Genomic DNA, 70185 nt, shown 5'->3' with positions numbered 1-70185 from the left:
ATTCTCATCATGTTCATTGATTAGAGTTTAAGCAATAGCATAAAGCTAAACCATAATAATCCAACCCAAATAGGTAAACAAGGACATGGATAACAAAAGCTAGTCAATCCTTAGGCATAAATGTGTAAAGCGGGAGGTGAATTAAATAATGAATAGGACATAGATAGGTCAAGGGACACTTGCCTCCACCAACCGACTGCTGCTCAGGGGCTTCTCCTGCGAGTTCCTCGGGCTCTTCAACCGGATCGTTCTCTATGCGAGCGCAAACATACATACATTCACATATTTAATACCAAAGAACAGTACACCATACAATAGAATGCAATAAGTAAACAGACGTTCCACACGGGCTCGCGAGTATGGTTAAGAGAGAAAGAGGAAAAGACAGTCGAGAAACGATCACGTTTCATGATTATAAATTAACCACTCTCTTAATGGAAGGAAATTTAACGTAGACACTATGTTTAGCGTAAAGTAAAGTCATGTTTCATGTCTAATTATTATAAGCAGGTGGAGATAAATAAAAGGATGGTCGCGCGGCGAGACGCGTGACAAAGCTCTCTAAAACAAATTAAGAAGTTAACGACTCGTCGCGCGACCGAGCACGCAACGAGACACTTCGCCTTAGTTACGAGGAGACGTTAAGCGTCGCGCGACGAAGCGCACGACGGCATACGTCGACTAAACTAAGTCCAAAGTGGAACGTCGCGTGAATACACACGCGGCGTTACACCTTAAACAACCTGAAACAAAAATGGATCGTCGCGCGACGAAGCGCACGACGCAACACACAGATAGAATCTGAAATTAGACAAATCCGTCGCGCGGCGAAGCGCGCGACGCAACACGCTAATTAACAAATAATCACCGCGAGCGCGAGCGAGCGGGGACACGGTCGGGCGAGGCCGGGACGGGGGCAGGGCGACCGGGCCGGGGCCGGGGCGGTTGAACCGGCCAGGGGCGGCCGAGTCGGCCGGGGCCGCGCCGGGGGACGGAGGCCGCGCCGGGGGCCACGCACCGGCGAGCAGGGGCGGGCGGGATCGCCACCGCGCGCGGGGGAGGGGCGGGGAGCGCCGCCGGGCGGGCAGGGGGCGGGCGGGCGCCGCCGCGCGCGGGGGGAGGGCGGGCGAGCGCCGCCGCGGGCCAGGGGAGGGCGGGCGCCGCCACGCGGGGCCGGGCAGGGGCGGGCGGGCGAGCGCCGCCGCGGGGGGAGGGGACGGGGCGGGCGCCGCCGCGCGCGGGGGAGGGCGGGCGAGCGCCGCCGCGGCCGGGGGAGGGCGGGCGCCGCCACCGCGCGCGAGGGGGAGGGGCGGGCGCCGCCGCGGGGGAGGGCGGGCGAGTGCCGCCACACGGGGCCGGGCAGGGGCGGGGGGGGGGGGGCGCCGCGCCGCCGGCGAGCAGGGGGAGAAAAGGGGGTCGCGCGTGGGGAGAAGAAGAGGAGGGAGAGAGAGAGAGAGGGAAGAGAAGGGGAGGGGAGGGGAGCTCACCTCGGGGTCCAAAATCCGGTGATCGCCGTCTCCAAATCCTAGGGCACCACAGGGAGAGAGAGGTGGAAGAGGGAGAGGAGAGGTTGTTGCGCGGGAGATCCAAATGAGAGAGAGAGAGGGGAGGGGGGCGCATGGGGGGTTTGGGCGCCAGGGGCGCGCAGGCCGGGGCGGGCCGGGCCGGCTGGGCTGGGCTGGACTAGGTTGGGCCGGGCCACTTCGCGGATCGAAAACCCACGACGTGCACGACCACTAAACGGAATTAAATCACGAACCGAAATCCGGAACGGAACGAGACGAACACTCAACATCAGACAAAGAAATGTGCTTCGGCATGATGCAACACCCATGACACTTAGGTTTTGGTTTATACATGACACGGACACCTGCCGCTATACTGGTTTGAAATTGGGAAGAAGGAGCATACGGGGAAAGAGAAAAGAGAGTAACGCCCGAATTTGGTGAGAGAAAAGAAGAAAAAATTCTACCCCCAAATTCAGGGCGTTACAAACCTATCCCCCTTAAAAGAATCTCGCCCTCGAGATTCAGGGTTGGCTAGCAAAGAGCTCAGGGTACTTAGCCATCAGATCATCTTCACGCTCCCAGGTTGCTTCTTCCTCAGAGTGGTGATTCCATTTGACTTTGCACATTGTGATGGTCTTCCTTCGGGTGACTCTGTCTGCAACCTCAAGGATTTGCTCTGGTTTCTCAACGTAGGTCAAGTCCTCTTGGACTTCAAGACCTTCCACTGGCAACTGCTCTTCTGGCACACACAAGCACTTCTTCAACTGAGACACATGAAAGACATCATGCACAGCAGACAAATTCTCGGGCAAACTGAGCTGATAGGCCACTTCTCCACGTCTTGCAAGAATCTGATACGGGCCAATGTAGCGGGGTGCTAGCTTGCCTTTCACTCCGAATCTTCTGACTCCTCTGATCGGTGACACTTTTAGATAGACAAAGTCTCCGACTTCGAAACTCAGCTCTCTTCTTCTTGTGTCTGCATAGCTCCGCTGTCTTGATTGCGCTATCTGCAGATTCTCTCGGACCATCTTGATGTTTTCTTCGGCTTCAAGCAAAATGTCTGGCCCAAACACTTGCTTCTCTCCAGGCTGATCCCATTGCAACGGAGTTCTACAACTCCTTCCATAGAGCGCCTGAAATGGTGACATCTTCAAACTGGCCTGGTAACTGTTGTTATAGGAAAACTCTGCATAAGGCAATCGCTTGTCCCATCCGGACTGATCTTGCAACGCACAGGCTCTCAACATGTCTTCAAGAATTTGGTTGGTCCTTTCGGTCTGGCCATCTGTCTGCGGATGATAAGCTGAACTGAAATTCAGATGCGTGCCCAAAGCTTCATGCAACTGCTGCCAGAAATGAGAGGTGAACTGCGTTCCTCTGTCTGACACTATCTTCTTTGGCACACCATGAAGACAAACGATCCGAGACATATACAATTCTGCCAATACGGCACTGCTATAGTTGGTCTTGACAGGTATGAAGTGGGCTGACTTGGTCAGACGGTCCACTACTACCCAAATGGAATCGTAGCCGGCTCGAGTGCGAGGCAATCCGACTATGAAATCCATACCGATTTCATCCCATTTCCACTGAGGGATCTGCAGCGGTTGCAACAATCCAGCTGGTCTCTGGTGCTCTGCCTTAATTCTTCAACAACTATCACACATAGCCACATGCTCTGCGATTTCTCTCTTCATTCCGTACCACCAGAATTTCTTCTTCAGATCCTGATACATCTTCTCACTGCCAGGGTGAATCGAATAGGCTGTCTCATGAGCTTCCTTGAGAATCAACTCCCGAATGGACTGGACATTGGGAACACACAAGTGGTCTTTGAACCATATCACGCCTTCTGCATCTTCTCGAAAATCTTTGCCTCTGCCATCTAGAATCAGTCGCCGGATCTCACTGATTTTCTCATCATTCTTCTGTGCTTCTTTGATTTCGCGCTCTAAGGTAGGTTCCAACTCAACTATGACTCCTCGTGAATTGTTCAGAAATCCGAGACTCAACTTGTCGAACTCTTTGGCCAACTCATAAGGCATCGGACGAGCGACCATCAGATTGACCTGACTTTTTCTGCTCAAAGCATCTGCCACTACGTTTGCTTTGCCTGGATGGTAATGTATCTCCAACTCATAGTCTTTGATCAACTCTAACCATCTTCGTTGCCTCATGTTCAACTCTGACTGAGTGAATATGTACTTCAAACTCTTATGATCTGTGTAAACATCGCATTTCTGTCCATACAGATAGTGCCTCCACGACTTCAGTGCGTGAACCACTGCTGCCAACTCTAGATCATGGATTGGGTAATTCTTCTCATGAACCTTCAGCTGTCGGGACGAGTAAGCCACAACTCTTCCCTCTTGCATCAACACACATCCCAAACCTGTGTAACAAGCATCACAATACACCGAGAAGGGCTTGTGCACATCAGGCAAGACTAGGACAGGCGCTGTAGTCAACTTCTCTTTCAGCGCTTCAAAGGCCTCTTGGCATTTCTGGGTCCACTTGAACTCAACTTTGTTGCCTAGCAACACTGTCATTGGTTTCGCAATCTTCGAAAACCCTTCAATGAATCGCCGATAATATCCGGCCATTCCAATGAAACTCTTGATTCCTCTAGCATCTGTTGGCGCTTTCCAGTTCAAAATGTCTGCCACTTTCTTCGGATCCACAGCCAATCCTTCTTTGTTGATTATGTGACCCAAGAACAGGACTTCACTGATCCAGAATTCACACTTGCTCAACTTTGCATACAACTGGTGCTCTCGCAATCTCTGCAATACCATCTTCAAATGATCTGCGTGCTCTTCTTCGCTTTGAGAATAAACCAGAATGTCATCAATGAATACCACCACAAACTTATCAAGGTAATCCATGAATACACTGTTCATCAAGTTCATGAAGAACGCTGGCGCATTGGTCAAACCAAAAGACATCACTGTGAACTCATACAAACCATACTTGGAAATGAATGTCGTCTTCGGAATGTCCGAAGGTCGGATCCTGAGCTGATGATAACCTGACCTCAGATCAATCTTGGAGAACACACTGGCTCCTCTCAACTAGTCGAACAGATCTTCAATTCTGGGCAAGGGATACTTGTTCTTGATCGTGACCTCATTCAAAGCTCGGTAATCGATACACATTCTCTTGGTGCCATCTTTCTTCTCCACAAACAAGACAGGGGCGGCCCAAGGCGAGGTGCTTGGCCGAATGTAACCTTTCTCTGACAGCTCATCAATCTGCTCCTTAAGCTCAACCAACTCTGGTCCAGATATTCTGTAAGCTCTCTTAAAGATAGGGGCGATTCCGGGAAGAAGCTCTATAGCAAACTCAACTTTCCGCTCTGGTGGCATACCCGGTAAGTCCTTTGGAAACACATCTGGGAACTCGGACACAACCTTGATACTCTCGATCGGGTCTGCTTCACTGCTATCAACAGCTAGCTGATAACAACTTCCTTTCTTTGGCTCAGGCGGGACTAACTCAGTCACCACTTCCTCTCCTAGTGGGGACACCAACTTGATTGTCCTCTTATCACAACTGATAACTGCCTGATACTTATCTAGCCAATTCATCCCTAGGATGACATCTACTCCCTGAGTACCCATTACTATAAGGTTGGCGGGAAACGCTATCCCCCTTATTTCCACACTTATATTCAAACAAATGCTATCGGCTCGAATTCTACCACCGGCTGAGTCAATTTGAATGGGGGTTGACATGGTAGTAATCGGAAGATTATGTGCTTCTACCCATGATGCAGTAATGAAAGAATGTGTTGCTCCAGTATCAAATAACACTTCTGCAATATGGGAGTCGACTGGGAACATACCTACTATCATGCCGGGGGTCTCCTGAACTGCTTCAGCCTCCAAGTGGTTCAGTCTTCCATGATTATAGTGCGGCTGAGAGCGATTGCCTGCTCCAGGCTGAGACACATTCTGCTTCGCTGGGGCATTGGGGCCTGACTGCTGCTGGGCTGCCTTCTTCGGACATTGCATCACCCAGTGGCCTTGCTCTCCAAAGTGGAAACATGCTCTGTTTCCAACCTGAGCTGGTGCTGCCTGATTGTTCTGCTGGGCTGTTGGGGCAGGAAGACGAGGTGGTTGCTGATTCTGCCTCTGAAACTGACCTCCTGACTGATTGCTTTGACGGTTCTGGTACTAATGCTGAGGATACTGCCTTTGAAATTGCTGCTGCTGCTGAGGTGGACGCTGGTTCTGCCTGAACTGCTGAGGTTGATTGCCTGAGAAACGAGGACGATTGCTGCTTCCAGGCTGGGGTCCACTGATCTTGCGCTTACGATCCTCCATCTCCTTACGCTTCCTCTCTGTCATGATTGCTCTGTCAATCAGGTGCTGGAATGTCGGGAAGGTGTGATTCATCAGTTGGTACTGCAGAGGGTCAACCAAGCCTCTCAGGAAACGGTACTGCCGCTTGACGTCGGTGTTGACATCTTCAGGAGCATAGCGAGACAACTGCAGAAACCTGTCTCGATACTCACTGACAGACGATGGCCCTTGCTTCAGGGCCAGGAACTCCTCCTTCTTCACTGTCATTAGACCTGCGGGGACATGGTACTGACGAAAGCTTCCTCTGAACTCTTCCCAAGTGATGGCGTCAGGGTGCGCATGGGTGGCGAGGTAAGACTCCCACCATGACTGGGCTGCTCCTCTCAACAGACGGGGACCATACAGGACTTTCTCCCTATCATCGCACTGAGCGGTATGCAACTCCCGCTCCACAGTGCGCAGCCAATCTTCAGCATCCATGGGGTCAGAAGAATGAGCGAACGTTGGTGGATGACCTCTCATGAATTCAGCACGCTTGTCTCTGGGCATCTGAGGCATCTGAGGCTGAGGTGGGGCCTGCTGCTGTTGTTGCTGCTGCTGCTAAATGGCGGCCAAAGTCTGACCGATGGCTTGAACTGCCTGAGTCTGCATCAGAAACATCTGCTCGATCGACATCGGGGGCGGGGGCGGTAGGTGCTGCTGCGGGGGCACCTCCTCCTGTTGAGCGGCTCGCTCCTGCTGAGCACGCCTTCCTCCTCTGCGCCTGTTCTCTGACATATGCAGAATGCAACCACACATCAGAACTGATCTGGCAAATCTTGCAGCATAAGGAAAGAGAATATAATTCTTCAACAGCACTGAACAGATGAGCATCTTCACTGATCTCCAACACAGACCACACAGCTTCTCAGATAAAGAGGAAAGTGGAATGAAAAGGTTTCCCAACTATATAACTAACTCCATTAACATAATGGGTAAACCAAAATGCAGGGGATACCCACACTCTGGTGACAGTCATTACAAAGATCCAAACCAAACATAGTTCATCATGACAAACATAGATGCACAGGATATAGCAAACTACCCTGTCTAACTAAGACTAACTAAGACTGAGACTAACGCTAAGACTGAAGCTTCTACGTATATATTTCGTATTAATTACAAGATCCAACTCTAACGAGCTATGATTCTAGAGTTATCTTGGTCTTGCAGTCGGGATTGCCATAAGACTGTTGTCCACGCTGAGGTGAGCGGTACGGGTGCTGAGTCCCGACGGGAGCGGGGGAACCACCGTCCAGGTGACGACGTTCCGCGCGCTCAGCCCGCAGCAGGGCGATCTCAGTACAAGCCCTACTCAGCTCGTCTAATGCATGGTCCAGCTCCGTGTTTAGCACGGCGGCTAGGTTGACTGTGCTGCTCAACCTAGGATTGCCCTCACCGACCGGTGAGACAATCATGCCTCCTGTGCTGCCAGATGGACGGCGGGGGTAATACTTCAGGTCAAGACCATCAGCTGCCCCACCGAAAACCGAGCAGTAGTGCGAAAGCGCACGCCGTGCAGCATCTTGCATGGCTGCCTCAGCTGAGTCCCGCTCAGAGATAGAGTAGTGCTCTGAGCAGGCCTCCGCACCCTGGAGACTGTTCTCCGGGCAGCGCACCAAGCAGGTTGCCTCCCAGCGGTCCGGGTAAACCCCGCGACTGTGCTGGTAGACCACACAGCGATACTCGACGGACCAAGTATGCCGGTTAAATGCTCGACGTAGCAGGGTGTCGAGCGCATCGTGGAAGTGACACCCGCGAGCAGCGTCGCGAGTGATGGGTCGAGCAACCCATCCTTCCGGCTCAGGGTTAGCAGAGAAGTCGGTGTCGTGGCTCGAGCTGTCGTCGCCATCTCCGTCGTCTGGGTCTCCTCCAGCAGCTACTCCAGAAGCTGGGACGCCCAGTGGTGGTGCAGGGGGCGCCTCCAGAGGAAGCACAGGGGAGCAGCTCCTCACAGACTCTATCTCCTGCTGGAGCGAGAAGGAAGAGCCCTGCTGCTCCTGTCGTCGACGCTCCTGCTCCTCACGCAGGTGGTGATGTAGTCTCTCCAAGTGGCTGGACTGTCCGGCCACGGGACGGCGAAGCGGACGCTCAGCAAGGCGGGAGGGTAAGAAGGGGATGACTGACTTTCGTGCAGTGTGTCTAAGTCGAGCCATCTACAAAAGACATCGCAAGCAAAAGGGTGAGGACAGAATTAATATGACCAGCAAATAATGAATCATAAGTAAATGAAGGATTAGAATAAAACATGATTTTCAGCAAGGTATAATATATAGTAGAACATAGGTTTGGTCGGTATGACCAACTTTTGAAGGGATATCAAAGTCAAGGCAGGGACAGAGGTCTATAGTCCTTAGAACGACCATTCTACTCTAGATTAGCAGTCCTACAGTCAGCACGGCTTTGATACCACTTATGTCACACCCGGTTTTAGAAGGCAAACCGAATGCGAACCATGTACGTGCCAGGATCAGTTATTCACGTACACAGCAGTTACATAACATGGACATCATCACACAGTGCTCAAAATAGTATTAAGAAGGGAAATAGTCGATTACATCATACGTCTGAGACGTCCATATAGTTCTTACAATAAATCAAAGTGCGGAAAAGAAACGTAGATAACCGCGGCCTTCACAGGCAGCCGACTGGGGGTTGCCGCTAACCCACACCTAGAACTCGTCGTAATCTTGGAACTCCTGGAAGTCTCCTTCCACAGCTTCATCTTCGCCTGAGCAGTGGTTGCAATGCTGACAACCTGGGGATGGGGGGTTTGGTGTGTAGAGCAAGGGTGAGTACACATCAACATACTCAGCAAGTATCCTGTTTGGCTGTAGTGGACTAGCTGTATGTGGGGATAAGTCAAGCAGTTGCTTTTAGTTGGTCAGATTATTACTTACTAGTAGAAAGCCAAGTTTTAGCATTAACCCAAGTTATTAACCCGGCGTACTCCTTTCCAAAAGGAAAGAGTACCACTTACCAACACCATAGTCATAACCAGAACCATCGATCTTATAACCACCTGTACCAAAGTATCTCTGATCAAGTACCACTAATCACTGGAGCTCCCTTGGCCGCTCATAACCGTGAGCACGACTGATATATCAGTTTTCAAACACTCTGCAGAGGTTGTGCACTTTACCCACAAGCCGTGATTCCCGTTCTGCCCGGAGATCATTACTCTCCATTGATCACTACCAAGGTGACCCAGCAGGGCATCACTACGTAGCCTTTATAGAGATTCCCCGGGGCTGTAGCCACCCGTTAGGTTTCCTAAATGCACCGCACTCCTCCCCAAGGGGCGAACCCAAACTTGGCAGAGCGAGCCGCATACACCGAGCCCCATTGACGGCACGACGGCTAAGTGAACTACACCCCGGATCCTCTAATTATTCAGCTAAGGGCATCCCATTCCACCCTCATGGTTGCACTGTTTTCCCGGGCGGTCATCCATAGAACAGGTCCTTACGGAGAGGCACTCGAGAAACCGCTCGAGCCCCTTGAAGACCACAAGTATAACATCATAATAAGAGAAGGGAAAACAGCGTATCATAGATATTCTCATCATGTTCATTGATTAGAGTTTAAGCAATAGCATAAAGCTAAACCATAATAATCCAACCCAAATAGGTAAACAAGGACATGGATAACAAAAGCTAGTCAATCCTTAGGCATAAATGTGTAAAGCGGGAGGTGAATTAAATAATGAATAGGACATAGATAGGTCAAGGGACACTTGCCTCCACCAACCGACTGCTGCTCAGGGGCTTCTCCTGCGAGTTCCTCGGGCTCTTCAACCGGATCGTTCTCTATGCGAGCGCAAACATACATACATTCACATATTTAATACCAAAGAACAGTACACCATACAATAGAATGCAATAAGTAAACAGACGTTCCACACGGGCTCGCGAGTATGGTTAAGAGAGAAAGAGGAAAAGACAGTCGAGAAACGATCACGTTTCATGATTATAAATTAACCACTCTCTTAATGGAAGGAAATTTAACGTAGACACTATGTTTAGCGTAAAGTAAAGTCATGTTTCATGTCTAATTATTATAAGCAGGTGGAGATAAATAAAAGGATGGTCGCGCGGCGAGACGCGCGACAAAGCTCTCTAAAACAAATTAAGAAGTTAACGACTCGTCGCGCGACCGAGCACACAACGAGACACTTCGCCTTAGTTACGAGGAGACGTTAAGCGTCGCGCGACGAAGCGCACGACGGCATACGTCGACTAAACTGAGTCCAAAGTGGAACGTCGCGTGAATACACACGCGGCGTTACACCTTAAACAACCTGAAACAAAAATGGATCGTCGCGCGACGAAGCGCACGACGCAACACACAGATAGAATCTGAAATTAGACAAATTCGTCGCGCGGCGAAGCGCGCGACGCAACACGCTAATTAACAAATAATCACCGCGAGCACGGGCGAGCGGGGACACGGTCGGGCGAGGCCGGGACGGGGGCAGGGCGACCGGGCCGGGGCCGGTGCGGTTGAACCGGCCAGGGTGCGGTTGAACCGGCCAGGGGCGGCCGAGTCGGCCGGGGCCGCGCCGGGGCCGGAGGCCGCGCCGGGGGCCGCGCACCGGCGAGCAGGGGCGGGCGGGATCGCCACCGCGCGCAGGGGAGGGGCGGGGAGCGCCGCCGGGCGGGCAGGGGGCGGGCGGGCGCCGCCGCGCGCGGGGGGAGGGCGGGCGAGCGCCGCCGCGGGCCAGGGGAGGGCGGGCGCCGCCACGCGGGGCCGGGCAGGGGCGGGCGGGCGAGCGCCGCCGCGGGGGGAGGGGACGGGGCGGGCGCCACCGCGCGCGGGGGAGGGCGGGCGAGCGCCGCCGCGGCCGGGGGAGGGCGGGCGCCGCCACCGCGCGCGAGGGGGAGGGGCGGGCGCCGCCGCGGGGGAGGGCGGGCGAGCGCCGCCACACGGGGCCGGGCAGGGGCGGGGGGGCGCCGCGCCGCCGGCGAGCAGGGGAGAAAAGGGGGTCGCGTGTGGGGAGAAGAAGAGGAGGGAGAGAGAGAGAGAGGGAAGAGAAGGGGAGGGGAGGGGAGCTCACCTCGGGGTCCAAAATCCGGTGATCGCCGTCTCCAAATCCTAGGGCACCACGGGGAGAGAGAGGTGGCAGAGGGAGAGGAGAGGTTGTTGCGCGGGAGATCCAAATGAGAGAGAGAGAGAGAGAGGGGAGGGGGGCGCATGGGGGGTTTGGGCGCCAGGGGCGCGCAGGCCGGGGCGGGCCGGGCCGGCTGGGCTGGGCTGGACTAGGTTGGGCCAGGCCACTTCGCGGATCGAAAACCCACGACATGCACGACCACTAAACGGAATTAAATCGCGAACCGAAATCCGGAACGGAACGAGACGAACACTCAACATCAGACAAAGAAATGTGCTTCGGCATGATGCAACACCCATGACACTTAGGTTTTGGTTTATACATGACACGGACACCTGCCGCTATACTGGTTTGAAATTGGGAAGAAGGAGCATACGGGGAAAGAGAAAAGAGAGTAACGCCCGAATTTGGTGAGAGAAAAGAAGAAAAAATTCTACCCCCAAATTCAGGGCGTTACAAGCACTTTCCTCAACGGGCCAATCAAGGAGGAGGTGTACGTAGAGCAACCCCCTAGGTTTGAGGATGAACGGTACCCCGACCACGTGTGTAAGCTTTCTAAGGCGCTCTATGGACTTTAGCAAGCCCCAAGAGCATGGTATGAATGCCTTAGAGACTTTTTAATTGCTAATGCTTTCAAGGTTGGGAAAGCCGATCCAACTTTATTCACTAAGACATGTGATGGCAATTTATTTGTGTGCCAAATTTATGTCGATGACATAATATTTGGTTCCACTAACCAAAAGTCTTGTGAAGAATTTAGCAGGGTGATGACTCAAAAGTTCGAAATGTTGATGATGGGCGAGTTGAACTACTTCCTTGGGTTCCAAGTGAAGCAACTCAAGGATGGCACTTTCATCTCCCAAACGAAGTACACGCAAGACTTGATCAAGCGGTTTGGGATGAAGGACGCCAAGCCCGCAAAGACTCCAATGGGAACGGACGGACACATCGACCTCAACAAAGGAGGTAAGTCCGTTGATCAAAAAGCATACCGGCCTATGATAGGTTCCTTGCTTTACTTATGTGCTAGTAGACCAGATATTATGCTTAGTGTATGCATGTGTGCTAGATTTCAATCCGATCCAAGGGAGTGTCACTTAGTGGCCGTGAAGCGAATTCTTAGATATTTAGTCGCTACGCCTTGCTTCGGGATCTGGTATCCAAAGGGGTCTACCTTTGACTTAATTGGATATTCAGACTCCGATTATGCTGGATGTAAGGTTGATAGGAAGAGTACATCAGGGACGTGCCAATTCTTAGGAAGGTCCATGGTGTCCTGGAGTTCTAAGAAACAAACTTCTGTTGCCCTATCCACCGTTGAGGCTGAGTATGTTGCCACAGGACAGTGTTGCGCGCAACTACTTTGGATGAGGCAAACCCTCCGGGACTTTGGCTACAATCTGAGCAAAGTCCCACTCCTATGTGATAATGACAGTGCTATCCGCATGGCAGATAATCCTATTGAACATAGCCGCACAAAGCACATAGACATCCGGCATCACTTTCTGAGAGATCACCAACAAAAGGGAGATATCGAAGTGTTTCATGTTAGCACCGAGAACCAGCTAGCCGATATCTTTACCAAGCCTCTAGATGAGAAGACCTTTTGCAGGCTGCGTAGTGAGCTAAATGTCCTAGATTCGCAGAACTTGGATTGATTTATAGCATACATGTGTTTTATGCCTTGATCATGTTCTTTATGCATTGTGTTTTTTATTTATATTGATCAAGTTGTACAAGCACTCCCCGGACCTCACAAGTCCATTTGCAAGTGATGCACATATTTAGGGGGAGTTGTGCTACAACTTGATCCCTTGAGACTAACCATGTGCTTGAGTGTTCTTAAATTAGTCTCAAAGGTGGATTGAAAGGGAAAGGTGAACTTGGACCATGAAAGACTTCCACTGCACTCCGATAAGAGGGTAACTCACTCCAAGTTCATCTCCATGTCTCTCATTGCCTTTTGCTCTTAATTGACAATTATGGTGAGGCAATGGGGTTTAAGGGCCAAGATTGATCCCGTTTTGGTGCTTGATGCCAAAGGGGGAGAAAATAAGGCCAAAGCAACAAATGGATCAGCTACCACTTGAGAATTTTGAAAATAGTAGAGTTAGGACTTTTGATTTGTCAAAATTCTAAATGTCTCTTTTGTCAAAAGTTGGTCTCTTGTGGGGAGAATGTTTGATTATGGGAAATAGGGGGAGTTTTTGAATCAGTGATCAATTTCTCTTGGAATATCTTTCTCTATGACTCAACAAGTGAATTTAACTTAGAGATAGGAAATTGAGTTTGATTTACAAAAACAAACCAAGTGGTGGCAAAGAATGATCCAAATATGCCAAATTTGAATCAAAACAAATTTGTGTTCTCATTTGCATTGATGTTGCACTTCTTTTAGTTGCTTTTTGTTGTGTTGGCATAAATCACCAAAAAGGGGGAGATTGAAAGGGAAATGTGCCCTTGGGCCATTTCTATAAGATTTTGGTGATTAAGTGACCAACACACATTAAGGGAATGAGTATATGCCAAAGGGTGGACAAAGTGCAAATCAATACAAAGGTATGATTCTAGACTTAGTACATTGGTTTTTGTGTACTAACATATTTGTCTAAGTGCTAGAATCAGAGAAAATACAATTGGAAAAGACTTGGCTCGAGCAGCCAAGACTCTGCTCAGTCTGGGTGCATCGGACAGTGTCCGGTGCGCCACGCTGGCTCTGGTGAAAAGGCCGCCCTCGGGAAATCGTCGGCGGCGTACGGCTAAAATTCACCGGACTGTCCGGTGAGCCAACGGTCGGCCGAGCCAACGGTCGGCCGCGCAATCCGCGCGTGACGCGTGGCCGGGCCAACGGTCTGAAGGGGGCACCGGACTGTCCGGTGTGCACCGGACAGTGTCCGGTGCGCCAACGGCTCCAAATCGCCAACGGTCGGCTGCGCCAAAATAGGAAAGAAATCCGCACCGGACTGTCCGGTGCGCCAATCGACAGAAGGCAAAACTTGCCTTCCTGGAATGCTCTCAATGGCTCCTAGCTGCCTTAGGGCTATAAAAGGGACCCCTAGGCGCATGGAGGAAAACACCAAGCACACTTTGAGCATTCTTGATCATTCACACTTCGTTCTTGCGCACTCATTTGACATTCTTAGTGATTTGAGCTCCGTTCTAGTGAGAACCTTGAGATATTCATTTGAGCTCAAGTCTTGGCCGTGTGTGTGTGCGTATTGTTGTGGACTTGTGTGTGTTGCTCATCCCATCCTTACTTCCGTGTTCATTTGTGATCATCTTTTGTAAGGGCGAGAGACTCCAAGTTGTGGAGATTCCTCGCAAACGGGATATAGTGAAAGGAAAAAAATACCGTGGTATTCAAGCGGATCTTTGGATCACTTGAGAGGGGTTGATTGCAACCCTCGTCCGTTGGGACGCCACAACGTGGAATAGGCAAGTGTTGGACTTGGCCGAACCACGAGATAAACCACTGTGCCTCTCTGTGTTGATCTTTTTGTGGTTATTGTGTTTCGCAAGAACTTCTCTCTAGCCACTTGGCTTTATTGCTCTAACACCTAATCAAGTTTGTGGCATTAAGTTTTAAGTTTTTACAGGATCACCTATTCACCTCCCCTCTTGGTGCTCTCAGCGGTAGATATAGCAACACTTAGACAAAACCTAGTTTGCACATTCTAGTTTGATTATCTGCATAGGTTTTTGCTCTAGGGATTTATTTGTAGCCTAGTTTAGTAAAAGTTTTAGAAGTCCTAATTCACCCCCTCTTAGGTGTCACCTGTTTCCTACAAAGCTCGATGTTCCAATTAACATAATTGTCTTATAATGAACAAAAATAGAAGAGTAATAAAGAATGATCATGTGTAATAGTTATCTCAACACCTAAAACCATATATAGCAATAACAAAGACTACCCAGAAGTTCAGGGGTAAACAAGGTGAAAAGATAACCAGACTAGGGTGGCCTATTTGATCCCATCAAAATTAAGCCTATGCATGATAAAATGACTATAGAGAACATTATTGGGTAAATAAAAGTGGTCAAGGGCACAACTTGCCTTCAATAAGCTCCTGCTCAACAACTTCTACCTGCTGAACACCCAGATCCTCTGCCACTGGCTCATCTACTCGCCGCAATACAAACAAACATGGTATAACGGATAAACTAACATCACACCAAATATGAATACATAATATATAATAATAATCTACGCATCGAAATAAGATCGTAGGAACATGAATCACTAAATTCAAAGTTACGGATTGCGAGTTATGAATTTCCGAAGTTCTTAAGTGTTTGGTACAAAATTAATTGAGTGACCAATTCTAATATGGTTTTCATGTTAAAACAGTGTTACCAACTGATAGACAATATTAATACAAAATTATAGGAACTGGAATGGATTAAAAAGGAGTTAGAATGAATTTTCTAGGAATTAAACAAATTTCTGCAATTAATTTTATACTAAAAATCATTTTCTAAATAACTTTCTCAGGTTTTCTGATTTTCCTGGACCGCGTGCATGAATAACAGAAAGCTCAGGGTTCACTCTGTAAATTCCAGGACTCTTCGATAATTACTTTATTACTAGGTTGGACGGCGGGTTCATTTTTATAAAGTTCAGGGACAGTTACGCAAAAGCGCACGGTCGAAGGGGTACTGGTCGAGGTTAGCCGTCCGATCAACACCGGATGCCTCGGATTAGATCGCTCATGCCACAAAGCGGTACGCCACGCTATCCATCCGATCTGATTCCGACGCCCCAGATTTGAATACCCAAAATCTACCCTCGATCGATCGATCCGAATCGGACGACCCTCGACACACTTGATCGAATCAGTATCCGATACAAATTGTGTCCGTTGATTCAGGATCCAGTAGCCCATACCTTATCTTCCCCAACGCAAACACCAGCGCGGCGGCTTTCCCCCAATCATCCGCACGGCGGTGCCATTTGTGAACAACCGCGATCATCCGCTCTACCGGACTAACCCCCAAGCTACTTGTTGCGACATGTAACACTGAACCGACCGAAACGAGGAAGCCACATCTCACCGAGGATGGCACGCACATGAGCCTGGTCCACGGCGAACTGCGGCTCGGCGCGGCCTTTGAACTCCGACAAGCAATTCCCCGGTAGTACTCCCTTCCCGATGCCGACAGCACCAACCCGCTTGCTCGGGGCACCTTGGCGATGGCCCCTGACCCCTTCTAAGGCCTCGAGTGACGATGAGGACAAGGATCACGGCGGCACGGGTCAAATCGAGGTAAGGTCGCCACTCTCCTCACCCTCTCGGATTGAGCTCCGGTCATCTACGCGATTGAATCGGTCATAGGAACGTGACACGAACGATTTTTATATGCGCGACGAGGCCATATGATCCGGGCGGTCATGGCCGAAGATCCCGCGTCGTGCGCCGGCCGACCCGAGGATGCGGGTGATTCTGTTGAAGGAGGGGGGGTCTGACCGCATGGCTCCACACGTCAGTCACATTTATATATTTATTTTCTTTATATAATATTTTCTTTCTCTTCTTTTCTTTGTTATTTCCCATCTCTAAATTTTCAAAATAGGTATTAAATCCCCAATTTGGATATTAATTTATTTCTATCACTATGATTACTATTATTATTTAATGCACCACCAAATAACTCCAACATGATGCACAAGTTACTTTGAATGTCACTAGTTAATCAATCAATTTAAATGTGCTTGTTCACATGCTTAGTTAAATAAAAACAAAGCACGTAAAAGAATTATCTCCATTACTATGTTTTACAAATTTGGGTATTACATGCACTACCGGAATCGACGGCTTTGCCGAGTGCCTGAAGCACTCGGCAAGGCCTTAAAAACACTCGACAAAGTCTTTGCCGAGTGTCGCACTCGGCAAAGAGGGATCGACACACAGTGCATCGGCAAAACCTTCTTTGCTGAGTACTTTTTCTCAGGCACTCGACGAAGACTTTGCCGAGTGCCAGGAAGTACTCGGCAAAGAAAAGCAGCCGCCACGACGCCAGGTGACGGAGACGGTGTCTTTGCAGAGTGTCCTAGGTGACACTCGGCAAAGGAGTTACCTTTGCCGAGTGTCTGCCGGCCAGCACTCAGCAAAGAATCCGTCAGCGGGGTCCCCATGTCAGGTTCTTTGTCGAGTGCTTTGTATGGCACTCGGCAAAGCGTGCTTCTTTGCCGAGTGCCAGAGCCACTACACTCGGCAAAGAACCTATATCGGTGCCGAGGTCTTGGTTCTTTGCCGAGTGCTATGGTCCTGACACTCGGCAAAGTACCTCTTTGCCGAGTGTCACACTCGGCAAAGTGACCAGTACACACCTTTTTTATTTGTTTTTCCTATTCCATCCAAACAAACAAAAGATATTTATACATCACAGATCATCACAGACATATATATCCAACACAAACATTAATATACAAAAATAAGTTCAGAAGTTTTCAACACAAACAGTATCAACACAAGTTCAGAAGTATCAACACAAGTTCAGAAGTATGAACACATAATTCTAAAGCTCTCACATAAGTATTCAACATAAGTTTGTAGTCTAAACACTAAACTCATTGAGGTGTGCGGTTGGACTGGTGCTACGTTGGGCTGGGCGAAGCATGAGGGTTGTTGGATGCCGCCCCAGATTGGCCCTGCACAGAGAAGAGATTGCATGTGTTATACCAGATGCATTACCAACATCTAACTACAATTTTGATACTCACAGGAGTATGGAATAGAGCGGGGTCAACTGCAGGGAATAATGGAGGTGGCGGAGCGAAACCCTGTGCGGCGCCAATGCTCTGCATGTACTGGAACATCTCTGCCATCCTCTGATGATCTGCCTCACGAGCCACCCACTCCACCTCCCACTCCGCCATCATCCTCGCCTCCATCTCTTCTATTTGGGTCTGTAATATTACAAGCCAACGTTATAGTAACTCAAAGAGAAGGTATATAACTCAAGTAAGGATGAGTTACAGAAGCACTAACCTCGAGTTGCTGTATGCGATGCTGTGAGATGTCATGTCGAGGTCGTATGGCTGGACTCGAGCCCGTGCTCCTTGCTCGCACCTGAGACAGAGTGGGAGTGGAGGACGAGTCGATTGCCCCATTGGCAATCCAGTACCGCCCATGTCTCTTGCCTCCTCCGACCCTCATGAGCACATCGGGGTCGATCTGCTCGGTGCTCGGATCATATTCTGGGCCATGGACCTCCTGCACCATGGCGGTGTAGTCATGAAGGCGGCTGTAGACGGCGGGGTTGGTGTAGGCCCCAGACCTGTCATCTGGGTTATAGGTGACATAGGACGTTGCCTTGCCCTTATGAGCCATAGCATAGGCCGAGAAGATGGAGCAAGGCCAGCCACCATGTGACGTCGACTGCAAGAAAACCAACAAGATAGTTAGAAATAATATCTAATCTAGTGCTATATACCTAAATAAAAAAGAGGGCTTACCCATGCTTCTGCATATTGGCCCAGGCTCCGGCTGCCTTGGTGGTGGGAGGGACCTTGCATCTTCATACGCCGTTCCCAGCTAGCATTGTGCGCCTCGTCCCCCTCAGGCAAGCACCACCTATCCACCATCTGCTCCCAACACAGAGAATGTGCGGCGCACCAATGTGGAATCAACTACAAAGTAAACACGTAAAGTGCATATGAGAAGATAAAATAAAATTCATGCATGGAGTAATGGTACCAAACATGCATGACTTTACCTGCAGGTACTGGTCCCTGGTCAACGACATGGTTTGGGCTTGCTGCTTGGTCACCCTCTCCCCAAGGACGGAGACGTGGTAGCTGACGATGGCCTGGATTAGGGCCTCATAGTGCATGTCCATGACGAGCTTCTTGCAGCTCGTGGTGGCCACCACATCCGCCCTAGCCTCGTATCCAACCTCGCATCTGAAGAAATCCTGCATACAAAAACGATGTATCCATACATTATTTCAAGAATTTACAACGAATGCGACATATTTTACATTATACTAAGACTTACCGACAACTCTTGCTTCACCCGCTCCGCCTTGTTATTGAATTCCCGGTCGTCCCGGTCTACTGCATCGGGGGCGACGACGTAGTTGTCGAAGGTGTAGGCTGGGTCCATCACTCCGGCGTACTCAACCAGTCCAGGGAAGTGTACCCAGCACAGCAGGCCGAGGATGCCATTGGGGAGGCGACGATGACCCCCAGCATAATCCACAACCGTCCAAGACCTGTCCAAGTGATAAATAAAAAGTAGTTGTTTATATTATGATTTTGAACACATAATATGAATAAGAATGAAGAACATCAAGTTACATGCCTCTCCCCATCCGGCCGAATCAGTGGCCGCCTGTCCCGAAGTATGGGACGCTGAGGGAGACTCGCGGGACCTCGCAGGTAGATGCTCCTCGAACCTGAGGCGCCAGAACCTGAGGCGGTCTGCTGAGCTTCGTCGTCGTCCTGCTGCTGGTCGTCGTCGTCCTGCTGCGCCGCTTGCTGCTGGACAAGGTCGTCCTACTGCGCCGCCTGCTCTGCCTCGTCCGCCGTCCTGCTCCTCCTCCCCTCCTCCTACTCAGCCAATTACCGCCCACCATATTTGTCAAAAAACCTGCAATTAAGAGTAAACAAATTAGCACATATAAAAAGATGTATTTAAAAACAGGTGCAAAATAAAAAGTCATATAGCATTACATTGATTAAAAATAATCTTAATATGTGTCGGGGTTAGCCGGATCATAACTCTCATCATCACTATCAACCATTTCATAGTCAACACCATCGGAAGATGCAAGTTCGTCATTAATGTCATTGCCTTCAAGGATTACTAAGTCATTATCATTTTGCACCTCATCATCGTCTTCATCAACAACCATTTCAATATCTACGTCCATTCTGATAGCTTCGGTTAAGTCTATCTCAAATCGCCCTTCTAGCCCATCTTCTTGGAAGAATTCTCCATCATATGTGTCCGGGTCTAAGTTATAATCTTCATCGTTAGGAATAGGTAACCTCCCGTGCGGTGATACCTTATACACAACATCCCAACCCTTAAGATGTTCTTTCATTTGGCACGCATATGGGAGATAATACACTTGTGTGGCCTGTTGGGCCACGATATAGACATCGTCTCCTGGTAAGGTGGAATCTTGTCGAATTTTGACTATCCCAAAATTAGAATGTGTCCGTCTCGTCACTTGAGGGTCAAACCAATGACATTTGAATATCAGTGGAGTAAGAGGTTTGGAACCATAAAAATTGAGCTTATATATTTCTTCGATTCGTCCAAAATAATCGACATCGTAAAGGCCAGGCGTAAAGACTCCAGAACACATTGTTTTCCGATTGGGCCGACTTTTGTCGTAGTTTGTTGTGCGAAAACGGTATCCATTGACGTCATACCCAGAATATTTCTTGACCCTATAAGCAAAGCCGTTGGCTACTTGTCTCAACTCGGCACTCATAGACGGATCTCTTTGGCCCTACAAGTATTCGCAGGTTAAAAGACGCTAAATTGAGTTCATAGACGGATCTCTTTGACAAACTAAGCACGTACCTTACGTTTGAACCAGGAAATGAAATCGGGCAACCCATTTCTCGCACCCTTTCTAAGAGTGTCATATTCCTGTGGAGTGGAGTCCCTTGATCGACGCCAGAATTCATGAAGAAATTGTTCCATGTATGGCGTCACCTCTTCAAGGTTGGTCAATACATATAGCATGATATGCCGCCACTCTTCATGTGTCAGGGTCTTGGTGGTCGAGCCACTTGCGCTTCCGAGTTGGCCTCGAAATATGCTAAGGTTCGATTCATTGTTGCCATCATTGTATTTAGACATCTCTTGATTGGATAGCACCAACGTCCCTGCACGGCCCCCCATTCGTGCCTCATAGGGGAGATGAAGAATCAAATGCTGCATTGGATTGAAGAAGCCGAGTGGAAATATCTTCTCAATCTTACACATGTACAAGGCACAGAAAGCACACACCAGGGGGGAGATTGATTGGGATAACAAACGGGCCAACATGTGTATGGGGCAGCGCTCATTCCATAGGGATTGAACCCATCTGTGGCCAACGCGACACGTACATTACGAGACTCTTCGGCTTTCTCACGGTGAATGGCATCAAAGTGTTTCCATGCTTCACCATCGGAAGTGTGCACCATCTTGTCAGGATTGTATCGTTTTCCATTTTGTGCCATGTCATCTGTTTCGCGGATTCCTCTGTCATGTACAGACGCTGGATCCTCGGTATGAACGGAATGTGCCGTAGGATTGTCAAGGGGATGTCGAGCTGCCTCTTCTGTCCATCACCAGAGTCTACCTCCATGAACCTAGACGATTTACACTTGGGACAGTACTTTGCCGCTGCGTATTCTTTCCTAAATAGCATGCAGGCCTTCGGACAAGCATGAATCTGCTCATACGTCATCTTGAGTGCACGAAGGAGTTTCTGTGCCTCGTACATGCTCTTTGGCAGAACGTGATACATCCGGAAGCAGGCTCCCAATAACTGTCAACAAGCCATCGAATGCATCTCTACTCATGTTGTACTGTGACTTGAATGCCATTACACGCCCAATGGCATCCAGTTGAGAAACCTTTGTCTGGCCGTGAAGGGGCTTCTGTGCCGCGTCAAACATGTCGTAGAACGCCTTTGCAGTTGGCTCTGGCTCGTCATCCATACATCCTCCCGTGTATTGTGCCTCCTGATAGTCGCTCAACATATCCGCTACCCCCGCATCGGCATCATAATCCTCGGCGCGTTGTCTCAGCACCTCCTCTCTCGTACGATGCGCTTCACCATGAAAGATCCACCAAGTATAGCCCGGCGTAAATCCATTCTTCCAAAATATGTTCTACCATGGCCTTCTTTGGTTTTCTTTTCCGGTTGGCACATTTGCTGCACGGGCATGGGACTAGACTCGCTCCTTTAGCAGCTTCACCATATGCCCGTTCCACGAAATCATCGGTCTTTCTAATCCATTCAGTGGTAACATCGTTCCTTCCTCTACGGCCCATGTACATCCACTCACGGTCCTCCATCCTCTAACATATATAACCGACTATAGTTTAATATAACATGTAAGACATCTGCAAAAAAATAACTCAAGCCTATCAACAAAAAAAATTCGGCAGCACCTCCCCTGTACGGGGATGTTTCCAAAACCTGCAAATAAAACTAGCAGCACGATGGCTGACATCCACAAATATATCTACAGGACGATGGACGACAATCATACTAAAGTAATTAAACTCAGTAAACTCAGTAAACACACATACTAAAGTAATTAAACTCATTAAAATCAGTAAACTCACTAATTGACACACGTAGTATAAACTCATTAAACACACACACTAAAGTAATTAAACTTAGTAAACTCACTAAATTCAATAAACATGTAGTATAAATTTAATAAACACACATAATGAACTCACTAAACCCACTAAATTCATTATACACACATAATATAATATGAAAATCACTAAATCACATATGACAATATAAAACTCAGTAAATTCGGGATGGAACCGGGATTGAAGACGGGTGCGATGGCGGGCGAGGGCGCGGGCAACATCGGGGCAAGGCGAGGGAGGGTGTGGCCGACGGGGGAGGGTGCGGCCGGCGGTGGAGGGCGCGGGCAACAGAGGTGGAGGGTGCGGCCGACGGGGGAGGGTGCGGCCGGTGGTGGCCGGTCGCGGCGTCGGCGGGCAAGGAGAGGGAGCGGCGGCGGCGCGGGTGAGGAGAGGAGGTGAGGGCAAAGAGCGGCGGCGGCGCGGGCGAGGAGAGGAGAGAGCGACGGCGGCGCGAGCGAGACAGAGAGGAGGAGATGAATGAGGGAGCGGCTCTGCCGGGTAAGTTAAAGTTCTTTACCGAGTGCCCGCGATCCAGCACTCGGCAAAGATCTTTTTTTAAAATATGCTTTGCCGAGTGCCCCGCGGCGGGCACTCGACAAAGAATGGATTTAGGTATTTTGCCGAGTGCCAAAAGGCTGACACTCGGCATAGTATATATATTTTTATTTTCCTTACCAAACTTTTTGTTATGTTCCCACACTATGTAGATCTACATGTACAATTTTGGCACAATTATAAAAGTGTTTTCTATAACTATTGGATTTAGTTCGTTTAATGGAATTTTTTTAGATAATTCAGATTTGAACTGTAAGTCACTCGAAACTTGGAAAACCGTGCATACAAAAATGATATTCATGTTATTTAGCACAAGGTACGACCAATTTCAGGAGCGGACCGGAAACTTCGATCACCAAGCTCACTAAACATGGTCGTGAACTTGCCATCCAACTGTTTCAAAATTGTATAAAACACAAACAAAGTCAGAAAATCATGAAACTTGTCCAGATGTCATGATACCATATATAGAGGTTGTGATAAAAATTTGAGAATGTTTCGAGAAAGTTATGAGGCAGTATGTGTAGAAACCTAAGCGATCTACATTAAAACTATATGATTTCATGTGTGGATCTCTTAGGTTTCTACACACAGTGTGTCACAGATTTCTCAAAACTTTCTAAAATTTTTATCACAACCTCTATATATGATATCATGACACGTGGACAAGTTTCATGATTTTCTGACTTTGTTTGTGTTTTATACAATTTTTAAACATGTGGATGCCAAGTTCACGGCCATGTTTAGTGAGCATGTTGCTCGAAGTTTCCGGTCCGCTCTTGAAATCGGCCGTAACATGTGCTAAGTAGCATGGATATCATTTTTGCATGCACGATTTTTCAAGTTTCGAGTGACCTGCAGTTAAAATCTAAATTTTCCGAAGAAATTCAAATAAACGAACTAAATCTACTACCTATTGAAAACTATGTTATAATTGTCCCAAAATGGTACATGTAGGTCTACATAGTGTAGGAACATACCATAAAAAATTTGGTTGCCAAAATTAGAAAAATAAAAATATGCTTTGTTGAGTGTCCAAAGAAGACACTCAATAAAGAGGTCTTTGCCGAGTGCCGGTCCTCGGCCCTCGGCAAAGACTGACGACCGTCAGCTTTAGACGGCCGCTGACGGCCTTTTGCCGAGCGCCACCTTTGTCGAGTGCTTGTCACTCGGCAAACATGTCTTTGCCGAGTGTATTTCTGTGCCGAGTGTCCTGCACTCGGTAAACGAGCTCGTTACCGAGAGCAGGACTTTGCCGAGTGCGGCTCTCGGCAAAGGCTTTTTTGCCGAGTGCCTGATAAAAAGCACTCGGCAAAGGCCCGGATTCCGGTAGTGATGGATGAAACTTTTCTAGCAGGGTAACATTATAGTAGCTTGTGTTTGTCTCTGCTTGAATTAGCATGTTATGTTTGTGCTGTCATAATTATCCTTGTTATGTTACTGATGTTGGGAGTATCTTTGTATGTTGAACAGCTTCATACATATGGAATTATATATTCCCTTTTCTAAAAAAATACACGTACCATCTTCGTGCTTGACGTCAAGTCAAACAAAATGAGCAAGTTTGGCAAAAGAAAGAGTGGCCAGTTCGAGTACATCTTACCTTACTTGAGATTCTACGCCCCAATCTAAGGTATGTAGTTGTAGCTTTGCAGTGTACCCATTTTACATATATCAGATATTTTTAAATGTCAAACTATAGCTTTGCATGTGTACGTACTGTGCCATACAAGGATTATAGATAAAATCTCTTCTAAGAGCTAACTAACCACGGAAAGATAGAGATTACAATTCTGTTCGTTTTCTCTTAATCCTAGATAAAGATAACCAGCGGCGACGCAAGCACCGAGAACGACTCCGATAAAATAGAGAATCCGTTTTTCAAATGATATATTCGTATATATCTATATAAGAGAGTATATATAGATACCCCATAGTATATATCTATTCTATAGCGACTCGTTCCGGGTCATAGTCATATAGCATCTAGTCTAGAGATCCAAACATCATATCATGGCGTCTTCGCTGCCGGACCACCTCGTGGAAGAGATCCTTGTGCGCCTTCCCCAAGACGAGCCCGTGCACCTAGCGCGCGCCAGCCTCGTCTGCACGTCGTGGCGCCGCGTCCTCGTCTCCGACCGGGACTGCTTCCTGCGCCGCTGCCGCGGATTCCACGGAGCGCCGCCGCTGCTCGGCTACTTCGACGGTTCGTTCTACCTCAGGTACTGCAACGACGCTAAGCGATTCTTCCCCGCGACCTCCACCACCTCGCCCGTCCGCATGCCCGCGCTCCATCGCAGACGCTGGTCAGCCGTCGACTGCCGTCATGGCCGCGTGCTGATCCACTACGAGGACGAGGACAGGTCAAAGAGGGGATTCATCGTCTGGGACCCCCTCACCGGCAGGCAGCAGCACCTGGGCATGCCCAGCGCTAGTTACCCGTCACACGTGTGCCTCAACACCTCCATCACCGGAGCCGTGGTGTGCGCCAAGGACGACGATGGCTGCGACCACCTCGACTGCCAGGCCGCCGGTCCGTTCCGTGTGGTCTGCGTAGAGACCAACCTGCTACGCCCTATATTAACATGCGCGACCAGCTACTCGTCGCTGACCGGTGAGTGGAATGCTCCGGCGGCCAAGCTCAACCATGACAACCACGACTTCTTGAGATGTAATGCCAAACAAAGCCTTCTTGTTGGCGACGCCATATACTTCCTCTTCCAAGATGACCGGACCATCCTCAGGTATGACCTGGGTAGACACCGGCTATCTGAGATGGACTTGCCGCCATTTATGTGGAACGCAACTCTCATGACGGCGGAGGACGGGGGCCTAGGACTCGCCGCCCTGCCCTACAATGACAATCGCATCCATACATGGTCATGGCATGACGACGACTGGGTGGAGCAGAGGGTCATCGAGCTTGAGACCTTGCTCCCAAGACGTATGCGAAACAAGTGTCGTCGAGTGGTTGGCTCCGCGGAGGGCACAAGCACTGTTTTTGTTGACATATCTTTTGGTACCCTCTTCGTGCTTGACGTCAAGTCAAAGAAAATGAGCAAGTTTCGCAAGAGAAATGGAGGCCTACCTGTGTACGTCTTACCTTACGTGAGATTCTACGCCCCAAGCGAAGGTATATCAAATATTTGTAGATATCAAACTATATAAAATGCATGCATGGTCATAATAAGTTTTTACTCTGTTGTATCTTGTCAGATCTTTCAATAAAGGGTGAACTGCCACCACGCGCGATATGAAGATGCATCGATCTATCCATGATCCTGCTGCTGTAGAGGATGCTTAGAGCAAGAAAAAGGATAGGATTTATGGCCAATAAATAAAGATATGTTTTACTTATGGCCAATAAATAAAACATATCTTTATTGGTCACAAAAAGAAGCGTCAAGGGGTATAAACTAGCACAGTTTTAGTTTACAGTTCTAGTTTCAGGAAAGAAAGTGTTTGTCGACCTAGAGATGATTTTATTTTGTCCTTTTGTTTTTAGCTGCGCACCACCCAATACTGGTTTATACCCCTTCACGCTTCTTTTTTGTGACCAATGCACATTATTTATATAATGCTATGTTTATCGTTTCTATACTTCACTTGGGAATAGTTCATGTGCCAATCCAAGATAACCAGCGGCGACGCAAGCTACCACCGAGAACGACTCCGATAAAATAGAGAATCCGTTTTTCAAATGATTCGTCTTGCTGCGTAGACATAATATATATATATATATATATATATATATATATATATATATATATATATATATATATATTCATTTATATAAGTATATATAGATACCCCATAAGTATATATCTATATATATATATATATATATATATATATATATATATATATATATATATATATATATATATATTATAGCGACTCGTTCCGGCCTTCTGGGTCATAGTCATATAGCATCTAGATCAGATCCAAACATCATATCATGGCGTCTTCGCTGCCGGACCACCTCGTCGAAGAGATCCTGGTGCGCCTTCCCCAAGACGAGCCCGTGCACCTAGAGCGCGCCAGCCTCGTCTGCACGTCGTGGCGCCGCGTCCTCGTCTCCGACCGGGACTGCTTCCTGCGCCGCTGCCGCGGATTCCACGGAGCGCCGCCGCTGCTCGGATACTTCGACCTCAGCTACGGCAACGACGCTAAACGATTCGTGCCCGCGACCTCCACCACCTCGCCCGTCCGCATGGCCGCGCTCCATCGCAGACGCTGGTCAGCCGTCGACTGCCGTCATGGCCGCGTGCTGATCCACTACGAGGACGAGGACAGGTCAAAGAGGGGATTCATCGTCTGGGACCCCCTCACCGGCAGGCAGCAGCACCTGGGCATGCCCAGCGCTAGTTACCCGTCACACGTGTGCCTCAACACCTCCTACACCGGAGCCGTGGTGTGCGCCAAGGACGACGGCGGCTGCGACCACCTCGACTGCCAGGCCGCCGGTCCGTTCCGTGTGGTCTGCCTAGAGACCAACCTGCTACGCCCAATATTCGTATGCGTGACCAGCTACTCGTCGCTGACCGGTGAGTGGAATGCTCCGGCGCCCAAGCCCAACCATGACAACCACGACTTCTTGAGAGGTCATGCCAAACAGAGCCTTCTTGTTGGCGACGCCATATACTTCCTCTTCCAAGATGACCGGACCATCCTCAGGTATGACCTGGGTAGACACCGGCTATCTGAGATGGACTTGCCGCCATTTATGTGGAACGCAACTCTCATGACGGCGGAGGACGGGGGCCTAGGACTCGCCGCCCTGCCCAACAATGACATCCATACATGGTCATGGCATGACGACGATGGCAGTGGTGGTGGATGCTGGGTGGAGCAGAGGGTCATCGAGCTTGAGACGTTGCTCCCAAGACGTATGCGAAACAAGTGTCGTCGAGTGGTTGGCTCCGCGGAGGGCACAAGCACTGTTTTCGTTGACATATCTTTTGGTACCCTCTTCGTGCTTGACGTCAAGTCAAAGAAAATGAGCAAGAAGTTTCGCAAGAGAAATAATGGAGGCCTGTTTGAGTACGTCTTACCTTACGTGAGATTCTACGCCCCAAGCGAAGGTATATCAAATATTTGTAGATGTCAAACTATATAGAATGCATGCATGGTCATAATAAGTTTACTCTGTTGTATCTTTTCAGATCTTGCAATAAAGGGTCAACTGCCACCACGCGCGATATGAAGATGCATGCATCGATCTATCCATGATCCTGCTGCTTGGAGCAAGAAAAGGATAGGTTTTATGTAGAGATGAAAACGGTCGGAAACGGTATTTATTCGGTAATCAGTTTTTTCTTTGATTGCGAATAAATAGAATATAGAATCTACCATACAAATTTGTATTCTTGTTTCTAACATCTAGCTTGTAAAGATTCATAGATGATAAACCTTAAATTTATCCTATATTTTCTTAAATAATAGATATAAACTTCGGTATGGATTCGGAAACAAATTCGGTAAAATTTTCAACTATTTGTGTTGTAGGGAGTAAATAACACTTAAAACAATTTATGTAATATTTTATTCATATTTGTACTAATGTGCTTGATAACATAGGAAAAGATCAACATCAAATTTTATACATATCTATTTTAAAATATTAAATTTGTCCTAACAGTTCGAATTACCACTTTCATCCCTAGTTTTATGGCCAATAAATAAAGATATGTTTTATTGGTCACAAAAAGAAGCGTGAAGGGGTATAAACGAGCACAGTTTTAGTTTACAGTTCCAGTTCCAGGAAAGAAAGTGTTTGTCGACGTAGAGATGATTTTATTTTGTCTTTTTGGTTTTAGCTGCGCACCACCCAATACTGGTTTATACCCCTTCACGCTTCCTTTTTGTGACCAATGCACAATATTTATATAATGCTATGTTTATCGTTTCTGTACTTCACTTGGAATCTAGACAATGAATATATCTTTTTTAAAAAAAAATAGAACATCGAGTCGTTCTTGCCTGTCTAGGATTTTATATCTATAATAAAGCCTATTATGGCGCCACATCGGTATACAGTTTCAAATGGGCTTTTATTCAGATTAAATGGTAAAAAAAGAAGATGACCTTAAATGAGAGTTTGTGTTCTCATCCTTTTTGGTCGGCTTTCCTGAACCTGCTGTTGGTTTCAAGCCCAAGTTTGTGGTGACGCCCAACTTAATGTTTGAGGTGAGGGTGTACCCTGATTGCTGACTTTGCTCTGATTGAGTCTAGTGACAAGGGTCTCTGCTATGAGGCCCCCAAGCCTCGTGTTGAGGCTATGTGTGCTGATGTGCTTAGAGCTTCGAGATCGACGGAAGTTGCGCTGAGATGCATCAAAAGGGTTGTGGTCGGCGATACCATATTAACAAGCCCTTTGGCCAACTGCCATGCACCACAACTAAACCTCTTCTCTAATATCCTAAATAACGATATTATGTCGCCCAGATTCTGCATTGCACATACAGTATGAGATCGATGCATCCATGTCTGCTCAACTGCATGCATGAACTTGCCGCTAGAACATTCAGTTCCATGTCTGACCAAACGCATTCCGGGCAGTCTAAAGCATATTCAGTATCTGAAGTCTTGATGTTCCACGCTGCTTCATTTAAGCAGAACTCCAGCTTGCTACTAGACTGTTGGTGCCGACCTGGGCGCCAAACACTCGAACGAACCACCTAGCGCTGCTCTCTACGGAGGCGTGGACCAGGGCCGTGCCGACAAAATCCGAGGCCCTGTACAGATTTTAAAATAAGACCTCTTTACTAGTCGAGGACGTTAGATATCGGTGAACAAAACATCGTAAAACTGCAGACATGCGGGTTATGGCTAAACTCATGGCTCACATCATGGAATAGAAGCATACGTAGAGACAGATTAATAAAGAATTAGAGATGTTTGAATGCATTAAAGCTAATAGTTAATTGACTAAAAATTGTTAGTGAAATTAGCTACCTAACTATTAGTTAATTTACTAAAAAGAGGTTAATAGCTGAACTATTAGCTATACTGTTTGGATGTCTTCAGCTAATTTTAACAGCTAGCTAACTGTTAGCTCTAATGCATTCATACATCCCTAATTAGCAAAGTGATCCGACATAATGTTCACATTTTTTTGAATTTAAATGTGGAGACAACGTGGAACCAAAACAACTTGTGCTTTCATATAATACAAAAATAGACTATTATATAAATGTACTGCAAATTTACACGTTTAGAGGCCCTAAATATTTAGGGGCCCTGTTCCAGTGCACAGCCCGCACACCCTCTGGCACGGGCCTGGCGTGGACGGTTAGTGGTGCAGAGCCGAATAGTCCATGATCTAGGCGGAGGAGCGGCTCCTCCTCTTCGTACGTCCGGACGGTCCGCGTCTGGGGCAAGGACGGTCCGCGATAGCGCAGAGTGTCTTCTTCTTCGCAGCAGACCTAGATCTCGCCTCCCGGGAGGGACCCCATCGGGGAGGAGACATCATAGGGTGTCTTGGCGTCGGCAGGCCACCCAAGACACATCTAGTCGACGTAGAGCCGAAGAGAGATGGAGATTCGAGGTAGAGGAAGACTAAACTAGGGCTAAACTAATGCATAAGGTAAAAACGAGAAGTAAAGTTGATTGGATCGATTATGGGGGTTCAATCGGCCGTAACCTTTCATCTATATAAAGTGAGGAGGTCTGGACGAGTTACAAGTCGGTTCCTGAGTTAATCCCACATGTTTTGCTAACAAATCCCGCTAGAAATCTGGAACCCTAACTGATTTTCCGCACGCGCGAACCGTCCGCTCCACCACCACGGACCGTCCACCTGCCCATTTCTGGGTTCAACATATGCCCCCTGCCTTTTGGTGGAGGTTGACGAACCAAAAGCATATGTACTACCAGCAATCTTCGAAAACAATAGATCTCACAAGTTATCTTGTTCTCGAAGTAAGAACTAAGCCTGATGCAAGTCACCGGCTTTTTAATCTGATAGGGTGATCGTTCAGTAGAGCTCTGCAGCGCGGCCCAGACGCCTCGTTCGCGGCGAACGAAGATGGACTTGGCCATGTATCTCGTCATGACCTCCTCCAAAAGGATAAACTCTCATCATCACACCGCAGAGAGTAAAGGATTCCTAACATAGGAAAGCAACGCCCTTACCTGGGTCATCGCCCTTAGATCCTCCCACATCTCCCGCTCCTCGGTGTCGTCGAGGACGAAGTACGAGTCGCCCACGGTGGACATCAACGCTAGGGTCGGCCCTCCCCGTATCAAGGGGTTCGGCGCGGCGTGAACGAGGTCACCACTACCCCCTGAGAGAGGAGGTTGGATGATGATCGCCTTGAACGACCCCCTGAGTAGCTCCAAGGGACCGACCTCCTCGGCAACCTTGCCACCGAGCTTGCGCAACTTCTAGGGTGTCGAGGATGGCACGCAGGAGGTCAGAGATCTTAGGCGACACCGCGCTTGGTGCAGTATCGCCCGTGAAAGGGAATTAGGCTTACACCTTTTTCCTAATTGATTTTGGTGGTTGAATTGCCCAACACAAATAATTGGACTAACTAGTTTGCTCTATTCTATATGTTTTACAGGTGCCAAAGGTTCACAATAAGCCAATAAAAAGACCAAGAAAGGGTTCAAACAAAGAGAGCAAAAGACATCCCAAAAGGCACCCTGGTCTGGCGCACCGAACTGTCCGGTGCACCAGGGCACTCAACGCTGAACTTGCCACCTTCGGGAAATGGGAGGCCGCTCCGCTATAATTCACCAGACTGTCCGGTGTGCCAGCGGAGCAACGGCTACTTCGCGCGCAACGGTCGACTGCAACCGCATTTAATGCGCTACAGTGCGCGCCAGAGTCAGAGCACGCGCAGTTGGCGCACCGGACAGTCTACAGGACTTGTCCGGTGCACCACCGGACAGCCCAGAGGCCTCACAAGTCAGAGCTCCAACGGTCGAACCCCAACGACTGGCTGACGTGGCTGGCGCACCGGACAGTGTCCGGTGGAGCACTGGACTGTCCGGTGCACCATGCGACAGCAGTCTTCAACAGCCATATTTTGGTGGTTGGGGCTATAAATACCCCAAGCACCCCACATTCAAGGGCATCCAAGTTTTCCACCTTCAACACATTACAAGAGCTATAGCATTCAATTCTAGACACTCCAAAGAGATCAAATCCTCTCCCAAGTCCGGAATCACTCCAAATCAAATAGTGACTAGAGAGAGCGACATTTGTGTTCATTTGAGCTCTTGCGCTTGGATCGCTTCTTTTCTTTCTCATTCTTCTTGTGATAAAACTCAATTGTAACCAAGGAAAGAGACACCAATTGTGTGGTGGTCCTTGCGGGAACATTGTGTTCCGTTTGATTGAGAAGAGAAGCTCACTCGGTCTAAGTAACCGTTTGAGAGAGGGAAAGGGTTGAAAGAGACCCGGTCTTCGTGACCACCTCAACGGGGAGTAGGTTTGCAAGAACCGAACCTCGGTAAAACAAATCACCGTGTCTCGCTCTTTATTTGCTCACGATTTGTTTTGCGCTCTCTCTCTCGGACTCGTTTATATTTCTAACGCTAACCCGGCTTGTAGTTGTGCTTAAGTTTATAAATTTCAGATTTGCCCTATTCAGCCCCCTCTAGGCGACTATCAATTGATATCGGAGCCGGTTGCTTCATTAGAGCTTAACCGCTCGAAGTGATGTCGGGAGCATCCGCCAAGAGAATTCGGGACCGGCGAGAGGCTCGCTATAAGCCATGGGAAGGCTCCATCCGGGGAGTTCGCCAACAAGGTGAAGGGATCCCCTTCACACAACAAGTCGCGTCGGAGCGGTGACAAGAAGAAGAAGATGAGGAAGGTGGTCTACTACGAGACCGACTCCTCGTCGCCATCCACCTCCGGCTCCGACACGCCGTCCGTAACTTCTAAGCGCCATGAGCGCAAGAAGTTTAGTAAGATTCCCCTACGCTACCCTCGCATTCCAAAACGTACTCCATTACTTTCCGTCCCATTAGGCAAACCACCTATGTTTGATGGTGAAGATTATAATATGTGGAGTGATAAAATGAGGCATCATCTAACCTCACTCCACACTAGCATTTGGGATGTTGTTGAAATTGGAGTATAGGTACCATCACCGGGGGATGAAGACTATGATTCGGACGAGGTCGCCCAAATCCGGCACTTCAACTCTCAAGCCACCACTATACTCCTTGCCTCTCTAAGTCGAGAGGAGTATAACAAGGTGCAAGGATTAAAAAGCGCTAAGGAGATTTGGGATGTACTCAAGACCGCGCACGAAGAAGATGAGGTGACCAAAATCACCAAGCGGGAGACGATCGAGGGGGAGCTCGGTCGCTTCCGGCTTCGCCAAGAGGAGCCACAAGACATGTACAACCGCTTGAAGACCTTGGTGAATCAAGTGCGCAACCTCGGGAGCACCAAATGGGATGACCATGAGATGGTCAAGGTTATTCTAAGATCCCTCGTTTTCCTTAACCCTACGCAAGTTCAATTAATTCGAGGAAATCCTAGATATACACTAATGTCTCCCAAGGAAGTAATAGGAAATTTTGTGAGCTTTGAGTTGATGATCAAAGGCTCATAGAAAATCATCGAGCTAGATGGCCCCTCCGCACCCGAAGCGCAACCGGTTGCATTCAAGGCAACGGAGGAGAAAAAGGAGGAGTCTACATCAAGTAGACAACCCATCGACGCCTCTAAACTCGACAACGAGGAGATGGCACTCATCATCAAGAGTTTCCGCCAAATCCTCAAGCAAAGGAGGGGGAAGGATTACAAGCCCCGCTCCAAGAAAGTTTGCTACAAATGTGGTAAGCCCGGTCATTTTATTGCAAAATGTCCACTATCTAGTGACAGTGACAGGGGCGACGACAAGAAGGGCAAGAGGAGAGAAAAGAAAAGGTACTACAAGAAGAAGGGCGGTGATGCCCATGTGTGTCGCGAGTGGGACTCCGACGAGAGCTCCTCCGACTCCTCCTCCGCCGAGGACGCCGCCAACATCGCCGTCACCAAGGGACTCCTCTTCCCCAACGTCGGCCACAAGTGCCTCATGGCAAAGGACGGCAAAAAGAAGAAGGTGAAATCTAAATCATCCACTAAATATGCATCCTCTAGTGATGAAGATAATGCTAGTGATGAGGAGGATAATTTGCGCATCCTTTTTGCCAACCTAAACATGCAACAAAAAGAAAAATTAAATGAACTAATTAGTGCTATTCATGAGAAGGATGAACTCTTGGACTCCCAAGAGGACTTCCTAATTAAGGAAAATAAGAAGCATGTTAAGGTTAAAAATGTTTATGCTTTAGAAGTAGAAAAATGTGAAAAATTATCTAATGAGCTAAGCACTTGCCATGATATTATTACCAACCTTAGAAATGAAAATGCTAAACTAATTGCTAAGGTTGATTCTAATATTTGTGATGTTTCAATTCCCAATCTTGGAGATGATAATGTTAACTTGCCTGCTAAGATTGAAGAATTAAATGATTCTCTTGCTAGCCTTAGGATTGAAAATGAAAAATTGATTGCTAAGGCTAAAGAATTAGATGTTTGCCATGCTTCCATTTCCGATCTTAGAAATAAGAATGATATTCTACATGCTAAGATTGTTGAACTTAATTCTTGCAAACCCTCTACATCTACCATTGAGCATGTTACTATTTGCACTAGATGTAGAGATATTAACATTGATGCTATTCATGATCATATGGCTTTAATTAAACAATAAAATGATCATATAGCTAAATTAGATGCTAAAATTGCCGAGCATGACTTAGAAAATGAAAATTTTAAATTTGCTAGAAGCATGCTCTATAGTGGGAGACGCCCTGGCATCAAGGATGGCATTGGCTTCCAAAAGGGGACAATGTCAAACTTAATGCCCCTCCTAAAAGATTGTCAAACTTTGTTAAGGGCAAGGCTCCCATGCCTCAGGATAACGAGGGTTACATTTTATACCCTGCCGGTTATCCCGAGAGCAAAATTAGGATAATTCATTCTAGGAAGTCTCACTCTGGCCCTAATCATGCTTTTATGTATAAGGGTGAGACATCTAGTTCTAGGCAATCAACTCGTGCAAAATTGCCTAAGAAGAAAATTCCTACTGCATCAAATAATCATAACATTTCATTTAAAACTTTTGATGCATCTTATGTGCTAACCAACAAATCAGGCAAGGTAGTTGCCAAGTATGTTGGGGACAAACACAAGGGCACCAAGACTTGTGTTTGGGTACCCAAAGTTCTTGTATCTAATGCCAAAGGACCCAAAACCGTTTGGGTACCTAAAATCAAGAACTAAACTTGTTTTATAGGTTTATGCATCCGGGGGCTCAAGTTGGATCATCGACAGCGGGTGCACAAACCATATGACAGGGGAGAAGAAGATGTTCTCCTCCTACGAGAAAAACCAAGATCCCCAACGAGCTATCACATTCGGGGATGGAAACCAAGGTTTGGTCAAAGGATTGGGTAAAATTGCTATATCTCCTGACCATTCCATTTCCAATGTTTTTCTTGTAGATTCTTTATATTACAATTTGCTTTTCGTTTCTCAATTATGCAAAATGGGCTACAACTGTCTTTTTATGGATATAGGTGTTACTGTCTTTAGAAGAAGTGATGATTCAGTAGCATTTAAGGGAGTGTTAGAGGGTCAGCTATACTTAGTAGATTTTGATAGAGCTGAACTCGACACTTGCTTAATTGCTAAGACTAACATGGGCTGGCTCTGGCATCGCCGACTAGCACATGTTGGAATGAAGAATCTTCACAAGCTTCTAAAGGGAGAACACATTTTGGGACTAACTAATGTTCATTTTGAGAAAGACAGGATTTGTAGCGCATGTCAGGCAGGGAAGCAAGTTGGTGTTCATCATCCACACAAGAACATTATGACGACTGACAGGCCACTCGAGCTCCTACACATGGACCTATTCGGCCCGATAGCTTACATAAGCATCGGCGGGAGTAAGTACTGTCTAGTTATTGTGGATGATTATTCTTGCTTCACTTGGGTGTTCTTTTTGCAGGAAAAATCTCATACCCAAGAGACCTTAAAGGGATTCTTGAGACGAGCTCAAAACGAGTTCGGCTTAAGGATCAAGAAAATAAGAAGCGACAACGGGATGGAGTTCAAGAACTCACAAATCGAAGGCTTCCTTGAAGAGGAGGGCATCAAGCATGAGTTCTCTTCTCCCTACACCCCACAACAAAATGGTGTAGTGGAGAGGAAAAATAGAACTCTATTGGACATGGCAAGAACCATGCTTGATGAGTACAAGACTTCGGATCGGTTTTGGGCCGAGGTGGTCAACACCGCCTGCTACGCCATCAACCGCTTGTATCTACACCGAATCCTCAAGAAGACATCATACGAACTCCTAACCGGTAAAAAGCCCAATGTTTCATATTTTAGAGTCTTTGGTAGCGAATGCTTTATTCTTGTCAAAAGAGGTAGAAAATCCAAATTTGCTCCTAAGGCTATAGAAGGCTTTTTACTAGGATATGATTCAAACACAAGGGCATATAGAGTCTTTAACAAGTCCTCTGGACAAGTTGAAGTTTCTTGTGACATTGTGTTTGATGAGGCTAACGGCTCTCAAGTAGAGCAAGTTGATCTTGATGAGATAGGTGATGAAGAGGCTCTGTGCGCCGCACTAAGGAACATGTCCATTGGGGATGTGTGTCCTAAGGAATCCGAAGAGCCACCACATGCACAAGATCAACCATCTTCCTCAATGCAAGCATCTCCACCAACTCAAGATGAGGATGAAGCTCAAAATGATGAAGGAGAAGATCAAGAAGTTGAGCCACCTCAAGAGGAGAGCAATGATCAAGGGGGAGATGCCCATGATCAAGATAAGGAAGATGAACAAGTTCCAAAGCCGCCACACCCAAGAGTCCACCAAGCAATCCAACGAGATCACCCCGTGAACACCATCCTCGGCGATATTCAAAAGGGGGTAACTACTCGATCTCGGGTTGCTCATTTTTGTGAACATTACTCTTTTGTTTCCTCTATCGAGCCCACAGGGTAGAGGAAGCACTTCAAGATTCAGATTGGGTGGTGGCGATGCAAGAGGAGCTCAACAACTTCACTAGGAATGAGGTATGGCATTTAGTTCCACGTCCTAACGAAAATGTTGTAGGAACCAAGTGGGTCTTCCGCAACGAACAAGATGAGCATGGTGTGGTGACAAGGAACAAAGCCCGACTTGTAGCCAAAGGATATTCACAAGTCGAAGGTTTGGATTTTGGTGAAACCTATGCACCCGTAGCTAGGCTAGAATCAATTCGCATTTTACTTGCCTATGCTACTTACCATGGCTTCAAGCTTTATCAAATGGACGTGAAAAGTGCCTTCCTCAATGGACCAATCAAGGAAGAGGTCTATGTTGAACAACCTCCCGGCTTTGAAGATAGTGAGTACCCTAATCACGTATATAAACTCTCTAAGGCACTTTATGGGCTTAAGCAAGCCCCAAGAGCATGGTATGAATGCCTAAGAGATTTTCTTATCACTAAGGCTGAGTCCAGTGCACAGCCTCCCTCTCGCCCCTGCCACGTCAGCTCTCGCCTCCACTCTCGCCCCTGCTGCTCCAGTGCACAGGCTGCAGCAGGCTACAGCCTCAGGCTATAGCCACGTCAGCTTTTCTATTTCAGAATTAAGTGGACCAACTGCTACTCCAAACAGTCAAAAATGCCTAGGTGGACCAACTAGAATGTGCCAACTCACTCCCGCCTCGCGCTCTCGCCCACCGCGCCAGCGCGTCGCCCCGCTCTCGCCCTCCTCTCGCCTGAGCACGCTCTCCAGTGTAGGCGAGAGCGAGGCGACAGGCACGCTGTCGCCGGGCGACACGGCCATCGCCCGCTCCCGCTCTCCCGCCCCTCTCTCGTCCCACTCTCGCTCCCGTACGCTCCTCTCGCCCGTGCTTCCTGCCTGCACTGGCACCAGCCTAATGGCTTCAAAGTCGGAAAGGCCGATCCTACTTTATTTACTAAAACTCTTGACAATGATTTGTTTGTATGCCAAATTTATGTTGATGATATTATATTTGGGTCTACTAACGAATCTACATGTGAGGAATTTAGTAGGATCATGACACAGAAATTCGAGATGTCGATGATGGGGGAGTTGAAGTACTTCTTGGGATTTCAAGTGAAGCAACTCCAAGAGGGCACCTTCATTAGCCAAACAAAGTATATTCAAGACATTCTAATCAAGTTTGGGATGAAGGATGCTAAGCCCATCAAGACACCGATGGGAACCAATGGGCATCTCGACCTCGACACGGGAGGTAAATCCGTAGATCAAAAGGTATACCGGTCGATGATAGGATCTTTACTCTATTTATGTGCATCTCGACCGGATATTATGCTTTTCATATGCATGTGTGCAAGATTTCAAGCCGACCCTAAGGAAGCTCACCTTACGGCCGTAAAACGAATCTTGAGATATTTAGTTTATACTCCTAAGTTTGGGCTTTGGTACCCTCGGGGATCCACATTTGATTTAATTGGTTATTCGGATGCCGATTGGGCGGGGTGTAAAATTAATAGAAAGAGTACATCGGGGACTTGCCAGTTCTTGGGAAGGTCCCTGGTGTCTTGGGCTTCAAAGAAGCAAAATTCTGTAGCTCTTTCTACCGCCGAAGCTGAGTATATTGCCGCATGCCATTGTTGCGCGCAATTGCTTTGGATGAGGCAAACCCTTAGGGACTATGGTTACAAATTAACCAAAGTTCCTCTTCTATGTGATAATGAGAGTGCAATCCGCATGGCGGATAATCCCGTCGAGCATAGCCGCACTAAACACATAGCCATTCGGTATCATTTCTTAAGGGATCACCAACAAAAGGGGGATATCGAGATTGCATATATTAACACTAAGGAACAATTAGCCGATATCTTTACCAAGCCACTAGATGAACAAACTTTTAACAAACTTAGGCATGAGCTAAATATTATTGATTCTCGAAATTTCTTTTGATGTTTTGCACACATAGCTCATTCATATACCTTTGATCATGTCTCTTTTATATGTTATGACTAATGTGTTCTCAAGTGTATTTCAAACCAAGTCATAGATTGAAAGGGAATTCGAGTCTTCGGCGAAGACAAAGGCTTCCACTCCACTCCATCAAATTACAATCCTTCGCCGTCGCTCTGAACAACTCTCCAACTTTGGTATAATCTTCACTCATATTTTGTTCACCAAAGAGGGAGAAATTAGTTAAAAGGGCTTATATTTCACTCAAGTATCCGATTTTGGCGATTCATGCCAAAGGGGGAGAAAAGTATTAGCCCAAAGCAAAAGGACCGCACCACCACTAACTTTCAATGAAATGATGAATTTTTCAATTGGTATCTTATTGTTTTCAAAAGGGGGAGAAAGTAGTATTTTCAAAATTGGTATCTTAAAAACCCTCTTGAACACTAAGAGGAGGATTTTATTGAGGGGGAGTTTTGTTTAGTCAAAGCAAAAACATTTGAAACAGGGGGAGAAAATTTCAAATCTTGAAAATGCTTCTCAAAAATCTTATTCATTTACCTTTGACTATTTGCAAAAGGGCTCTGAAAAGAATTTACAAAAGAATTTGCAAAAACAAAACATGTGGTGCAAGCGTGGTCCAAAATGTTAAATATAAAGAAACAATCCATGCATATGAAAATATTTATTGGTTCAATTCTAAGTAATCTCTGCACTTACATTATGCAAACTAGTTCAATTATGCACTTCTATACTTGCTTTGGTTTGTGTTGGCATCAATCACCAAAAAGGGGGAGATTGAAAGGGAATTAGGCTTACACCTTTTTCCTAATTGATTTTGGTGGTTGAATTGCCCAACACAAATAATTGGACTAACTATTTTGCTCTAGTCTATAAGTTTTACAGGTGCCAAAGGTTCACAATAAGCCAATAAAAAGACCAAGAAAGGGTTCAAACAAAGAGAGCAAAAGACATCCCAAAAGGCACCCTGGTCTGGCGCACCGGACTGTCCGGTGTGCCACCGGACAGTGTTCGGTGCACCAGGGCACTCAACGCTGAACTTGCCACCTTCGGGAAAATGGGAGGTCGCTCCGCTATAATTCACCGGACTGTCTGGTGTGCCAGCGGAGCAACGGCTACTTTGCGTGCAATGGTCGACTGCAACCGCATTCAATGTGCTACAGTGCGCGCCAGAGTCAGAGCACGCACAGTTGGCGCACCGGACAGTCTACAGGACCTGTCTGGTGCACCACCGGACAGCCCAGAGGCCCCACAAGTCAGAGCTCCAACGGTCGAACCCCAACGGCTGGCTGACGTGGCTGGCGCACCGGACAGTGTCCGGTGGCGCACCGGACTGTCTGGTGCACCATGCGACAGCAGTCTTCCAACGACCATATTTTGGTGGTTGGGGCTATAAATACCCCAACCACCCCACATTCAAGGGCATCCAAGTTTTCCACCTTCAACACATTACAAGAGCTATAGCATTCAATTCTAGACACTCCAAAGAGATCAAATCCTCTCCCAAGTCCAGAATCACTCCAAATCAAATAGTGACTAGAGAGAGCGACATTTGTGTTCATTTGAGCTCTTGCGCTTGGATCGCTTCTTTTCTTTCTCATTCTTCTTGTGATCAAACTCAATTGTATCCAAGGCAAGAGACACCAATTGTGTGGTGGTCCTTGCGGGAACATTGTGTTCCGTTTGATTGAGAAGAGAAGCTCACTCGGTCTAAGTGACCATTTGAGAGAGGGAAAGGGTTGAAAGAGACCCGGTCTTCGTGACCACCTCAATGGGGAGTAGGTTTGCAAGAACCGAACCTCGGTAAAACAAATCACCTTGTCTCGCTCTTTATTTGCTCACGATTTGTTTTGCGCTCTCTCTCTCGGACTCGTTTATATTTCTAACGCTAACCCGGCTTGTAGTTGTGCTTATGTTTTTAAATTTCAGATTCGCCCTATTCACCCCCCCCCCTCTAGGCGACTATCAGCCCGCCTCCATCGGTGGCTCCGGGCGCACGTGAACTGCCTCGGCTGCGACGGTGTCGTGCTCGGCCGACGCACCGAGAGCGGGCTGGGCCACCTCAGTGCCCTTCTGGGTGGTCTCCTGGGCAAAGTGGGGGTGGATCGAAGCCCCCGTTGACGCCCCAGCACCGTGCTTCACCACCTTGGTGGCAGTAAAGGACGACACGCGGGTTCGACGCTTGGTGCTGAAAGTAGAATGATATGTCAGAAAAAGAAACCTCACGCATAGGAAAGATGTCTTCGTGCTTCAACAACTTACCCTGATAGGGCACAACGGCAGGCCTTGGCCTCCGGCTCCTCAGACCCTGATGCCCTGCCACGGACATCGGCGACGGGGTGGTAGCCCTCTCTTCTATGGGCCCCGGGCCAAGGACCTGGGGCGGAACGATTGTCGGGACCACTACGGGCCTCGGAACGACTACGTGGGGAGGGGTGAAGGGCCCCTCCTCCGTATTACCCGCAATAGGCAACCGCTGGGGGGTACCGGCATGCACACCTGCAGGCGCCACGATGGCTTCCTGAGGGAGGCGCGACTTCCTCCTCCACGCCCCCCGCCTCTCCCGCGGAAGCAGGGGCGGGAGGAGGTTCGACTGACGCCTGCAGCATGGACAGGGATGTTACCGGCTCCTGCGCGGGTGGGGCTACACCGCCAGAGGGGCCCGCCGAGGCCGGTGCAGACCAGAGTAATTTAGTGAGAAAAATGGGATCGACCGCCACTGTCCCGGACGGTCCAGACATGCGTAGTTCGGCGAATTTATCGCCGATGTGCGCAAGAGGCTGTGGTTGCCAGGATACGTGTCTATCGGCATCCCATAAAGGGGTTGTGACTGGTCGTGACAACCTGTAGCTGATGAATCACGCGTGTTTTCCCCCAATTCAACCTCGTGCGAAGGAAAATTTGCAATAGTAGATTTATCAAAGGCAAGTACTAGCCTTCTATAGTCATTCGGTATAGCCCATATGATATTTTGCATTTGGTCTCGCTGCTCATCTATATAATTTTTAAGAGACTGGAGTTCGTTTGTGGCGCTTACCTTAGGGATAGCTGCAGTGGACCGGAGCGAAGCTAGATCAGTCGTCCGTTGCCGAACGACCTTGTTGTTCCTGTCCACCTTGAAGTTGGCCAGGAACTTTGCCTTTGCTTTCTGGATCAGCTGCTCCTTATGCTCCTCGAACTGGAGTTGTTCGTCAGCCGACAAGGTTTTCCAAGTCGGCTCTATGATGTTGCCGGTGGAAACGTCAGAGCTATTTGAAAGTCGCCTAGAGGGGGTGAATAGGCAAAACCTGAAATTTACAAACTTTAAACATGCACTACACTTGAGGTTAGGGTTAGAAATAAATTCGGAGTGCGGAAGATTGTTCCTCTTGCTATGAGTAGCTCAATTAATGCGGATAACTTTGGGAGCCAACTCAAAATAATATGAGCAAAGGAACTTTAGAGAGAGAGGAAAGGGGAGAAACAAATCGAGTGAAGATGAACACAAATGAACACGGTGATTTGTTTACCGAGGTTCGGTTCCAAAGAACCTAGTCCCCGTTGAGGAGGCCACAAAGGCCGGGACTATTCCAACCCTTTCCCTCTCTCAATCCGTCACACAGACCGGTCGAGTGCTTCTCCTTAATCACTTGGGTCACTAAGACCCCGCAAGGATCACCACACACTTAGGTGTCTCTTGCTAACTTTACAAAGCACTTAAGAAGTTTAGAGTGAGAAGAAGAGAACAATCCAAGCAATAAGAGCAACAAAAGAAACACAAAGCACCCTCTCTCAAGTCACTAAGCAATTGAGTTGATTTCGAGGCTTGAAGAGGATTTGATCTTTTGATTGTGTCTTGGAGTGTATGCTTTTGCTCTTGTATTGAATGTGAAGGTCTGAAAACGTGGATGCTTGAATGGAGGTGGTTGGGGTATTTATAGTCTCCAACCACTTCCTAGCCGTTGCTGTCGATGGGCACACTGGACAGTCCGGTGGTGCACCAGACATGACACTGTTCATTGTCCAGTGCGTGCCACGTCAGCAGACCGTTGGGGTTTAGAGTTGTTGTCCGTTGAAGTACTTTGTCCTCTTGGGACACCGGACAGTCTGGTGGCACACCGGACAGTCCGGTGCGTTCTAACTTCGCATGCCTGACTTCTGACTTGCGCACTGTTCACTGTTCATCTGACATCACAGTCGACCGTTGGGCGCAGTTGACCGTCGCTCCGTTGGCTCACCGGACATGTCGGGTGCACACCGGACAGTCCGGTGAATTATAGCGGAGCGACTCCAGAAAAACCCGAGAGCGGCCAGTTCGAGGGAGGGGGGTGCTCGGCCTGGGAACCGGACAGTGTTCGTGCGCCGCTGACAACACCAATGCTTGTCTTTGCTCCAAACTAGAGTTCCCCAACACATTTTCTTTGTTGGTTTATGTTGAACTTTATGCATCTGAGATAAATGACAACTAGGCAAACTAGTTAGTCCACGTGGTTTGTGATGGACGTCAAACACCAAAATCGATTATAAGAAATGATTAAGCTCATTTCCCTTTCACTATCTTTTGAACCGGGCATTAAGGGCCGGACTGATAGGTCTGTACGCGATATCCCCAGCGGAGTCGCTAAAAAGTGTGTTGGCGTCGATCCGGTCGCCAATCACTGCGGTGAGGATCGGCAGCGGTGCTCTCTGCGGAGGTGCGGACAGTCCGCGACCTGGCGCATCGCTCGGGTTCCTTGTCTGACGAGCCGGACGGCCCGCGCGTGCGCAGGGGCGGTAGAGTTCGCCGGCAATGCCTGGATCTCACTCCCGGGAGGGACCCCAGCGAGGAGGAGAGGTCCTAGCTCTTGTCTAGGGTCGGCAGGCCACACTAGACACCTCTAATCGATGTAGAGTCGAAGAGAACCGGAGAATTTGGGATGGAGAAGGGCTAAACTAGGACTAAACTAGAACTACTCCTAATGCATAAGGTAAAAACGAGATGTAATTGATTATTGATTCGATTGTTGATAATTTAATTGGCTGTATCCCTACATACATATACATATACATACATATATACATATATATATATACATATATATATAGGGACGAACTAATGGAAGCCCAGGGCTTCCATTAGTATCGGGAAGCCCCAGCCAATTAGACGGAATCGGTCAGACCGCAGGTTTGTTCGGCGGTTTATGGTCTGGTCAAACCACAACGTAAATCATAAGCCAACAGATCGTAAACCCGTGTGTATTTTAGCGTAAAATGGTATACGCGATAAAATCGCGAACAATAACTGAAGCCTCCCGAAAATATCGCGCAGCATGCACGTAAGGAGAAACGAGAGGCATAAATATGTACATACAATGGCGTAACTGGTTACATATACTTCAGTAAATATAATTCTGTTTCAACAAACCGCGATAAATTCTCTCGAGTTGTTATCACCAGTCCGACAATATCTCCTGGCATGCAGGAACAAACTTTATAGAACGTAATTGACCGAACAAAATAGCGTAAACATTGTACACGAGATTGGTTAGCTCAGGGCATATAAAAAGGAATGTGGCGGCTGATTGTATTGCATTGTTTACAATGGCTGACGGCAGAGAAGAAGAAGCAGGCGATGATAATTCTGTGTCATTGCACAGAGCTGCACCAGGTACATTTGCAATTGAATAATTACTTTAGTTCATAAAATAATTAGACAAATATGATGGCCGGCTTGCAGACACATGCAGTGGTCTACCAGCAGCGCCCACATCAAGAATTATATCTCCAAACTGTGGTGCGAGTCCACGGATAAATATAGTAACACCACCTGCAGAATTACGAGCGCCAGGGGTCAATGATGGCAATACAACAGTAATTGAAACAGTGGTAGCAGCAAATCAAATGGTGCCTATGAGGACCATTAGTGATCATGAACAAGATACACCTAATATCCTCCGAAGTCATGTAAGTTATTTATCTTTGGTTATGTCAATTATACAATTTAAATAACATTAAGACTATAACTAATATAAAATTATTTGTATTTATGATTATGTTAATTCACAGCCTGAAAGTATTGATCCAACCATGGTGCCTAGGATCGGTATGACATTTGGAAATGTCGATGAGGCATACAATTTTTACAGTCGTTACACATACGAGGTTGGTTTTCCACTTAAAAAGTATAGGGAGAGAAAGAACTATAAGTGGTTAAATTGTTCAATGGAGGGTAGAAATACAGAAAGGTTAGCTAGTAATCCTAGAATCTGTAATACATCATCGAGGAGAACACAATGCAAGGCTGGTTTGAAATTAAAAAATCTATGATGACTCAAAAGAAAATATTGTAGCTGTAAGAATCGATCTGGTGAACTTAGAACATAATCATGAATTCATTAAGAAGGATACTGTAAAGAAACACCTACAATGCAACAAGACTCATGATCCTGAGTACATGGAGTTTCTCAGTTCAATGCAGCAAAGCAGAATCCCGCAACACTGTATCATGGACTTCGTGTCTGAGATGCATGGTGGTCTAGAAAACGTACCAATTACAGCAAAGGACATTGCTAATTTGTAAGAATCATTTTCTTTATGTATCTATTATATAAATTTTAAAATCCATTTCAAGTTAATGAGTAATAATTATAAATTTTTGTTGAAATATACAGGAAACAGGCAAAGCAACGAGAAAAGAATGCCAATGATGTGTCTAAGCTTTTGGCTTTTTTTTTCATTATGCAAAAGGGATAATCCACAATTTTTCTCTGATTTCCAGTTAGACAGCGAAGGAAAAATATTGAGTATTTTTTGGTCTCATGCTAGTCAGCAAGGAGAGTATGTTGATTTTGGGGATGCAGTTACCTTTGATACAACTCATAAGACTAATTTGTATGGAAAACCCCTAGGAATGTTTGTTGGTGCAAACCAACACCTACAATGCACAGTGTTTGGGTTCTCATTATTGGGAGATGAAACTGTTGAAACATTCGAGTGGGTATTTAATGCATTCAAGACATGCATGGGGACTGAAGGACCAAGAGTCATGTTGACAGGTATGATTTATGTAGATATAATAACTATAAACTCGAAGTACATGCAATATAAATTCAATATCTTGTGCATATTTACAATGCATGTGAGTCTTGTTTTGTTATGTACCATACAATGTTTGCATAAAAATATGCATATAATAATGTCAGACAATGAATATTTACAGATCAAGACCCTGCAATGCCAGTGGCATTACGTCGGGTCTTCCCAAACACAGTCCACAGGTTGTGTCTATGGCATGTGCAAAATAGGTACATGTCATTTCTAAATGAGTTGTATGCACGATATGCTGAAGCGGATTTTAAGACAAAATTCCAGTCTATAGTACATCATCCATTGACTGAAATAGAGTTTGAGGCTGCATGGAAATTGTTGATTGATGAATTCAACCTGCATGAAGATGGAACACTTAGAAAATTATATGCAATGCGTAAGGAGTGGATACCTGTTTTTTTCAAACATGACTATTGTGGGATTATGGTGTCTACGCAACGTAGCGAGAGCATGAACAAACTCGTGAAGAGCGCTCATGTCGATTCAAACACCCCACTTCATGAGTTTGCTAAGCAAATGTTGAAACTACTGCATAGCAGGAAGATGCAAGAAGGAAAGGAAACACTAGGATGTATGGTATGTAATATTATTTATGCATTATACTATTTAGTAGGCTCGCAAGACGTAACTAATTATTTTATATGCAGGGTCAAAAAGAAACCATAACTCTATATATGTTCGAAATTAGGGTTGCAAGGGCATACACCAGGGCTGTAATGAATAGATTCGAGGAGTCAATAAAATACGCTACTGCATATAGGATAACACTTGATCCAGAAGGAGGCGCAAATGATTGGTTGGTGCAGCATACATCAAGATCAAAAAGAATCGTGTGGGGGCAACACCAATTCAAAGTGAATGCAGATGTAGAGGCAGGAAAGTTTAAATGTGAATGCAAACAGTGGGAACACACAGGTAAGCAAGAGTTAAGAAATAACGTTGTATTATTTATACGCTAATAATTAAAGCTGAATGTGAAATGTTGCACCCTTGTTTAAATGTAGGACTATTTTGTGTGCATCTAATTCGAACATTCATGCACATTCAACTAGAGAGGATACCTAAGGAATACATTCTACAGCGTTACACATACTCAGCTAAGAAAGATGTGGTATTTTCAAGAGATGACAGGAAAATGAGTGGAAAAGATGGAGAAACAAAATCATATAGGCAAAAAATGTTGCTTAAAAAGGCAATGAAGGTAGTAAACCAAGCTAGTATGTCAAAGGCAGGGAGTGATAAGGCTTTGGACACAATGGATGAACTGTTGGAGATGCTTGGGCGTTTAGAGCCAGATATAGGATGTGAAGATTTTGGTGGTGCAACTACTGGAGAGGGCAACCATGTGGGTGTTCTTTTATATAAAATTGTTGAAAATTTTATTCAGAACTTAATTATTGCTAATTGTAAAAATTAAACGTTGCAGGGCGAAGAGGATGATGTTGGAAACGCTGAAGATGAACATGTATCGCAATGTGATAACGAGGAGCATGTGGCAGTACATTCACGACAACAGGTAATATTATGGCAAAAACACAATGTAATTTATGTATAGTGCAAACAAATGGGATGATTTATACATTATTTGTAATATTGACTATAATGCACTAATGAGTAGGATGGAGGCTTAAATATTGATGCAAATCATCAATCTGAACTGCAAATGACGCTTGTTGGAAATGATGATTGTGAAGGAACACAATATGGGGATGTTAGAAAGGTATGAAATCTAAATTTATTAAATTGCAGATATTCTGTATATTTAATGATAGTAACTATTTATAATTTGACATCATACCATATGTACCTATAAATACTTCTTTGTATGGCATGTAGAGACTGGAATATGATGTAGATGGCATAAGCTTATTGCGTCCAATTAATGCAAGGCCAAAGGGAAGGACAATAAAAACTAGTGAACAAAGAGTTCTAAAACTGGGTGCGAAAGGAGAAAAGAAGAAGACTCGAAAGTGCCAAAAATGTGGCATTGCTGATGGACACAACAGTCGAACCTGCTTGTCTGTAGAGGAAAATAGGGTTAAATTGGCTAGCCTTGCCGATAGAAAAAGAGGACGACCGCCTGGGTCTAGAAACAAAAATTCAACAATGGCCTCACAGTGGAATGAGACATCCACATCAAAAAACATAAACATACTGATTCTGAAGAACATGGTTCGGATGACGATAATTTGGCAGGATTGTAAAACATTTATACATAAATAATGGATGATATTGAAATGTTATGATCATGATACTATTTGATGATTATGAATATTTACGTTAAAAGCTCACTGTATGGATTATATCTATTAATGTGACGTAATTATTTGTTATGAGCTATGCTACTGATGTGTTTGTTTGGCTATACAGTATTTATGTTGAAAGAATCAAATATCCGGCGAAATGAAGTCAATATGTAGGGGCTGGCGCCAAACGAAAAAACTAAATGAATAAGCGTAAACATGTTCAGTTATATGCATAAACAGTATCAGATTTATGCATAACTGAACAAAGATAGGTAGCACATTAACACTGGATAAACATGCGCATTCAGTAAATAAGTACATAAAACAATGTAAACCTGTTCAGATATATGCATAAACATTATCGGATTTTTTGCATAGTCAATACAAGGAATTATTGAAAATATTGAACAGAACTGATCAAAGATAAGCAGCACAATGAAGCTGGATAAACAGGCGCATAAAGTAAATAAGTATACAAAAATATAAACATGTTCAGTAATATGCATAAACAGTATCAGGTTTTTGCATAATCAATACAGAGAATAACTGAAAAGACTGCATAAATGAACTTAGAAAGGAAGCACATTGGCACTGGATAATCAGGAGCATAAAGTAGATAACGGAATAAAACATCTGATGCATTGAAGAACATCACTGAATAAGATATAAAAACCATAAGACAAATGATAAAGTGCAGAACTATCATATATAAATATAACCATCTAAAACATATCTGGTACGATATATATAAGAGTTTGCTAAGAGCTGCATATGGACATAAGTATTATCTGAATCCTAACATAAGCCAACAGACCAATATTTACATGAACACCATTCAGTGACACTACCCTAAACTAAGCTAGAACTGAGATAACTTGAAGCCACCAAAAGCCATCAGACCATGATGTTCATACTAATATTAAGAGAGTAAACTATACTAGGCTACTACTAAGAGAACTTGAATCTATCCAGATGGGAAACCACGGAGCTGTTTCTATTTAGTCGATGGAATATTAGGTAATGCAGTACAAGAGAGCGAATGTCCTCTGAATTATCCTGCAAACAAATATAAGGAAAAGGTGAGTTAGACATAACTATACATACATTATGTCATAACAACAAAAATACTATCTATGTATTATGTACCGGATCAATGACTGCATTCATAGCTCCAACCATGTAGTTGTAGTTCGCATATATCTCATGACAAAGAATCCACAATCATTAGACCCCAATTTCATTGTTGGGCAGTTATTCATGAGTTCAATAGGGTACTTCAAAAAAGCAGGGAGAGCTGATCTTGGTCGAGCATTTTGAATAGCTAGATTGAGCCTACTCATCATTAACCTGGCCCATGAAACCTTCCTATCACCCAAATCCATAGGTATACAATGGTAATTTTTCCAGATAGTCCCACCCATCTCTGGTCCATAAGGGTTGGAATCTAACACATGTATGCGTCCAATCTGAAGATTAACAACATACAATGTCCAATGTCCAGATCGTAGCATGGGTACCATTATCTACATGCACACAAAATGGAAATAACAAATGTTGAATACACTAAGGTTGATATGGATGATTGGATTAAAATTTAAATGCAGCAAAATGAGGTGAGAGTGTGAAGGGTGAAGGAACAGAAATTAACTGATTTGTAGTCATCCAGCTGCTTGAATGAAGGCAGTGTCTTCAATAGGTAACTCTCCAAAATTGAAGGGTCAAATGGACGAGGAGACTTACTATGTTGCTCCTGCTCCTCAAAATTCAATATAGCCTAATAGGATAGAGAAGTATTATGTAATTTCCATTAAAGCTATGCATTTTAAAAAGAGGTATAAATGTAGAAGTCATACCCCAACATTAACATCTAGAATGAGCTGGTGAGCATTGAGTGGAGGAATATGTTTAGACCAGTCATCGCGGGCACACTCAATGAAACATTGCATAAACACGTTGTCGAGACATGCACCATCAGCAAAAGATTGTTGTATGTCACAACAATTGGCGCGATGTTCACCAAAGTCAATTATATTTCTACATAAGAAAAGATTGAGCATACAACAATAGAAACAAATGTTATTTGTATAAATGAGATATAAAATTACATAATATATATGAAACTTGACCATTGAATTGAAGGTACTATATGGGAATAATGAGATACAAAATTACATAATATGCAACTTGACCACCCTCTCTCAGCCATAATAATGGGAATTCTAGTATTTCAATTTTCTGTTTTTCTCTTTTATGTAAACTTGCTGTTTTTGACTTTTGATTGTCTCGCACAGCCTGCTGTTGGAGCTGATAGAAGGAAAGTGGATGCTCAAGGCAATGTTCTATAGAAGCTACAACTCAAAGTTCAGTCATGTGTATAGCTATTTTCCTTTCGCTTCTATTCAATGCTAAATATTTGGGTACAAAGATTGAATAAAACTTAATAGTATCAATACCATTGCCACGATGTTGTTCAATCAGAATTAAAAAGAATTAAAAATTATGCCAAGTCAAACAAATTGAAAATTATGTACCTGTCCAATTCAATGAACCTAGAACACAAGTATGCCCGAAGAGCGCGAGCACATTCTAATTCAGATAAGAAGAGGCCTGGTGCAGAAACACTCCCAATAGGAGTCTTGTCAAATACTGGTCCAGAATCATTGTCAACTGTGCCACCTACCACTGTCTGACCTTGCTGCACAAAAAATATGAAGTATACGTTAATCATAATATGTAAACATGAAATGCAAGATATCAAGACAGAAAAGATATATAAGTAAAGCTTAAATACTAACAGTATTTGGTGTAACAGATTCATCGGCCCGAAGAACCTCATCAATCAATTCTCCAAATGTAGCAGCTAGATTGGACTGCTTTGTACCAATAGTATTCAAACATTGCTTGATAGAGGCAAATATTTTGCCAACCTCTAAGTCATAATCAATCAACGTAGCTTGGAACTTCTGGCGATGATGTACAGGAAGCATCTGAATCTTATTTGCCATCAAGTCTTGCATAAGAGGGAGTTGGATGATTATATTGGGAAGTCGATCATGTTGATTTGGGTCTTCATCAAAAGTTTCTGGCCTCATAGGAAACTGAAGTAAAAAAAGATAATAATGATATGATAAGTATGGTAAAGCAACAGACAAACAAAGATCATAGTGGGTATATGACCTAACCTCAATCTAGCAAGTAGTTGGCGATTTTGAGATGTAACATGTCTCACTGTTGCTACGAAACTGATGAAACAGAATCAAAATTAATAATTATGTATATGGATTGACGCATGGCATGAATTGATATCGTTATATGACTACTAAAATCAAGATGTGTATTCCAACTAAGAATGAAAAGAAGACCACAAACTATATTTCAAACCATCCAGCCATGCATACTGCAAGTTTCAGCTTCCATATACAAGGATAGCAATCCTGACACCTCTTATTTATCAGGACATTCTAAATGTAATTTAGATTTGATAGGGAGCCATATTATAGTAAACGCAAGCAAACATTTCGACATGAATATATACTTTCAGTGGCTGTTTGCTTGGGATCCCTAGGAAACCTGCCAGGCATATTATAGTGAACGCAAGCAAACATTTCGACATGAATATATACTTTCAGTGGCTGTTTGCTTGGGATCCCTAGGAAACCTGCCAGGCACAGGCAGTGCTCCCAGGCGCACAATTTCATCTGCCTAGGGTCATGATCAATGCCTGGCAGATCCCAATCAAACAGACAAATAGTCCCTCACCACACCCATTTGCAGTACTGTTCATGGCTCGAGTTTGATCAGAATATTTACTTTACAAAGAAAATGCAAGAATGCGCAATAACAGCCAGTAAGATGAGTCAAGCAAATCCATGCAGTAGTAGTAGAGGGTAATTATATAATATCTAAGGCAAAGTTAATCATAAATGGTGCTCCCAAAAATTATTACTTTGGATCAACTTGGTAACCCAACCATAGAGTTTTTTTAGAAAGTGCTGCTTAATCTTTTATAACTTGTACCATGTCAGGTTTGAGTGTAAAGACATAATGCACATTTTGGGTTCAAAGGTACAGGCTAACTAATAGGCTACGAAACTGATGAAACAGAATCAAAATTAATAATTATGTATATGGATTGACGCATGGCATGAATTGATATCGTTATATGACTACTAAAATCATTGGTTTGTAACTAGTTGTAAATAACATTGTTATAAAGAACAGGAAAATTATGATAGAAGAAATGAAGACTCACAGGGCAAACACCAAATGGTTCACCACCCTGGCGAGGCTTCCGCTTATCGGCCATTGACAACGCCCTTATAATATTCTTATTAAAATACTTTATGCGTGGAGTGCCATTTTTGTTGTTTGGAGCAGCAGCATGATGCAAATGATCCAAATAATACAGCTACATAATATAAATATTTCATGAGAGTCATATACAAATGAACGTAAACACATAATATGTCTATGTATTTTCAAATTGCAAATGAATAATCTAATAAAAGATTTGACAAATTAATTTTGAAACTTACAAGAACAATGATGGAACAGCCATATATCGTCGCCGACACATTGTTAATGCTCCTGTTGTGCCATCTCTGGGCAGCCTCACATAAGTCACTAAAAATTAGATGGCACCAATCAATTTGAGGGAATCGCTCCATTTCTTCTGTAAGTAGAACCTCATTGAAAGAAATAGACCAGCTAGCTGTTGGGAATAGCAGCCGGTTGAAGAGAATGAGAAAAAAACATCTGATAGAAAGATCATCATCCTGGCCTAGCCTCAATCTGTCTTGGAGCTTTGAAATAACAAACTCATCCTTGCTAATATTCAATGAGGCCCGAAGTGTTGCCGCAGCGTTCGCTTCATCAATATTAAGGAGCTTTCCACCACCCAAATTTGGAAGACCCAATATCTGATGGACAGTCTGCTTGGTGATTTTGAGTTCTTTGTCTGGACCAATACGAAGAGTCATGTCCCTGGGGTCTAGCTTCTGCATGAGCCAACAGAGAAGTGTTCGACATCCAATTGCATCAATTGTCATGTCAAGAATACTAGAAAATCCTTTTCTGACTATAGCTTGACGTTGCCTTTCATTCAATATCTGAATGAACGCAAGAACATCTCCTGGGTTGCATCTGATGTTGAGCTTCTGAAATGAAAAGGTAGATAGATGGATAAATATGTGAATACTTAAATATCACAATTTATGCTTTCTTATTTATACAAAGTTCCTTGTATTATGACTGTTTTGTATTAATGAGCTAAGGTAATGTAGAAAGCTATAACTTTCGGCACATAAGATATGTATTGAGATTAGGTGCATGATTAAAATATTGGAAACGATTAATTTCTGCAATGTTGTAAACTCACCTGCGTCTTATTTGGGGCATCCATTGAGATATTGCACTTCTTTTTGGGTGGCTCAAAGTCATCATCATCATCCACATTAGGCATAGCAATGTTTTTAGCAGCAGCTGCAATACCCGTCTTTCTATGCTGCGGAGGATCACCATCAAAGGGCGTATTTGTAGGGTCTGCCATGTCAGTCGAGCGTGGAATGTCAACACTGAAACATTCTTGACTTGACTCAATGATTAAACGCTTCGGATTGGTTGGGGGTCGATCAACCTTCCGCATTATTGAAGCAGCAGCCTGCAAAAGAACAATGTAAAACATATGCGCTTCATTGAGTTAGAACAACATATACACCAATGATTATACGAACTAATTGAAAAAGTCATTAATTGTGTTATATGACCCTAACGAAATAAATGTCAACACAGTCAAACATCAAAAAAATTATATCATTGCATTATAAAAATTGCCATATACATTTATGCAAACCAACAGACTGATAATAGAAACAATATTTACTCAAGAAAAATGTATATTTATGCAATATTAGTAGTTAATAAGCATCAACATAAATATGTATATATGACTAAATAAACATGCAAACAGAAGTTCAAATATTATTTCTTTTTTCCTTTATTTTTCCCCTTCTTCTAAACTGAGTGTATTGCCCTTGGTCCCCATCACATCTGTTCGTTCGTTTCTTGACAGGAAATAAAATAGTTTTTGCATTCCTGAAAAGTGTAAATCTGTGATAGTTTTTAAACCATGTAGTACATTTGTGCATAAAAGAATGTTGCAGATGTTGGATTGATCCATCAAGTAGTATATTTGTTTCTAATTCTCAATACTGAAAATATATCAGTTTATGGAGGTGAAATATTGAAATTAAAATGTGACTAACTATTGTGAATTCAATGTATTGGTGGGATCTGCTCTTGATGCTGGCATATACTATCCACACGGTGAAGTGAAGAAACGAACGTACAGATGGGAATTGCCAATTAAGCTACACCCTATTACGGTAGAGACATTAGAAAATTTGGCGGCGCCGAATGCTATCAAGAAACGAACGAACAGATGTGATGGGGATTGGGGGCAATACAGTAAGTTTAGGAGAAGGGAAAAATAAAGGAAAATGAAATAATAAAAAGAGGTGAGAATACTATTTTAAAGAGTAATAGCACTTGTAAATACTACTATAGAGAAGGTCACATTAAAAATACTATAAGGGAGAAACCTGTTAAAACAAGTGTTATAATAGAAAAAAACTCGGTATTTTTTGTAAATGATTCTGTCAGCAAGACCTATGTGAGCAAAAAACAGGTGTTCGCAAAAATTCGCAGCGCCGTAAGCACATATGGCCAAGTCACCCCAAGCTAATCATTTGCTTTCAGCTAGTTTGGATTGGTTTGATTTGTGGCTGTTAGCTATGTGCTAAGATCGGTTTATGATTGTTGAGTGATTAGTTTGGTTTGCTAGAACCGCCTCTATGTTGAAAAAAAAGCAGAACAAAGGATAAAAAAGGAATTGTATCTTGTTGTTCAGAGCCACTAAAGAGGGCAAACACGCCATTCTCATCCCTGCCTTTTCTTTCTCTGTGGATAGATGGCAGGTTTCTCTCTTTCTCTGTGGTTTATGGTCGATTTAGTTCCATTTTGGAAGTTGAACATATATGGTCATATAGCTGCAGCACAAAAGATAAATGTAGGCAGTGCCTATTAGTTTACTAATGTTATGAAGTAGTGGTTTATGATTGTTGAGTGATTAATTTGGACATGATTGATGACCATATTTATGTGAAAAATATGATCCAGTAAGTATATAAAAAGTGAAATGCATTACAGTTTATTTGAATAATATATAGTAGCACGAAGTCATGAGCAGCACACTTGTTTCCACATCAAAATATCAACCCCTACTCCATAAAGGTACGTATAATTCACACCATTGCATATATCTTCACACACACAATTTGAGCATACAATGAGTCTAAAACAACAGGTCCGTGAACCTTTATCAAAGCTAAAGGCTCTATGATAAACAATTGAACCATAATCGCACAAGAACAGTAAGATCAATGAAGACCGTTGGTGGGCATGTAAAATACATATGGGACGCGGTGGCGGAGGATTGACAGCAGCGGCCGGCTCGACGACACTGTCAACGGCGGCGTCGATTAGGGTTGAGTTCGCGCGGAGACAAATGAAGGCGATTCACACTGCCGGAAGGGGGGAAGGAGATTAGGAAGTTGCATTGTAAAGCATAAATTTAAAAAATCAACTCGAGCACCTTGGAATCCGGACGACATAGCGATCGCGGACGTGAGCCAATGTGACGCGGGGCGCGCAAGATTGACAACGGCAGCGGCTCAACGATGCTGTCAACGGCGGCGACGATTAATGTTGAGGGCGTGCGGCGGTGGAGGACGGCGAAACGTGCTGGCGGCGGCGGATGAAGAAGAATCGCCCTGGCGACCCCTGAAGAAACGCGGCGAGTCGGCCAGGAAGGTTGACCGCGCGGGGGTTAGGGTATAGAAATGTTTGACCGTGTGGGAAGTGGGGTAGTGGGCCAATTCCTTTATTTCTGGAACGTGGGTCGGCTGAAGTAGTTATGTTAAATCAATATTATGTATAAACGGAAGAATGGAATAGCGTAAACATGTGTTGACTAAGGAAGATATGGTTGACCACGTGGAAAGTGGGCCTAAGCCGCTATTTCTGGAACGAGGGCTCGCGGTTGTTACTCTGTTTACGCTAAAATGGGTTTCCGTTTATGCTAAATCAGTTCGCTTGCGTAAAAAGTGATCGGACGTGGGCTGAGACTCTCTACAGTTATATAGAGCCCAGGGCTCTTAATAGATAAACTATATATATATATATATATATGATAGGTCTAGATCCGTTATAAATGATGTCCCGAGCTAATTCCGCGGATCTAGCCAATAAACCCCGCAAGAAACTCGAAACCCTAACTGATTCTGCACGCGCGGACCGTCCACGCCACCAGTGCGGATCGCCCGAACCGCAGACCGTCCGGCCTCGAGGCTTTAACCGTCAGCTCGGTCATTTTGGCGCCCAACAACCGCATCGATCAACATAGTAATTTCTAGAAAATTAGATAGAGACAAGAATATAGCGCAGAGAAGAACACACGCATGAAACCAGATTGCGGGCATCATCATTTTACATGGAATCATTACCAAAGTTTAAATAAAGGCGCCAAGTCTAACCCATCCTCAAACATACTACCAACACGGGCGAAAGAAAAACCAAGGATCAGCAGCACGCCACTTACAAATTCGACTACACTACTACGCCAGTCAGTCGGAGAAGAGCACGAGAATGTCTTAGCACGCGGGAAAGACGGGCGGTGGCCTCTGCCAGATTCGTTGGTGGTGACACTTCAAAGTGAAAATAGGCTTTTTTGCCGGAAAATGAAGCACCCTCCAATCCAAATCACGTACAACCCAACAGCAAACTTAATAACTTCGGGACGGCTCCGGCTGCCGGAAAATAGGCTTTTTTGCCAGAAGTTAGCTAATTTTAGTTGGTTTGGGCTTAACTTCCGCGGTTCTCATCCGACGCTAGTTAAGCGAAATAAATTATTACTAACTTTTGTCGATCTACCAAGTACCAACAAAAAAAAAATAGCTAATTTCTGTCGATCGGAGGTAGCCGACAAAAATTGTCTCTCGGTGCGATAATTTTCATCAGCTAGGGACCAAGCCGACAGAAATTAGATTGGGATGTCAACTTCCGTCCGCCGCTACATGGCCAACGAAAATTAATGAGATGTTTGGTTTGATGAATCACTCTATCCAAAATGAAATGGTGCATCATGAATTCATTCCTCAAATTTGGTGGGATGACTCCATTCCACATATTAGTACTAAACAACTAACTATAAGGAATGAGTTGGTGATGGATTAACTCACTCAATTCCACAAACCAAACAAAAAAGTGAGGAGTGAGAAGATGATGAACTATATCATTTCTCAAACCAAACACTCCATAACTATTTCAGCCACCATCAATAATTACTTTTAATTTATTTTTCAACATAAATCATATAATATTCATTGATTCATAGCATAAAAAATGGTCACTATCATTTCATTCATAACTCATGCATCATCGATGTAGTTTAGATGTCCATTCATAAATATCCATCTGCACGTATCAAAATTGTCCTATCAAACATCACACATAGATATTCATAGTTCAAGTTAAAATACTAGCCGTACATGTTACGTAAAATCGAATGTCCAGTGTTCATCACTTGGGTGATTGGAGTTTTAGCCGCTACCTCCAGAAGGGTCACCAAAGATTGTATTTATAAATACAATTCTAGCATCTCTCGAGTCCGACTACATAGACCCAAAATATGCAATCAGCAACAATTACACGTTGATATGGTAACTATGAGGCCCTTATGCCATCAATCCCCGTGTGAAATATACATATAAGGTCAAATGAGATAACTTAAAGTTTAGATGCAGCGTACAATATTTGCCTAGTTTAAGAAAGTTTGGCTAGAATATATCTAGTAGGAGGACAAATGTAAAAACTTAGTTATAATTGTTCAAAATTAAAACAATGATCTATGTTTTGCTAGACTTTATGAATATGTTTGACTAGTTTGAGTATGTTTTACTAGAATCACTATAATTATAATGTGTGGCTTACTTGAACTCCATAAGGTCTCGACGGATGGCCTCCCCCATTTTGATACCAGTGGGGGCTAAAATTGGGGAAGTTATTGTTCATCACCTGTTGTTGTAATGTTGCTTACGTGTGCAATACTTGAACTCAGTACTCTTAACTACTTAAAATGGCAACAATTGAAAACTCATTACCTAGATCGTGGCTTGCTATTGTGATATGATTGAAGCACAATATTGTTGTTGTATCCAAATACAGATCCGAATTTGGCAACAGATACGGATATACCTATTTCAGTATCCATATTAGTACGGATATCTATATTTATATATTCAACGAATACGAATATGGATAATTTAAATGTCCAGACATCCATTTCCACTCTTATACCCATACCTATATCCATAGGTGCCTATTGTTGGTAAATGCGAGGACTGCAACTAAATAAATTTGCGTTCGATATGGATAGCATTTTTTTTCCCTACAAACGGTACGGTGTGGTCAGACCAGGCCGGCATGGGCTTTATGACCAATGGACCGGGCCGTGGCCGGCCAAAACCGGCGGTTTGCACATCTATAGACCGCGACGCGCTCGTGAACAGATCCGTCCACCCATAGACACGCGTCGCGTCGGCTTGTCCGCGAGAGAGGGGGCCCCGCCTCCGCCGCGGAAACTGGAAACCCCCGACCCGTCCGATGCCCCTGGCTTTTAAGCGCCGCTTTCGCATCTTTCCCCCACTGGCTTCCTCTGCCGCTCGCAGTCTCGCTCCACAACCACAACTATCCATCCACTACCGGCTCCCTCCCTCCTCCTGAAAACCCCGACCGCGGGCGAACCAAACCCTAGCGAGCGAGGCGATCAGCGTCCGGCGACCGGCGACAGAGCGCAATGGAGACGCGCCCGGCGCCTTGCGACCTCGAGGCGGCCGTGCCCGCGGGCTCCGGGGCTGCAACGGCGGCGGCGGCGCAGCAGGAGGCACCCGCGGCGAAGAAAGTGGCGGAGGAGGAGGATCCGCGCCTGCGCTGGGCCTTCGTGCGGAAGGTGTACGCCATTCTCTCCCTCCAGTTCGCGCTCACCGCGGCCGTCGCGGCCACCGCGTGCCTCGTCCGCCCGATCCCGCGCTTCTTCGCCTCCGGCCCCCCCGCCGCCGTCTGGTCCACGTACATCGCGATCCTCCTGTCCCCGCTCATCGGTGCGCGTCTCACCTTCCGTTCCTTCCCTTCCTAGGTTTTGGAATGGACCACCGATCGCGGTTTTGTTTGTGCAGTCATGTTCCCCATGCTCAAGTACAGGGAGAAGCACCCCAGGAACCTCGTCCTGCTCGCCGTATTCACTCTCTGCTGCAGTCTCAGCATCGCCGTCTCCGCCTCCACCACCCTCGGTATGGACAATCGATTCCTCTTCATCTCCCTCTCGTTGCGTCGTCTCCTGTTGCGATGTGGATCGTCGATGCGAATGGAATGCGGTGTGTGGTGTAATTCTGGTGGTTTTTGTGACCTACGAGTCATCTGCTTTCCGATCTAGTATTTATTAGTATGGGTGAATTGTCATGGATTTGTGATACTCCACTGTTCTGGGGAATGCATATGTTTGTCAGATTGTTAAATTAACTCTGCTTCCTGTGAGAATTCAGGATATGTTTTTCATGTCATGGACTCATGGCCCATGGGCTCTGAAAACTTATGTTAGAATTTGCCCCGGTTTCTAATTGCAGGCAGTGAGTGGTATGGGTGGGTGGTTGCTTTCAAATTGCCTGATGCACAATCCCTGCATGAGGGGGCCTCCTTTTGTCTGTGCAAACAGTTTTCTGTTTTATCAATGTTTTCCATTTTTAACTGCCACGTACTGTTGTTTACATACAGAGTCAATATGTTTAGTTGTACGTGTCCTGTATTGAGCCGTTTAGCATTTCTTGATTTATTTATTGTGGCAGCATGTGGATGAGCCAACTGCTTTCTATTGTTTAAGACCTGTCTGTACCTATCACTCTGCATGTGTCTCCATGCATTTCAGTTGGGATTTGGTCCAGCCAATGTGCTATCTTCGAACATACTACGTACCCATTCTTGTGGTAGCCACATTAATAAATTGATAATTTGTGCGTTTTGAGGTATCTGTCACATAATCTCTCTAGTTTTTTTTTTATGTTTTTTTAATTGAACAACTGGGCCTAAATCATCTTGCAGAACCTTCACTTACGTTGTGTCCTCTTGTTGTGAAATCCATGTTTCGCATTCCTGATTTTAAGAAACTGTAGGTCTGAAATGAATCCAATTTGCCTTATGATTAATTATAGATATAGACTAAACCTTGCTGACGCTCCTTTTGTTAACAAATCGGTGTGTTTCTTCGATGTGTTTAATGTTTATAGAGATGAAGTGAACTTAACTTCCTTTTGTCAAGTTCTAGATACGAAGAAACCATATCATCTGCCCAGACCTTGAAGCGTTCTAAACGGTTCTGGTCACTTTGAAGCTACTATAGTGAATTGCACATTTCCGCCCTCAATGAAATACTACGTATAATGGTCGTGTAATGTCAACAGGCACAGTGGTCCTGCAAGCTACCATCCTCACAGCTGCTGCTGTCCTGGGGCTCACCCTCTTCACCTTCTGGGGCGTCAAGAGGGGCTACGACTTCACCTTCACGTTCCCCTTCCTGTTCGCCTGCCTCGTCGTGCTGCTGGTGTACATCATCATCCAGGTTAATTCGCCTGCCTGCCTGCCTGACGAGGGCACTGTCTTCCTCGTTTTGAAATAGATCTGTGCTAGCTCTCCCATGTCACATGTCTGGCTCACGGTTTAATAATGTTGATCCACTGCAGGTCTGCTTCCCGCTGGGAAGGGTAGCCATGACCATCTACGGCGTCCTGGCCACCGTGGTGTTCTCGGGCTTCATCGTCTATGACACCAACAAGCTGCTGAAGCGCCACGCCTACAACCAGTACGTGGTGGCAGCCATCTCCCTCTACCTGGACGTCATCAACCTCTTCATGGCCCAGATGGCCATCTCCTTCCAGTGATGGATTGCGGGTCTCACCTGTACGGCTGTACCCCATGCATGACGGCGCCTCGCCCGTCTGGTACATGGTGGATCACACATCCACATAGCTTCGCAAGTCGAGCTGTCTTTCATTATCCTTATCCTAATACTGGTAGTACCAATAGCATTACAGTCCTACAGATCTGTAATTGGCTGGCCACCCTTCAGCTGAGACAGTATATATATCGTATATGGCACCTCACCATAAATGACGTTGGAGACCATGAGATGGTTGGTCGTGCTTCGGCACCGTATAGTTGTGACGGTGACATGCTGATTTGAGGTCAAAGTAGGATGACGTTTTCTCGATTTTTTAGGATCATGCCGCCAACAAATATTGTCCAACGAATATTGTTCTGGTGTCGTGAGATGGGAGATGCTTACTATGTTGGATAACACTAGTAGCGGTAATTTTTTACTCTGCTATAGCGGTTGATGGACAAAACGGTACTTTGCGGCTCCTGACGGTCAAGGCTACACGTAGGAAATATCCTAAACCATGTAGTACATACGGAAATCAAAACTGCGTGAAATCTTTGTCTGGAGTCCCACAGCAGTGCTTTCGTTTGTCCCGCGCCCTGGCAGCTCGTTCACCATATCGCCTGGAGCCCGAAGAATGCGAGCAGCGCGAGGAGCGTGCCAGCCGGCGCGGCGGCAGCTCCGGCGCCGGACTTCTTGACGGTGAAGGAGAAGGGTGCAGGCGGCGACGAGCTCGGCGTGGACCCGTTGATCACGTCGATCCCCAGACCCTTGCAGTCCGGGCCCAGCGAACCTGCAGCAGCACCAGGCGTCGTCGTTAGCTATGCGGCTGCGATCAGAGTCAGAGGATCTAGTTGCCTACACTGTCGGTAGCACGGGTAGGAGGTGTCGTTGAGGAGGTTGGAGTAGCCGTCGCGGCAGCTGCAGCGGTGGGCGAAGTCCGACGCCTTCTCGCAGGCGCCGCCGTCGCCGCAGTACTGCATCAGGCACGCTGGTAACAGGAAGGCGGCAGACGCCATTATTATTAAAAATTCCCGGTGGCCGGCAACATCTTGTAGCACTCCAGTATACAAACGATTTGACAGTTTCGGGGCTAGCTGTTACGTACGATCGAAGACGGTTAGCGGGGGCAGCCCCGCTGGAGGCGACGACGACGGGGCCGGCGCCGGGGACGACGACGATCCGTCCTGGCACGAGGAGTGGATGGTGCCTGCATGCAAACAGCAAGGACAGTCGTCAGGCTGTCCAGCTCGTTCTTCGTTCGCTAATCGCTCCTGTGACACGTACGGATCAAGTCTGCGTTTCCCACGTTTGACTTTGACATGCGTATGCAGTTCCTCTTGAACAGCAGGTATTGGACTGGACTACGTCACTAAGGCCTAGTTTGGATACTTTAGAATTAAAGTGTTTTGAAGGGATTGGAGAGGGTGTAAATCCCTAATAGATCAAATACTCTCTCAATACATTTCAATCCACTTCAATCCCACTCATTACTAGTGTACCCAAACTAGGCCTACGGGGGAACTTGGAACCTGACGAGTGGTCAGACAACAGAAGCTTCTGAATCTGACGAGTGGTCCTGGCATGTGGTACACTAGGATGACTTTTTGCAGCACGCCATGACGACGGACTGGGTCGCAACTCGCAACTCCTCCTGTGATGTTCCCCGGCCCGATGTTGTCCGGGCGGCCGCGCTGGTTCTGATCGAACGCCAGAGATGAGATGAGCTGAGCTGAGCTGAGCTAACTTGGTGGCAACTCAACACCGATCGTACGTGTCGCCCGGTGGGCCGGGCCGAGCAGAGAGGCAGACAGACGATGCGCAGCGCAGGCAGAATCACTGCAGGACATTTGGAGAGCGGCATGCATGGAGGAGGGGTTCTTAGTTCTTACAGTTGGGGATGACGCAGGGGAGGAAGGGGAACTGCAGGCCGGCGAGGTGGTAGCGGCTCCACCCGGGCTTGCACTCGCACGCGAAGCCGAAGGCGTAGTCGCTGGACTCGCTGCACGTCCCCATGCCGCAGCTCACGTTCCCGCACTCGCCGGCTGGCAGACAAACGACAGAGAAACAGGCACGCATCGTCCGCGTCAGAGAGGGAAGCACGGGCGATCGAGCTAGCGCGTGCCTCAGCTGAACGTACGGCGATCGCCGTCGATCGAGGCAATAACAACTGTCTGCTGCTCCGCCTCACCTGCGCTGGCTCCATGGGGCAGCAAGGCGCAGAGCCAGAGACACGCCAGCGCGAGGAGCGGCGGCCGGCTGGCACCCTCCATTCTTGGTACCGCGGTAAGCTAGCTCCTGCAGGTGTGTTCCTTGCCGGCCGGCCGGCAGGACAGCGGCCGAGAGGAAGCAATGCAGCAAGCTGCTGACTGCTGAGCTACGTTTCGGAAGGTTGGTGTACGACTGATTGGCAATGAGACTGCCGAACTTATAACCTACGTTAAGGCATTAATTCCACATGCTGTCGTGGATGTGCGCCTGAACGAAGAAGAAAAAAACAACCGTCAGGGTTGAACCTGCTGGCAGCTTCCCCGTCCTCTGCCAGCCCAAGCATTAATTGGCATTGATCATGTTGGTTATTGTTCCATTTCATCTAGAAACATGGAGACTCTTTGACTCCGTGCCGTGCCGTGTGTATATGCAGTCGGGTCAATTATATGTTGCCTGATTGTTACTGCCATATTTGTTGTTGTTGTTGTTTTAGTATATTTTTGGCTCCAGTCCTGAATGAATGAAATGAATGGGCGGCACCTTATCAATCAATGTGTGCCGCTATCTATGGTTGGTGTGGTGCTACTAGAAGGGCTTACCTCGTCTTCTTTTTATAAGCAAAAGTAAAAAAAAAACTTGCATATTGGACTCAACCACCAAAGATACACATTTTTGAGTCATTTGAGGAGTAGGACTTGTGGCCTAAGGTTTCAAGTAAATCGTCACTTACCACTACAGTACCGCCATATCACTTGAAGTGTAGCAAATGTTTCTTTCTGTCGGCGTTCCGAGACCGGGGGGTCCCTGAGCCGACGAGTGAATGTCGCCGCGTGCCCCAGCCCAGATGTGTCGAGCGCGAGGGCGAGCGCGAAGGGGGGAGAGCGAGGCGGCCGGAGACCGGCGTGAGAGAGGTGGGAATCCCGCGGCCTTCGTGTTCGTCCCGCGCCCAGGTCGGGTGCGCTTGCAGTAGGGGGTTACAAGCGTCCAAGCGGGAGAGGGAGCGAGCGGCTTCAAGCGAGCGCCTGTCTCGTTCTCGTCCCCGCGCGGCCAACCCTCTCTAAGAGGGCCCTGGTCCTTCCTTTTATAGGCGTAAGCAGAGGATCCAGATGTACAATGGGGGGTGTAGCAGAGTGCTACGTGTCTAGCGGAGGAGTGCTAGCGCCCTAAGTACATGCCGTTATGGCAGCCAGAGAGATTTTGGCGCCCAGCTGGTGTGATGTCGTGGCCGTCGGAGGAGCGATGGAGCCTGGCGGAGGGACAGCTGTCGGAGCGGTTGAGTCCTTGCTGACGCCCTCTTGCTTCCGTAAGGAGGCTGAGAGTCGCCGTCGTCACAGAGTATGCGGGGCGCCATCATTGCCTATCTGGCGGAGCGAGCCAGATGGGACGCCGGTCTTGTTCCCTGCGGCCCGAGTCAGCTCGGGGTAGGGTGATGATGGCGCCTCCTGTTGACGTGGCTGGTCTGCGCCCTAGGTTGGGCGATGTGGAAGCTCCTCCGAAGCCGAGGTCGAGTCTGTCTTCCGTGGCCGAGGTCGAGTCCGAGCCCCTGGGTCGGGCGAGGCGGAGGCCGCCGGCTGAGGCCAGGGCGGAGTCCGAGCCCTGGGGTCGGGCGGAGCGGAGTTCGCCGTCTTCTGGGGCTGAGCCCAAGTCCGAGCCCTGGGTCGGGCGGAGCGGAGTTCGCCGTCTTCCAGGACTTAGCCCGAGTCCGAGCCCTGGATCGGGCGGAGCGGAGTTCGCCGTCTTCCGGGACTTAGCCCGAGTCCGAGCCCTGGATCGGGCGGAGAGGAGTTCGCCGTCTTCCGGGACTTAGCCCGAGTCCGAGCCCTGGGTCGGGCGGAGCGGAGTTCGCCGTCTTCCGGGACTTAGCCCGAGTCCGAGCCCTGGGTCGGGCGAAGCGGAGCTTCCTATGGTGCCTTCGGCAGGGCCTGACTGCCTGTCAGTCTCACTCTGTCAAGTGGCACCGCAGTCGGAGTGGCGCAGGCGGCGCTGTCCTTGTGTCAGGCCGGTCAGTGGAGCGGCGAAGTGACGGCGGTCACTTCGGCTCTGCCGGCTGGGGGGCGCGTGTCAGGATAAAGGTGTCAGGTCACCTTTGCATTAAATGCTCCTGCGATTTGGTCGGTCGGTGCGGCGATTTGGTCAGGGTTGCTTCTTGGCGAAGGCAGGGCCTCGGGCGAGCCGGAAATATGTTCGCCGTTGGAGGGGGGCCTCGGGCGAGACGGAAATCCTCCGGGGTCGGCTGCCCTTGTCCGAGGCTAGGCTCGGGCGAGGCGTGATCGAGTCCCTCGAATGGACTGATCCCTGACTTAATCGCACCCATCAGGCCTTTGCAGCTTTATGCTGATGGGGGTTACCAGCTGAGAATTAGGAGCCTTGAGGGTACCCCTAATTATGGTCCCCGACAGTAGCCCCCGAGCCTCGAAGGGAGTGTTAGCACTCGCTTGGAGGCTTTCGTCGCACTTTTTTGCAAGGGGACCAGCCTTTCTCGGTTGCATTTTGTTCCGGTGGGTGCGCGCGAGCGCACCCGTCGGGTGTAGCCCCCGAGGCCTCGGAGGAGTGGTTTCACTCCTTCGAGGTCTTAATGCCTCGCGTAATGCTTCGGCTGGTCTGGTCGTTCCCTCATGCGAGCTGGCCGTAGCCCGGGTGTACGGTCGGGTCCCAAGTTCTCGGGCTGGTATGTTGACGCTGTCAACGGTTCGGCCGGAGCCGGGTTTGCGAGAGCAGCCCCCGAGCCTCTGCACAGGGCGAGAGGGCGATCAGGGACAGACTCAGCTTTTTTACATACGCCCCTGCGTCGCCTTTCCGCAAGGAGGAGAGGGAAAGCGCCATGTTGCCCTCGATGGGCGCCGAACATGGTGTCTCCGGTGAGCTGCAAGCGGGTAATCCGAGTGGACGTCCGTGCCCCGTTCGTTAGGGGTCGGCTAGGGTCCCAGAGGCACGCCCAAAAGTACCTGCGGGTGATCTGCCGGACCTGGTCCCCTGGCGACGGGGTCCGAGGGCTCGATGCCTCCCTCTGATGGGATTCCGTTACAAGATCGTTCCCGCTGTTCTCGGAAATGTCCTAGGGTACCTCGGGAGCGCAGCCCGAGCCTTGGTTATGTATCGAACGTACCCATGGTCATCCCTCGCTCTGTGTCTGAGGCGGCTGTGAACCCTTCGGGGGCCAGCCTACGAACCCCTGATCAGTAGTGGGCGCGGAGCCCGAGTAGCCTGAGGCGGTCGTTGAACCCTTCCGGGGGGGCGGCCTTCGAACCTCTGACCAGTAGTGGGTGTAGGGCCCACGTGATCTGAGGCGGCTGTCGAACCCTTCCGAGGGGCCAGCCTTCGAACCTCTGATCAGTAGGGAGGCTCGGAGCCTGGTTCCTTCACGGGGAAGGATCCTTTTCGGGGTATCCCCTTTCCCGATCCCTGTTGCAAGAGAGAGAAAGAGGAAAAAAGGAAAAGGATACGAAATCGAACGACGCGGTGTACCTTTTTTGACGCGGTCATTATGGCGAAGGCGAAGCGTCGCCTGCTTCTCCTGCCAGGGGCGCCGCCTGTCCCGCCGCGGAGTTAATGCGACGGGGCGAGTGGTTGGCGGGGCGGCCGTTGCGCATGTGCGAGCCGTTCGAGGAACGGAACACGGGCGCGTTATCTTCACGCCGTGGGAGAGGGTTCTCTCGCTGCCCCCGGATGGGACGTGAGCTTGGCTGACGGCGGGGCCGCTGCTCCTGCCCGCCTGCCACCGCCATTACTGCCAGCCCATTTTTGGCCGCATTGACCGTCGCGCCAGGCTGGCGCTGCTGGGTCGCGCGCTGGGTCGCCTCGAGTCGCGGTATTGGTTTTCGCAGTCGAGGGGGCGCGGTGGTGGCGCAAGTGGCGGTGCAGTTGCATGCACGAGGCATTTGGCACGCCGGTTGCATGACGCGTGGGCCTGGGCCCCCATGCCGGGCGTGTTGGGAGTCGGAGAAGTGCGCCCACTTGGCGCGGTTGCCTGCCGCCTGCATGGCTGCCCGCCCTTTGGCCCGCTGGTCTGGGCAAAAGTGGAGGGTCGCTTGTTACCGCTGGGCGGCTGTACGCACCACGCATGGCGGTTTGGCTTCTTCTACTCTGAGCCGGCTTGCATGACGTGTGGGACCCAGCCCCCGCGCCGTAGGAGGAGGACCTTGGAGCGTGTTGGAGAAGACTCAGCCCGCGACGGCTGGGGACGCAAGTAAGGGGAGTCGCCTTTAAAAGGAGGGTGACCCCCTTAGAAGGCGACCATGTCTTCGTGCTCCCTTATGCATCGTGTCTTTCCACCTTCCAAGCCCCCATCCCGGATGGGGGATACCCGCCGTCTTTTCGCCTCGTCGTTGGAGGAACACAACTCCGTGGGAGTTGGTACCTTTCAGCCATCGTTCGGCTTCAAGGATTTTCATCAGCCAGCCCGGCTGTACCCCCCCCCCCCCCCCCCCGCCGGCGGTCACCCAAGACGGTGACCACCAGCCCCTGGGTGGGGAGAAGCAAGCCGGGCTGCGATCTTGGTCCCACCCTCAGCTTCAAGGATGTTCATCATCCTCGCTGGGGTGGAGGCCGGGCTTAGCCGGAGCTCTACCTCCCGCGTGGGTTCGTGGGTCACCTTCTCCTGCGGCGTTCGAGGGAGAGGGCGCTCACTGGCTCTGCGGGCGGGTCGGACTTCGACAACGCGGGGCTAGTCGACGGCGGGCGTCGCCAGCCTCAGCGTGTCGAGCTCGTCGGCTTGGCTCCCGGTGCCCCCTCCTGCCGGAAGGCGGCTGTCGCGTCGTGTGCACGGGAGGACCGCCCAAGATGTCGTGCGCTGCTAGGGCGGCGTTCGTGTTCTGGGGCGGTCCTGCCTTTGCACCGGTATGGCGCCTCCGCGCGGAGGTCGGTGCCCCACTCGTCTGGGAGGATCTGAGTGGGGATCTGCCGGAGGGCTGACGGCCCCTGTCGTCGGTGCCGAGGTGGAGGTGGTTCGAGAAGTCCCCGTTGCCGACGGGATCACCGCCACCATCCGCACTTTGGGCCTCCGGCTCTTTGTACTTGTCCTCGCGCCTCGAGCGTCGGCGTGGGTGAGGGCAAGATTGCAGCAGCACCCGCCCTGAGGCCTACGCTGCTGCAGTTCGGCCACCCGGAGCGGGGGTCGTTGTTGTTGCTGTCAGAGCGGGCGGCGGCGAGCCGCCCGTCAGTCTTCTGTTGCTCCGCAGGCCCCCCATCGAGTGGGGTTGTTCGTACCTGCGGAGGTGGAACCGGAGTTCCGTTTGTAATGGCACTTTGAATGCCAGTGTTTTTGTTCATTGTGGCTGTCGAGGCCTGAATACGTATGTAATTTTGGCGCGGAGCCGTGTTTTTTCCTCATTTTCGAGCACTAAGACTCACCTGTTGGTTGTCTGAACCGCTTCACCAAGCGTGAGTCGCCCCGTGTAAAGGCGACGAGTGAGGTATCCGTATCCCGGAGGCGTAGGAGTCCCTCGGCTCGGTCGGCCTTGTCGTCCGAGGCTTCTCTAGCTTAGTTAAAGGAACCCCTCGGCCGCTCTTCGATGAGCCGAGGCCAGGGGTAGCGGTGTCAGCATGAACAGAGGCAGAGTTGGCTCGAAAAGAAAACCTGGTTGGCCGGAGCCTGGCCGGGTCGTCCGTTAGTGGGGCCGACACCGGAGTTGACCAGCCGAGGCCTCGAGTCGGGCTGACGTCCTTGGAGGACGGCGAACCGAGGCCCCGGGGTGACCGGCCGAGCCGCCTGCTTGGGCCGGATTCCTGGAGAAGACCCTGGCAGCGATTGCCCGGGCGTGGCGATGACGTCGTCCTTTAGAGTGGAGATCCTCGGACCGCGTCGCCGTCCGAGGCTAGGTCGGACCTCGCCGAAGGTGTCGTCGATGCCGAGGGTGCTGCTGCTCCCTTCCAGCGTCAAGACCCGTGCCTGCAGGATCGGATTGTCTTGTAGCGTGTGTTTACTGCGGCCGTCGAGGCCAAAACACACCCTCGCTGTGTTGTAAATCTGCGTCTCTTTTCCTCTTGTTTCGAGTATCTGGACTTTTTTGTCGGTAACAGAGATGTTTGTGCGAGCGAGAGTTGCTTCTCGCGGAAGGTGATGAGTGAGGTATCCGTATCCTGGAGGCGTAGGAGTCCCTCGGCTCGGTCGGCCTTGCCGATTACGCGCACCCTCACCCGTCCATGGGGCTCTGTCACCGACGCAGTCGAGAAGGCTTGAAGGATCGCTTCGGCAGAAGAGCTTCCGGACGTGAAGACTTGTTCGGTCCGCGGAATCACTTATCCGGACGTGAGTTACTTATCGCAGAAGGTGATGAGTGAGGTATCCGTATCCCGGGGGCGTAGGAGTCCCTCGGCTCGGTCAGCCTTGGCTGCTTACGTGTACTCCGTCGTTTTCAGGATCCACTTTCGAAGTAGTCAAGAAGCATGAAAGGCATTCTGGCAGAAAAGATCTTTCTTCGAGGAAAATTTCGACGCAGAGGGGGTTCCCCCCCTTTTAGCCCCCGAGGGAGGGTCGGGCTTTGCCGAGGCGAGGCCGACCCTTCCTTGATGACTAAACTTTGCGTGGGTGCGAGGTATATGAACAATTTGAAAACATCTTAAGGGTAGAAGCGACGTAGCTGTTGGATGTTCCAAGCGTTGTCGTAGACCTCGCCTTGACTGTTGGCCAGCTTGTACGTTCCGGGCTTCAGAACTTTGGCGATGACGAAGGGCCCCTCCCAGGGGGGCGTGAGCTTGTGCCGCCCTCGGGCGTCTTGTCACAGCCGAAGCACCAGGTCGCCCACCTGGAGGTCTC

General features: G+C 47.5%; 6 protein-coding genes and 1 long non-coding RNA gene across 7 annotated transcripts; 3 read left to right on the top strand and 4 right to left on the bottom strand.

Moving 5' to 3' along the window:
• Positions 1 to 24871: 24871 nt before the first annotated feature.
• On the top strand, positions 24872 to 26115 carry LOC103655874 (uncharacterized). Its single transcript, XM_008682551.2, has 2 exons — positions 24872 to 25991; positions 26075 to 26115. The coding sequence occupies exons 1-2, from the start codon at positions 24872 to 24874 to the stop codon at positions 26113 to 26115; spliced, it is 1161 nt and encodes a 386-aa protein (XP_008680773.1).
• Positions 26116 to 26816: 701 nt separating this feature from the next.
• LOC103655873 (uncharacterized) lies at positions 26817 to 28064 on the top strand. The gene is made up of 2 exons (XM_008682550.1): positions 26817 to 27942; positions 28024 to 28064. Exons 1-2 carry the CDS (start codon positions 26817 to 26819, stop codon positions 28062 to 28064), a joined length of 1167 nt encoding a protein of 388 aa, XP_008680772.1.
• Positions 28065 to 48816: 20752 nt separating this feature from the next.
• LOC118477005 (uncharacterized) lies at positions 48817 to 49949 on the bottom strand. The gene is made up of 3 exons (XR_004857930.1): positions 49824 to 49949; positions 49322 to 49698; positions 48817 to 49231 (listed from the first exon to the last, which is right to left on the bottom strand). It is a non-coding gene; the product is annotated as an uncharacterized lncRNA (long non-coding RNA).
• A 73-nt stretch (positions 49950 to 50022) lies between these two features.
• Positions 50023 to 51300, bottom strand: LOC103655872 (uncharacterized). The gene is made up of 3 exons (XM_035967622.1): positions 50971 to 51300; positions 50707 to 50870; positions 50023 to 50209 (listed from the first exon to the last, which is right to left on the bottom strand). The coding sequence occupies exons 1-3, from the start codon at positions 51265 to 51267 to the stop codon at positions 50023 to 50025; spliced, it is 648 nt and encodes a 215-aa protein (XP_035823515.1). The 5' UTR covers positions 51268 to 51300.
• A 436-nt stretch (positions 51301 to 51736) lies between these two features.
• Positions 51737 to 53723, bottom strand: LOC109945923 (uncharacterized). The gene is made up of 4 exons (XM_020552310.1): positions 53553 to 53723; positions 52711 to 53172; positions 52428 to 52583; positions 51737 to 51745 (listed from the first exon to the last, which is right to left on the bottom strand). Exons 1-4 carry the CDS (start codon positions 53721 to 53723, stop codon positions 51737 to 51739), a joined length of 798 nt encoding a protein of 265 aa, XP_020407899.1.
• A 5225-nt stretch (positions 53724 to 58948) lies between these two features.
• LOC107403147 (Bax inhibitor-1 family protein) lies at positions 58949 to 61422 on the top strand. Its single transcript, NM_001321409.1, has 4 exons — positions 58949 to 59391; positions 59467 to 59580; positions 60745 to 60902; positions 61024 to 61422. Exons 1-4 carry the CDS (start codon positions 59088 to 59090, stop codon positions 61219 to 61221), a joined length of 774 nt encoding a protein of 257 aa, NP_001308338.1. The 5' UTR covers positions 58949 to 59087; the 3' UTR covers positions 61222 to 61422.
• Positions 61423 to 61618: 196 nt separating this feature from the next.
• Positions 61619 to 63630, bottom strand: LOC103654530 (neurogenic locus notch homolog protein 3). Its single transcript, XM_008681364.4, has 5 exons — positions 63412 to 63630; positions 63113 to 63265; positions 62329 to 62430; positions 62083 to 62211; positions 61619 to 62013 (listed from the first exon to the last, which is right to left on the bottom strand). Exons 1-5 carry the CDS (start codon positions 63491 to 63493, stop codon positions 61832 to 61834), a joined length of 648 nt encoding a protein of 215 aa, XP_008679586.1. The 5' UTR covers positions 63494 to 63630; the 3' UTR covers positions 61619 to 61831.
• Between the last annotated feature and the right edge of the window lie 6555 nt (positions 63631 to 70185).

Source organism: Zea mays, chromosome 4, assembly GCF_902167145.1.
Source record: "Zea mays cultivar B73 chromosome 4, Zm-B73-REFERENCE-NAM-5.0, whole genome shotgun sequence".
Lineage (NCBI taxonomy): Eukaryota > Viridiplantae > Streptophyta > Magnoliopsida > Poales > Poaceae > Zea > Zea mays.
The sequence above is the reverse complement of the archived record's forward strand: the minus strand, read 5'-3'. Positions and strand labels throughout refer to the sequence as shown.

What these genes read in the sequence shown, in the direction of transcription:
- LOC103655874 (XM_008682551.2), top strand. Translation starts at nt 24,872, where the DNA reads ATGGCGTCTTCGCTGCCGGACCACCTCGTGGAAGAGATCCTTGTGCGC. An exon ending in ATTCTACGCCCCAAGCGAAG is followed by an intron (nt 25,992 to 26,074) that starts GTATATCAAATA and finishes GTATCTTGTCAG; the next exon opens with ATCTTTCAATAAAGGGTGAA.
- LOC103655873 (XM_008682550.1), top strand. Translation starts at nt 26,817, where the DNA reads ATGGCGTCTTCGCTGCCGGACCACCTCGTCGAAGAGATCCTGGTGCGC. An exon ending in ATTCTACGCCCCAAGCGAAG is followed by an intron (nt 27,943 to 28,023) that starts GTATATCAAATA and finishes GTATCTTTTCAG; the next exon opens with ATCTTGCAATAAAGGGTCAA.
- LOC103655872 (XM_035967622.1), bottom strand. Translation starts at nt 51,267, where the DNA reads ATGAGGCCAGAAACTTTTGATGAAGACCCAAATCAACATGATCGACTT. An exon ending in AATCTGTTACACCAAATACT is followed by an intron (nt 50,871 to 50,970) that starts GTTAGTATTTAA and finishes TTTTTTGTGCAG; the next exon opens with CAAGGTCAGACAGTGGTAGG. An exon ending in AGGTTCATTGAATTGGACAG is followed by an intron (nt 50,210 to 50,706) that starts GTACATAATTTT and finishes TTTCTTATGTAG; the next exon opens with AAATATAATTGACTTTGGTG.
- LOC109945923 (XM_020552310.1), bottom strand. Translation starts at nt 53,723, where the DNA reads ATGGCAGACCCTACAAATACGCCCTTTGATGGTGATCCTCCGCAGCAT. An exon ending in ATGCCCCAAATAAGACGCAG is followed by an intron (nt 53,173 to 53,552) that starts GTGAGTTTACAA and finishes TGGCTCATGCAG; the next exon opens with AAGCTAGACCCCAGGGACAT. An exon ending in GCTGTTCCATCATTGTTCTT is followed by an intron (nt 52,584 to 52,710) that starts GTAAGTTTCAAA and finishes TATATTATGTAG; the next exon opens with CTGTATTATTTGGATCATTT.
- LOC107403147 (NM_001321409.1), top strand. Translation starts at nt 59,088, where the DNA reads ATGGAGACGCGCCCGGCGCCTTGCGACCTCGAGGCGGCCGTGCCCGCG. An exon ending in CCTCCTGTCCCCGCTCATCG is followed by an intron (nt 59,392 to 59,466) that starts GTGCGCGTCTCA and finishes TTGTTTGTGCAG; the next exon opens with TCATGTTCCCCATGCTCAAG. An exon ending in CTCCGCCTCCACCACCCTCG is followed by an intron (nt 59,581 to 60,744) that starts GTATGGACAATC and finishes TAATGTCAACAG; the next exon opens with GCACAGTGGTCCTGCAAGCT.
- LOC103654530 (XM_008681364.4), bottom strand. Translation starts at nt 63,493, where the DNA reads ATGGAGGGTGCCAGCCGGCCGCCGCTCCTCGCGCTGGCGTGTCTCTGG. An exon ending in CCCCTGCGTCATCCCCAACT is followed by an intron (nt 62,431 to 63,112) that starts GTAAGAACTAAG and finishes GTTTGCATGCAG; the next exon opens with GCACCATCCACTCCTCGTGC. An exon ending in CCCGCTAACCGTCTTCGATC is followed by an intron (nt 62,212 to 62,328) that starts GTACGTAACAGC and finishes TCCTGTTACCAG; the next exon opens with CGTGCCTGATGCAGTACTGC.